The 72,089-nt window shown below is 41.5% G+C and overlaps 2 protein-coding genes across 3 annotated transcripts in view; one reads left to right on the top strand and one right to left on the bottom strand.

The window, feature by feature from the left end:
* The first annotated feature begins 32,207 nt into the window (after nucleotides 1-32,207).
* Nucleotides 32,208-55,744, top strand: LOC147630702 (uncharacterized). Of its 2 annotated transcripts, none has more exons than XM_086810660.1 (15): nucleotides 32,208-32,680; nucleotides 32,937-35,656; nucleotides 35,738-35,866; nucleotides 35,997-36,188; nucleotides 36,359-36,408; nucleotides 47,682-48,550; nucleotides 48,635-48,703; nucleotides 48,973-49,068; nucleotides 49,145-49,305; nucleotides 53,329-53,544; nucleotides 53,664-53,942; nucleotides 54,044-54,191; nucleotides 54,296-54,429; nucleotides 54,518-54,604; nucleotides 54,697-55,744. In XM_086810660.1, exons 1-15 carry the CDS (start codon nucleotides 32,542-32,544, stop codon nucleotides 54,784-54,786), a joined length of 5,379 nt encoding a protein of 1,792 aa, XP_086666786.1. In that variant the 5' UTR covers nucleotides 32,208-32,541; the 3' UTR covers nucleotides 54,787-55,744. The 2 variants fall into 2 exon arrangements, with proteins under 2 accessions (XP_086666786.1, XP_086666787.1); XM_086810661.1 differs by having other exon boundaries at nucleotides 32,247-32,680; nucleotides 32,958-35,656.
* Nucleotides 55,745-69,378: 13,634 nt separating this feature from the next.
* Nucleotides 69,379-72,089, bottom strand: part of LOC147630701 (proteasome subunit beta type-7-B-like) — a 10,366-nt gene continuing 7,655 nt past the window's right edge. Inside the window, exons 2-8 of the mRNA XM_086810659.1 lie at nucleotides 71,054-71,195; nucleotides 70,880-70,976; nucleotides 70,734-70,803; nucleotides 70,534-70,638; nucleotides 70,316-70,414; nucleotides 70,089-70,179; nucleotides 69,379-69,744 (exon numbers count right to left, since the gene is read on the bottom strand). Of these exons, the coding sequence (XP_086666785.1) occupies nucleotides 69,671-69,744; nucleotides 70,089-70,179; nucleotides 70,316-70,414; nucleotides 70,534-70,638; nucleotides 70,734-70,803; nucleotides 70,880-70,976; nucleotides 71,054-71,195 (678 nt within the window). The 3' untranslated portion in view covers nucleotides 69,379-69,670. The remainder of the gene's footprint in view (nucleotides 69,745-70,088; nucleotides 70,180-70,315; nucleotides 70,415-70,533; nucleotides 70,639-70,733; nucleotides 70,804-70,879; nucleotides 70,977-71,053; nucleotides 71,196-72,089) is intronic.

The following is a 72,089-nucleotide window of genomic DNA, read 5'->3' as shown; positions in this document are numbered from 1 at the left end:
TTTTTGAATTTTTCTTCTTTCTTAGAAACCAGAAAGTTGCACGTACCTTCCTTCTCTCTTTCTTTTGCAAGCCTTCTTCCCTTTGATTTTTTTTCTCAATATGTTTTCACCTTCTCTCCCCCCTTTGCTCTGATACCACTGCAACCACTAGCAACTGGTTCATCACTTCAATCAAATTACCATAACCGAAAAATTAATAAATATCATAAAAAACATAACATAGCATAAAAACACAAGAGAGAATCATTGGGTTCAATCTATCCCCCCTCAAGAAGTGTCGGCTTTCTCCCACTTCTTAAGTATTTATGCTTTATTAATCAAAAATAGCCCATAAGCCAAAAATAGATGCACGCTTATGCATGGGCTTGCCCTTTACAAAAATGGGGGTTGCTTTTAACACAAGCTTAGGTAAAGTGTTCCTATCTAAACACTAAAGGATAATTATAAAATGAACCCCAAGGGCTAATTCACGTGCAAATAATTCACGTGCAAATAAATAATTGCACGCCCAATATAACAAAAGTGGGCGGCTCAATAGGTCCATGCCTGAATACATCAAAATGGGGCGGCCAAACACTACGGCAAACATATCAAAATGAGAACCATCCTGGTAATAGCTCGTACCATATTGCGGTCATCACGTCAATCTCACCAATCTACAAGATTGTCCATTCAAACACACTACGAGTTAGCAACACATGCTACAATTCCATGATAGCACATAAGTAATAAATCCACACTTAGTTTCCAGCTATCCCTAATTTCATATGTCCTACACATGAAATATTTGGAATCACCCAAGTGCCATGCTTTGAACATAGTGGTAATTAGGCATCTCAATTAACCACAAAAGGATGGACGGACAAACCGTGACAAAATAGAAATGCAAACATGATGAAAAACATAGAAATTGAAAATTGCTTAAATGTTGAGGGCAAATAGGGGCCCTTACTTGCTTCTTTCCCACTCTCGGTGAAGATTCGAATGCTCTGATGCTCAATCAACGATCCAACCTCCAAGTAATCTCCAACAAAACACAAAACAAACAATGTTAATCAACCAACCGGTGGATTTGCATCCCAACCGGGCAAAATCAAGCTCTAGCTAATGAATCAACTAGAGGATCCTAAGCCAAATGCCAATCCTTGGCATCGGCGCCAAAGATGTTAATGGTTTAACATGCTACCTCACAAACACAAGAGAGAAGAAGAAGAGAGTGTTTGCAAGGGTCGAATCCAGTTATTTGCACTTAGCCAAACCTATGAGGGTTAACTCCCCGCTATAGGGTCTTACTCTACACTCTCTTTGTGTCACCCAAAGAGAGATCCAAGTAAGCTAGGTAGAAGCAAGAGGGAAGGAGCTATGGAGAGCTCAACCTCAACCTCATGCCAATTGTATACAAACAAGACAAGGTGGAGAGCAATGAGAAGGGAGAGAAGGAGAGAAGGAGAGCAATGAGAAGGGAGAGAAGGAGAGAAGGGAGAGCAACACCATTCCTATTCACATACACCAAAACAATCACAAGCATGCAAGCATCACAAGCAAGAAAACTACCATAAGCTCAAGAGAGTGAGAGAGAGAGAGAGAGAAGGCAAGACTCAATTGAGACAAATGGGATTGTCTCTTTTCATATTCCATAAAATGTCTTATATACATGAGCTCACTTTTTACAATGGCCGGCCGCCCAATTACAAATGGGGGCCCGACTAGTCTTCCTAGTTTAACTAGCTCTATGTACATCAATTCCTTTTATGACCAGCATTACACAAGCCATAAGCTCGGTCATCTCTTGTCTCATTTACAATTGGCACTTAGCATGGTTACAAAAAAAGATGGATTACAAAGGTACTGTGGTAGCCGCGCGAAAGGCCATGTTAACTAGAGTGGTTAACACCATCTTCTTGTGTGCATCTTCTTGTGTGGTCTTCGTCATGCCTTTTGACCTTTCTTCTACTCTTGGCCCTTTGTGTGCTTGGCCGTCTCTTGTGCATGCAACCTGCTTCTACTTACTCAAGTTTTTTGTTGGCTTCTATTAGCTTTTTTGGATGTTTTTCTCTACCTTCTTTTCATTTTTTATGTTCTTCCATCAACTTGCCCTTTTTGCCCGGCTTGGTTACCCTTCACATCTAGGTTTTTGCTATTCTTTTTCCGGTGTTTTCTGTTTTGACTTATTGTCTGTGGCTTTTATGTGTTCCAGTTGTCCTCTTCTTGTTTCCAGATTTCTTCTTTTTGGGTCTTCTCTCTCTCTCTCACCCCCCTCTCTATATTGTGCATGGATTGAAATGACTCTCCCTCCCCCTCTTTGTTTGACATACTTGTGACCATCTTGTGAACATGACTCACTTTCCTCCTCTCTTTATGATAGCTACCACCCTTGCCCTTTTAGACCAAGTCACCTTCCACTTTGAAAAGCTTCTTTTTCTCCTTCTCAATTACATAGCTTTGTAGGATTTTAAAGATGCTAACATGCTAGTTCACATGTAATGAATGTCCAAGATTGGACCACCTTATATATCACCCCTTATACCTACTATTTACACCTATAACCCCTAACAAGGGGTGTTCCCATGAGACCATAGAACACCCCTAACAAGGGGTGTTCCCATGAGACCATAGAACACAAATGTATGCCACAAATAAACCTTGTTAATCATCTTGAATGATCCAGACAACCCATCATTCACAATAATCATCCTTACACAGTATATTTTTTAAGGTCCCCAATCATTGCCCTTGGTTGTGGATCAAAGCTCGGATCAAAGCCCATTGAATATAAAACCATGTACTTCACTAATGTATGTCCTCTTTAGTAAAATCTTGTGGGTCCCATGCACCACAAAACCCTAATTTCCAAACCTATTTACACAAACTTTGTAGGCATAGTAAAGAAAACCATCAAAACTTACCCCCCTCTAGGTAACAAGGGGCGGTTGCATGTGCAACTCTTGAGCAATCATTGCCATTGCATGATCCATATAAGATTCAACTTTCTTGGTCTTCAAACGGTCATGTACCAATGGATCCTCGCGGCGATAGAGATTCAATTCTTCTTGTTGTGCTTGGAGAAGAGCCTGCATACGAGTAAGTTCAGCCCTCAAGACTATCGACTCTTCTTCTTGCATCTTCTCTTTGCCCGAGACGGTTGTCCCACATATTCATGTTCCCTATTGTGCACCACATGAGTTTGCTCATCCTGTAAAGCATTGGAGGCATGCATTTCATTGTCCCTGCCTCTTGTATTAGCATCTCCAACATTCATTGTATGGCTGTCCATAATGTTCTAAGTGTAGAGATAGCTTAAAACTCCTTGTTGTTGTGGATGCACCTCACCCTTTCATTGGGCCAATGGGGACTAGACCAATGTGACCTTGTCTTGATGTTGATGTTGGCCGACTTATCGAGAAGAGACCAAGGTGTTCTCCAACCAAGAGTCACACCTTCATGAAAATATTGCACCGCTTTTGTGCTCGTTAGTTGCCTTAAATTGGAGATATGAGAAAAACGTATAGTCTAATCTCAATCAAGAGATAGAGATAGAGTGGCTTGGAAAGGCCTTGAGACTTGAGGGACATAAGGCAATGGTTATGGTAGCCTAGAAATTAGGACTAACATTCTACATACTAGAACTTCCCTTCAAAGGCCCAAGATCTCCCGTGTAAGAGGCCCATCTTAGGGAAACGTGGGAGGGAGTGCCATATCTCACCTAAACGATGGTCAATGGTGGCTAAACTTTGCAAGTGTCTGGGGAGGGGTGCCCCCACACACTTGAAAAGTTTGGTCTCACCATTGGACATGGTTCATGCGAGACGGGTCGAGAAAACCCAACTTTGGTGGTTTGGGCCCTCTTAGGGAAAACTTGCATAGAAAATGTGGGGGGGAGTGCCATATCTCACCAAATGACATCTGATGGTGGCAAAACTTTGTAAGTGTGTGGGGAAGGCATACCCCCACACTTACAAAGTTTTGGTCACCACTGGATGATGGGGTCAAGAAAACCCAACTTTTAGTGGTTTGGGCCCTTCTTGGGGAAACTTGCATCATAGAAAACATAGGAGGGAGTGCCATATAAATCTTGCCCCCCCAACAACATCCAATGTGGCTGACGTTTTCAAGTGTATAGGAAGGGGTACCTCCCACGTCATTTACAAATTTTGTCCACATTGGACATCATTCGGGTGAGACGGGGTCAAGAAAACCTAGTTTTGGTGGTTTGGGCCTCTTGGGGAAACTTGCACAGAAAACATTGGAAGGAGTGCCATATCTCGGCTGAACAATGTTCGATGGTGATGTGGCCAAACTTTGCAAGTGTGTGGAAAGGGCTATCCCTCACACACTTGCAAAGTTTTTCCACCATTGGACATCGTTCATTCATCAGGAAAGACAAGTTTGGAGAAGAGATGGAAATATGTTGATAAAGTAACAAATACAACTCAAAAAGTAGAAGACACAAATTCAACTCAAAGATATGATGAACTAGAAGAGAAGTCAACAATACATTGTCGCAATGAAATGGGCCTACTCGATGGCACCCTCTCTAGTTCTCAAGGTGTCTAAGATGCTCTCATGATCATCTGTGCTAAGGTGCCAAAGTGGGGTAGACCACCTCTTTCTACCGCCAACTCGAAAGACGCGGCTTGATTGCTACCACACTAGGTGAGAGTAGTGGATGGCCTCCTTCTCCCACTCCCACTGCTGAAACTCAATAGACCTCTGCCATGCTATCTAACCTATGCATAGTAGCAGCAAGCAACAATCATACTATGGGCATCATACCTGCATCCACAATTTCCTCCTCATCATCACAAGGATGGACTTCGGCATAATGCACTACAATAGCCAATAATCCACCTCCTCATCATTGCCCTGCTCGTCGGTAATGATTGTAAATACATCCCCCACCTCTAATACATCAGAGAGCTTGTCATCATCTGTCATATAGATTGGACCTTGGGAATTGGAGGATGCATGGAACTATGGTCGAGTACTCAAGCACTCGTGATGGAGACTCAACTGCCATGTGAACATCGTGGGATCACTGCACATCGTGCTCCTAATAGAGTGTGACATGTGGGTGCCTGGCAAACATTGGCACAATCAAGGTCTCTCATGTTAATAGGTATGCCATCCACACACCAAAAATTTCTTCAAAAAATCCTAACAAAAGGAAGAAGATGCACTGCTAGACAAATGCTCTAAGCACCAATCCACCACTTGAACTGTTCACTGTCCAGATAAAGCTAGTGACATCACAAAGCACATTTCACACATGCACCTACTCCATCATGATCACCGTTCTAGTGCCCCATCTTAAAGAAGCTCCATATGACCTAGATGTATAGAAAATGTGGGAGGTAGTGCCATATCTCACCCAAACGACATCTTAAAGAAGCTCCATATGACCTAGATGCATAGAAAATGTGGGAGGGAGTGCCATATCTCGCCCGAACGACATCCTATAGTAGCCAAACTTTGCAACCGGCGGATGGGGAGGGGTACCCTCCACACACTTGCAAAGTTTAGTCCACCATTAGACATCATTCTGATGAGATGGAGTTGAGAAGACCCAGCTTTTGCTGGTTTGGGCCTTCTTGGGGAAACTTGCATAGGAAACATGGGAGGGAGTGCCATATCTCACCTAAATGATGGCCAATGGTGGGGGCTAAACTTTGCAAGTGTCTAGAGAGGGGTACCCCCCACACACTTGCAAAGTTTGGTCTTTCCATTAGACATGGTTCAAGCAAGATGGGTCAAGAAACCCCACTTTTTTGGTGGTTTGGGCCCTCTTAGGGGAAACTTGAATAGAAAATCTGGGAGGGAGTGCCATAACTCGCCCAAAAAACATCTAATTTACTTTGCAAGTGTGGGGGGAGGGATACCCCCCACATGCTTACAAAGTTTAGTCACCATTGGATGTTGTTCAGACAAGATGGGGTCAAGAAAACCCAAATGTTTTTGGTTTGGGTCCTTCTTGTGGAAACTTGCATAGAAAACATAGGAGGGAGTGCCATATCTTGCCCAAACGATGTCCAATGGTGGCTAATTTTTTGCAAGTGTCTAGGGTGGGGTACCCCTCCTTACACTTGCAAAAGTTTGATCATTCACCATTGGACATCATTGGGGCAACAGGGGGTCAAGGAAACATAGTTTTGGTGGTTTGGGCCCTCTTAGAGAAACCTTCATAGAAAATGTAGGAGGGAGTGCCATATCTCGCCTAAATGTATGATGTTGCATTGAACTTATTAAGTATATGGGGAGGGATATGCATCACATACTGGCAAGGTTTGGACACACCATTGGATGTCATTCTGGATGTCATTCGGGTGACATGGGGTTGAGAAACCCAAGTTGGTGGTTTGGACCCTCTTGGGGAAAGTCACATAGATAACGTGGGAGGGAGTGACATATCTCACCCAAACAATGTCGCCAAACTTTGCAAGTGTGTGGGAAGGGGTACCTCCCACCATTGGACATCGTTCGAGTGAGACAGGGTCAAGAAAACCCAATTTTTGGTTGTTTGGGCCCTTTTGGGAAAACTCGTATAGAAAACATGGGAGCGAGTGCCATATCTCGCCCCAAAAACATCCGATTTGGCTGAACTTTGCAAGTGTGTAGAAAGTGGTACCTCCCACACACTTGCAAAGTTAGGCCACATTGGACATTGTTTGAGTGAGACACGGTCGAGAAAACCTAGTTTTTGGTGGTTTGGGCCTCTTGGGGAAACTTGCATAAGAAACATTGGAAGGAGTGCCATATCTCTACCAAACAATGTTCAGTGACCAAACTTTGCAAGTGTGTGGGGAGGGGTAACTCTCACACACTTACAAAGTTTTTCCACCATTGGACATCGTTTGTGCAAGATAGGTTCGGAGAAGAGACAAAAATATGTTGATAAAGTAACAAAATCCATGTGTATAACTCAAAAAGTAGTAACAAAAACACAACTCAAAAGTAGACGACAAAAATACAACTCAAAGACATGATGAAGTAGAAGAGGAGTCAACAATACAATGTCACAATGAAATGGGCCTACTCAATGGAACCCTCTCCACCTCTCAAGGTGTCTAAGATCCTCTCATAATCATCTGTGTGCTAAGGTGCCAAAGTTGAGTAGACCACCTCTTTCTGCTGCCAACTCGGACAAGATGAAGCTTGATCTCTAACACTAGGTGAGAGTAGTGGGTGGTCTTCCCAAACCAATTTTTGAAACTCAATATACCTGCCATGCTATCTAACCTATCCATAGTAGTGGCAAGCCAAAATATACTATGGGCATCGTACATGTATCCACAATGTCCTCCTCAAAAGGATGGACTTTGGCATAATGCATTGCAATAGCAAGTAATCCACCTCCTCATCATTGCCCTGCTCCGCAATGATTGTAAATGCATCCCCCACCTTTAATTCATCAATGATCTCATCTTTCGTATAGATTGGACCCTCGGAACTAAAGGATGTATGGAACTATGGTCGAGGACTCAAGCGCTCATGATGGGGAGTCAATTGTCATGTGAACATCATGGGATCACTGCCTATCATGCTCCTAATAGAGTGTGACATGTGGGTGACTGCAAACATTAGCACAATCAAGGTCTCTCATGTTAATAGGTATGCCATCCACACACCAAAAATTTCTCCAGAAAATCCTAATAGCTGGAAGAAGATGCACTGCTAGACAAATACTCTGAGCACCAATCCACCACTTTGGTGTGCATCCTTGAACTGCTCAATATCTAGAGGAAGATAATGACATCACAAAGTATGTTTCACATACGCACCTACTCCATCATGCTCACCCTTCTAGTACCATATCTCAAAGAAGCTCCATATAACCTAGTTGCATAGAAAACATGGGAGGGAGTGCCATATCTCACCCGCCGAAATACATCCTATGGTGGCCAAAATTTACAAGCGTGTGGGGAGCGGTACTCTCCACACACTTGTAAAGCTCGATCCACCATTGGACATCGTTCTAGTGACATGGCATCAAGAAAACCTAGCTTTTGTTGGTTTTTACCCTCTTGAGGAAACCTACATAGGAAACGTGGAAGGGAGTGCCATATCTCGCCCTGAATGATGGTCGATGGTGGCTAAACTTTCCAAGTTTCAGAGGAGAGGTGCACCCACACACTTGCAAAGTTTGGTCTCACCACTAGACATCGTTCGAGGAAGACGGGTCAAGAAAACCCAGGTTTTGTTGGTTTGGGCCCTCTTAGGGAAAACTTGCATAGAAAATGTGGGAGGGAGTGCCATATCTCAGCCGAATGACATCTGACGGTGACTAAACTTTACAATTGTGTGGGGAAGGATACCCCCCACACACTTATAAAGTTTACTCACCATTGGATATTGTTTAGGCAGCAAGACGAGTCAAGAAATCTCAATTTTTGATGGTTTGGGCCCTTCTTGGGGAAACTTGCATAGAAAACATAGGAGGGAGTGCCATATCTTTCCCAAACAACGTCCAATGGTGGCTAAATTTTCCAAGTGTGCGGAGTGGGGTACCCCTCCATACACTTGCAAAAGTTCAATTGTCACCACTGGATGTCATTCAGGTAAGAGGAGGTCGAGAAAACATAGTTTTTTGGTGGTTTGGGCCCTCTTTGGGAAAACTTGCATAGAAAACGTAGAAGGGAGTGCCATATCTTGCCTAAATAGTGTTTGATGTTGGACGTTGTTCAAGTGAGACAGGATCAAGAAAACCTAATTTTTGGTGGTTTGGGCTCTCTTCAAAAAACTCGCGTAGAAAACGTAGAAGGGAGTGCCATATCTCGGGCATAACTAGCCCCAACAACGTTTGATGGTGGCCGAACTTTACAACTATATAGGAAGGGGTACCTCCCACACACTTACAAAGTTTGGCCACATTAGACATGGTTCGATTGAGACGGGGTCAAGAAAATCCAGTTTTGGTGATTTAGGACTCTTGGGGAAACTTGCATAGAAAATGTGGGAAGGAGTGCCATATCTCGCCTGAACGATATAAAAGGTGGTGTGGGGAGGGGTACCCCCACAAACTTGCAAAGTTTTGCCACAATTGGATGTTGTTAACCACTCCATTTAACATTATTTTTCAAGCGTGCAAAGTGCTTAATGATAAAAGAGATATGGGATGACCAAGCTTATGGCTTGTGTAATGTAGGTCATAGGAAAGAGATGTACATAGAGCTATGAAGCTAGTTTTGGGTCCCGAATTGTAAATGGGCGGCTGGCCATTGTAAAATGAGAGCTCTTGTATATAAGACATTTTATGGAATGTGAAAAGGGACAATCCCATTAGTCTCATTTGAGTTTTGCCTCTCTCTCTCTCTCTCTCTCTCTCTCTCTCTCTCTCTCTCACACTCACTCACTTTCTTGAGCTTGTGGATTGCATTTTTACTTGTGGTTGTGTATACTTGTAGGGATGGTGATGATCTAGCTTCTCCTCTCCTCTCCCCTCTCTTGTCTCTCTATCATTCATCTCTTGCATGCATGTGGCATGGAGTGAAGGTTGAGCTTTCCTTCGCTCTCCCTCCTTCTTGGTCTTCACCTAGCTCTCTTGAATCTCCACTTGGGTGACACAAGTGGTGGTGGAGTGAGCCCCTAGCAGCCTCACAAAAAGGGGAGTTAACCCTCATTAGGGTTGGCTAAGTGCACATCTCCGACACTTGACCCTTGCATGGTTGCTTCTCTTCTTCTTTCCCTCTCTTCTTGTGTACTAGGTTGTATGTTTGGATTAATATCTTTGGTGCCGCTGCCAAGGATAGCACGTAGCTTAGAGTCCTCCACTTATTTCACTTGCTAGACTCCTCCATTGGCCCGGTTGGAGTGCAAATCCCGGGATTTTGTTTACTTGTGTTTGAGTTATTGTTTGTTTGTTTGATGATGTTCCATGGAGCTATGGAGGTCAACCGGAGCATTGGAGCATTGAGGTCTTCACACCAAGTAAGTGGTCAATCTTTTCCCTTGACATTCATACAAATTTTGATTTTTTGTTCATCTTTCATTAAGTTTACATTATAGTTTAATTAAGTCTTACCCCGGCTCCAACAAGCATACGTCCGTGCCATTTGTGTTACGCCCGTACCATTTGTCTCTTCTAAAGCGTACGCCCGTGGCAAACTCGCCATGCCTGTACCATCTACTTACCACTTATGTACCTTCTCTAACCAAAAGGGCACGCCCATTTGTTCTTGAAGCCACGCCCATTTGTTCTTGAAGCCACGCTCATTTGTTCTTGAAGCCACGCCCGTGTCTTTTAGGAAGCATACGCCCGTGCCATCCGCTTCCTAAGAAGAGTATGCTTGTTTCCTTTTGAAGCATACGCCCATAACATCCCAAAGCATACGCCCGTGCCATCCGCTTCCTAAGAAGAGTATGCTTGTTTCCTTTTGAAGCATATGCCCATAACATCCCAAAGCATACGGCCATACCCATCCAAAAAAAATGGACTGTTCATGAGGGGGTTCTACACAATAGTTCCACACATTCGTGCACCTACGTTCAATTGGTGCAAAACAACCCTCTCTTTGACAACGTAAACTCTCCCGAAGCTCCCTCGCTCATAAGGTTAGACCCATCGATGATGAGCCAAATGGTTCTCATCTTTGAGGATACCACTAGTGAGAGCGAAGACCATCCCAGCATGGGACAGAAACTCCTGACCTTGAAATAGGAGAACCTGAAGCTTATTGTATGGACAGACCACTTGTCCACGAGCAAGATCCTACCTCTCCCACACATTCACAGAGAAGCCTTGCTTCGAGGCTCTGCAACTTTATCCTGGGAAATGCACAGTCAAAAGAGCCATAGCCCAGGGTAAGAGGTATCAAACATCAGCAAGAAAGTGAGTCCACACCATCTCTAGATCCTAGAGTGGAAATAGGGGAAAGCGAGAGCCATCAGCAGACCCAGACTCAACCTCCAGTCTGGAGAGCCATGCCTGTCTCAGGGGTGGTTGATTCATTTAGGGCCCAAAGATGCATATAAAACCTAGGGCCAGATCCATCTTCCAAGGATTCGAAACATCGTAAACCAGAGAGAAAGGACCTACCCGATCCCATCTCATCAGCCTAGTCCACATGTATATCAAACAGTACCCACCTTAGGGGGCATACCCAAGGTACCACACGGGGCACAGTCCAACCCACCCATGAGACAAGGGCCTCCAATGGTCTATTATCCACCTAGCCCCGCTCCTCCACCAATCATTCCCCAACCAGCACCCGCTCGAGCCATGGCAAGGCTAACACCAAAAATATTAAGATTAGCCATGGAAATAGGGAGGGGGTGGTTGCGAGCATCACGCCCCCAGCCCCAGCTCAACTACCAAGACCTAGAATAGAGCATAATAAATCCGCAAACATCTCGAAGCTAATCACTAAATTTGATGGGACTAGAGACCCCATCCCACACTTGAAGATGTTCAACCAAATCTGTGAAGCCTTTGGCCATGTGGAAGATCAAGTTAAGGTGAGTGCCTTTGGCCTCACCCTAGACGGTAAAGCTAGCCAATGGTTTGAAAGCTGAGGAGACAAGGCCACCTTCGTCGAAGCCTTGAAAGAGGCCTTCGAGGTTGGGTATTCTCATCAAGGGACCAAATGGAGTCCACTAGAGCAGCCTGCACAATGTTAGACAAAAGGATGGTGAAACCATCTGGGACTACATCAACAAAGTCAGATATCTCCACTCCCACTGCAGTGCCAGAGACAAGTTCTGTGTGATGAAAGGCTAATAGGGAGATTTCTAGAAGGTCTGGATGACGTACCCCTACACAATTCATTGTATGTCTTGGTCCATATCTCCTTCAAGCAATGCTACAAAAGTGCTATAGACTTTGAGGACAATTTTAAGGGAACACGTTCCCAAGAACTTCATGAGGGTACATCAAAAGCCTCATTCAAGACCACCAGCACAAAATCTGACAGAAAGAGCAAAGAGTCCACTTCTGGACAACAAGGTGAGCAGTTGGCCACTACATTAATGTAGCAAATGACCCAACATTGGAGAACCAGCCGATAGGCCAACCCCATCTCTATCTGAATAGGGAGCTAGTATGGTGCTCGATCTGTCAAGCTAACCATACCAGCACGGAGTGTCCACATTTGCGACCTCGTTCCACCCTCTATTGCATGTATTGTCAAAAGTGGGAAAATCATGAAGTCACAAACTGGTGTTCAAGCCTGCACTCTAACCTCCTCAAGTCCTGCCTGCAAACCCAAGGCAACCACTAGCCTTGCTAGCACCTGCTCTTCACAATGTACCTCAACCACGCCAAAAAGTGGATAAAAAAGAGATTCTCTGGGTACCTGAAATGCCCTTACCACCCCTAGTTCTACCACCTCAACCCCCATTGCCGCAAATCACACCTATTCATCAGCTAACCTTGATAGAAATCTTTGAAGAAGGGAACGAGGAGGGAGTTCCTGAAGATCCTACCTACGAACCTCTGGATCCAACTAGTCCACCCTCCCAAATTCTAAGCTACTACATGATGGAGAGTGACCAAATGTACCTAGTGTACTTAGCAGCCCGGATGCCACGGGACCGGGACATGAATACAATGGCGAAACGACCACCCATGCAATCCTATCATTGTGCAGGACCTCACCGAGTGGCTGAGTGTCCAATCAAGAAAGGGATGGCAAGTACCTCTGTAGGCACTTCCACATTAACCCCTTTATGAGATGAGCAGGAGATCACATCTGTATACATGCTCAGCACTACATACCTGCCTAACGTCACCATTCAGGAACTTGAATAGGCCAATAAACTAGAACCATCAAGGGAAACACGCTTACACAGTACTCGCAAGCCTAATGGATTCCGTGGGCCAGAACATTACATTTTCCTCGATGATTCAAACACCCAACCACTAGCAAAATATGTTGGGAGGACAGTTGAAGCACATGACCACTTCAACCAAATATGGCAAAAGGAGTTTGCGACAAATAGCTCCCTTCTGGTTCACATGACCACCCCAAAGCCAATGGAGCCCGTTGATCCCAAAATCGAATCGAAAAGGATTTGCCGCTCTGCACTCAAAGCACGCAATAAGAAGTTAGCGTTAGTGGAAAAAGAAGCCAAAAATCTAATAGAAGAAGAAAGCGCTAGGGTAGAAGAGACCAAAAAGGTGCCAAAACACTTCAAGAACTTCCAGATGGCCAACAGATTTGTGCAATATGACTTGGCCCAAAGGTCCCACAACGAACAACCATGGACCTCATATGATGGTCCAGCGAAGGTAAGAGAAATTAACCTGGCAGGACCGAGCGAAGACCTGAGGCCAGTATACAGAAGAGATGACCTCTCTATTCAGGAAGAGACTGAGCTCATTGCTCTACTCACAGAATTCCAGGATTGCTTTGCCTGGAAGTACACCAATATATGAAAGGTGTACCTCCCGAGGTAGTCAAGCACACAAGTCTGATGTGGTCGATGGAGCAAGACCGGTCAAACAAAGGGCTTATCCTATGAACCAAAAGTATTCCAAGATGGTCCGGGAAGCCGGATTCATCTACGAAATAGAGCACACAGAATGGGTATCACCCATAGTGATAGTGCCCAAAAAGAATGGGAAGGTAAGAGTGTGTGTGGACCTCAAAAAGATCAATGCCACCACCAATACGACGAGATCATTATCCCTTACCCTTCACTGAACATATGCTCAAACGAGTCATAGGAAAGGAAACCTATAGCTTCCTTGACATATTCTCCGCCTACAACCAGGTGTTGATCGACCCTAAGGATCAGCACACAAAACAGCCTTTGCCACACAGACTTCCGCATACTGCGTCATTCCCTTCGGGCTGACCAATGCCCTCATCACCTTCCAGCAACTAATGTGCACGGCCTATAAGGAATATCTTTGAAAATTCCTTGAGATCTTTATGGATGACCTCTGTGTCAACTCCTCGTAGAAGGCACACCTTGACTGCTTATATGTAAGGTGTTGGAAAGATGCAGGCTGTATCGCATTTCATTGAACCCACTCAAATGCCAATTTTGGGTTAGGCATGGAGTTATCTTGGGACACATTTTCTCCCGATAGGGAATCTCCACATATGATAGCAAGGTGTGGCTCATCCTTCCCCACCCACCAATTTTAAGGGAGTCTAACGTTTCATGGGACATGTTGGCTATTATCGGCAATTCATTTTTATGTATGCTGATATAGCTCGACCTCTTTACAGACTCTTGATCCTTTTCGACTGGACGGAGGAATGCCAAATAGGCTTATTAGACCCTCAAGACAGCCTTGGCTAGTGCTCCTATTCTCAGGTCCCCTAACTGGGACATTATCTTTCATGTCCACATTGACACCTCTGCTTTTGCTGTTGGATGTGTGCTAGCCCCAACCACCAGTGAACACAAGATGGATTTTCCCACCAATTTTTCCAACTACCAAGTAAATGAGGCCAAGAGTAAATATACCATGACTGAAAGGGAAGGGTTGGCCATGGTTTACACTATTAAGAAGTTTTGCCATTATCTTTTGACGACCAAATTCATCTTCTTTGTAGACCATCAAGCTCTTCTATACCTGCTGCTGGTAAACAAGCCCTGTATGATAGGAAGGATCACCAAGTGGATGCTTATCTTGCTTGAGTTGGACTTCACTGTCACAGTGAGGAAGGGCTCATAGCATGTCTTGGCAGACCATCAAGAATCCCTAACGGCGAGCCGCCAGTGGAAGTTGATGATGATTTTACCAGATGTCACTCTATTCCAATTATGTCTAATTTCTGAGTGGGGTAAGGAGGTAGCACACTTTTTAGCCGATAGGGTTTGTTTGGTAGACTATATCTGCAAAACAGGGAAGTAGAGTGAAAGTATGCTGGAATACAAAAGAGATAGAGTGTAATAAAATCAAGCATGTTAGACCATAATGGAAGTTTGCCATGAGAACTTAGTTTAAGGGGTCACATGAATGAGCTAGCGTAGCAAATTAACAGGAGTTTAAAATTATTGAAAGTAATTCAAGAGTTAGTAGGGTGTCGAAGGTTAATCAAGGTTTATAACTGGCCTAAGTCAAGGAAAATTACCAAGCTTAATAAATAAATAGATGACCACAATGTGTCTACTCTAAGAACAAGCTAATCCCAAGAGCCTAAGGATACAAGAAACATCAGAGTCATAGGAGCCTTTTGCCTTTATTTCTTTTATGCACGTGGTGACAATTTTTATACACAATGGTGACCTCCCTAAGGCAAAACTAGCATCGATCCTGGTGCCATGTTTAACACAAGGCATTCTCCAGGAATCTATTAGCTCACCTTAGGCAAGGCTACCCCCTACCAACCCAGGGCATCGGTCTGGAGTAGAATACTCCTCGCCTACCAAGTGTCAATAGGGTGATAGGCCGATATTAAAGCACATAATAGACTTACATTGCCATTTTTGTAGGCTTTTCTTTTTATTTTATTTATCTCTTTGGATTTTCACTCATGAACTATAATGTGTTCTTACATCCTTTCGACAAAGGGGTAAAAGCTATGTCTCAGTGGTCAACACACACGGCCAGGTTGTTCAAACATTAAGATGGTTTTCACCCTAGACCTAAGACAACCATATTCCAAGGTTAACTAAAGACTTCATGCATTCCCAAGAATTTCTCAAATAAGGTTAAACTCATTAATGATTTACACTAACACGTTAGGCAACTTCAAAAACTAAGTAGTGCGTTGACAAATTCCATGTGGTCATGCATTACAGTTCATGCAATTAATTGAACAGTAAAAATTAAAGAGAGTGGGCATGGAAGAATTACACCTGTAAATTGGAGATCTCCTTGATTCGATGAGAAAGCCCGCAATTTGATGTAGATATTTATGTATGAACATTGCGGCAGTCTCAGGACTTGAAAGCAAACCCACCTCAAAATTTTCAACCTGTACAATTAACTAACAAACACTATACCTCGAGAGGCACATCAGTGGGAAAAAATAAGGACTCGTTTAAGCACACAAAACTAGAAACAACTTGAAAACATTAACCTACCTACTAGTCACCACACTAATACTGAGGATCAAGGTAAGAGGATGTTGTAGAGTTCTGGCTCTAGCCCTAAGGCTAAGCCTCTATCCACATCATCCAAATAAATAAAGTCAGCCTCGGTAGTGCCATGAGTGTCATCCGTCCATTCATCGCGTCAAATATATCTTCTTTGTTTTCCCATCCACATAAACTCGTCAAGAATGTAACTATGCGAGGATAGTCCTCCTATGAAAAAGGAAAGTCTTGGGCTATCGGGGATACGTCCTAGGGTCAGTCGTGGTCAATAGGCGAATTAGCCATTCTAATTCCTCAACAATTCCCTCTTTTGCTAGTACATCTATATGATCGAATTCGGTTTTAATTACAGGATAGCACATGTGAAATATCTGAGAAAGGTACAAATGATACCTCTCACCAGAGGTGGGAGTGGATGAAGTGTGTGATGCTCGTGCATTTGCCATATCTGCAAACACAGATATAGCATCAGTAGGTTTATGAAGATAGGTCAATCTAGTTCCTAATTGTGTGCGGATAACTCTTCTCTTAATGTGCTCTTGCTCTTTTACTATTTTTTGTTTTTTTTTTCTTTTCTTTTTTGTGTATGAAGCTATATATATACATACCCTCGAATTTGGGAGTTACATGATCAGGGGAGAAGGTTAGGGAGGAAGCAAGAGAATGTCGAACGTGAGTACATGCTCCCCCCTTCCTTGGGTAGATCATATCTTTTGCAATGATGTTGTAGCCCCTTGGAACCAATTTGTCCAGTGGGTTATAGGTGGTGATATGGGCAGATAGCTTTTTATGACCCTTGTGGCCACATCAAATTGCAGAGATGGTAGTGTATGCTCCCATGAACGAATGGAGGAAATGGTTTCCGACGATACTTTTATAAGGGGAGACGTAGACTCATTGGTTTCTTGGTGGGTATTGACAAGGGTAGGTGTAGAGCATGCATAAACTTCTATATCAACGTGTGCCTGACATGAGGAGCTAGAAGCTTCATGTGGCTCCCCCCTTCCTAAGCTAGGTGGTATCGATCGATATCATTTGGGAATCCAAACTAGCTCTGGAAGAAGTGGTGTGGAGCACTCCGTTACCTTTCCCTTACCACAGTCTTGAATTATTGTTGGGGTGGCAACATTTGGTTTACAAGGTTTTACAGGCGATGTAGAGGGATTCAGCTTATGTTTAGGGACCCAAATCTGGTTATTCCCTTCGTAGTACCGTTGGGATGCTAATAATTTTTTAGGAATCCAATGTGATGTTACGTTGCCTTTTCTTGGGCGGGTAGCTACTTTCCTACTACGAGGCTTCTTGTCTGAATGAAATTGAGCAGTGGAGGTAGCCATTAGCAAAGCTTTTGGGACCCATTTGTATGTACTCTTTGGTATAGTAAGCGGAGCCTTGGAGACCACACTGCCTGTTTCCACTCTTGGCGTTGAAGCATTAGAGGGGTGGCAAACAATCAAAGATGGTGTTGCCACTTGACTTTGTGATTTTTCGTTATCTAGCATTTTGTCCAGAGTTGATGGCTTAGGTGCGGGATTTTGAGCGGTTAGACTGAGAGCTGGTTCTCACGTTGTAACTCGCCTGGTTGCCCATCAATATTGCACTTGGTGGCTAACATCCATTTGCACCCTAAGTTTACAGTCCCCTCCATGATACCAGCAGGCATAACCAAAAAGCTTTGAATTACGGTCCCCTTGTCATAGGTAACAGGAGTGTGCAGAATTCCTGAGACATGGGTTTTCTTCTTATTGATACCCTTAACTTGGATAGCACTCTTGGATAAAGGTGGTTTTCCAAGTTGACACCACACTCCATATGATAGCAAATTGTGTTGAGCTCCTGTATCCAATAATGCATTATACAGCACCTCCCCGTAAGGACTCTGTAGCTCAATTGGGTATCTTAGAGGCGGGTCAGATTCCAGTGAATCCTCCTCGATTGGTGGCACTAGATGTAGATCGTAAGACTTCTAACCAACCTACATGGTATGTGTAACCCGTGTATAGGTCAGTCAGAGTCTCCGTGTGTAGGTCATATTCCCAATTTTCATTGAGAAATATCCCATCTAAACTTGGCATGCCAAGAGGTTCTCTTGAAGTGGACGCAACGTCACTTCTTATGGATTGACTTCTAGGGACCTTTACTTTAGGAAGAGCGTCAGAAGGTGGTAGCTCAGTAGGGCCTTCATTAAATGAAGTGGGTAGAATATCCACATGGACACTCTTTGGGAGGGCAGGGTCTACATGAGATGTGAATGGCAAATCTCCTTCCCCTCCTCCTTCATTTACTTCACTTGTGAGCGCGTAGCTCTACTAAAAGTCTCTATTAGACGACTAAACATGCTAGATCCGGGTTGTGGAGCCCAAACTGGCATGTTTTTAGCTTACTTCCTCAGAGTTCTTGGTAGGGTGCCCTTCCATGACTTCAGAGTCAGAGGATGATGGGTTGCACTTCCTTGGGTTCCAAACTGAAGACCAAGACGCTAACGTGGAGGGATGGTGTGAGCTTGCATAAACTAAAATGCTTTCTAGTTGCTCAGACTCTAGCACCTGACCAGAGCGTAGATGCATGTGACGTGGGTACCCTTCCTACAGGCGTTGGTAACTACCCTTAAAGCCTACACAAGTGGTTTCTCAGGTGTTTTGCACCCCGTTTTTACTTGTTTTCAACCCGTTTTTTACCCCCTTAACTTATGGTCGAACCTGGAGGGCGTGTGATAACTCAAGATGAGTGTGTCGTTCAAGGAGTCCTAGCGTGGTTTACAGCATAGTGTAGCTCCCGTGGTCCTCAAAACACTCTATTTGTGTCTAGGTGTGAGGCCTAAATCCCAAGGGTGCCTTTGGGGGGAAAGGTGAAGGCTTTGTCCCACATGCCCACTCCACTCCTTGGGGGCTAGACTACATATAGGGATTTACTCCCCTTAAGCTTTCACTTGAAAGAAAGCTATGGAGGCTCACTCTCCTATATATATATATATCAAAAGATCGAGGCCGGCGGGTTGGGGTCAATTGGGGGTTTTTTCTTTTCAAATTTTTTTTAAATAAAAAATTTCTTTCTGCTCCACGCGGGTTTTGTTTTTGTATTTTTTTAATTTTTTTTTAAAATTTAATTATTTTTTTCTTTTTTTCTTTTTTTAAAAAAATATTTTAGGGTTTGCCGCCGCAGCGCCTTGCTGCTGTTCTGTCCTCCGTGTTCACACACGCACGCTGTGCACAGAACTGAGAGAACAGCCCTCCGTGTTCTCACACACACACACACGCACGCACCGTGCAGAACAACTATAAGCCCGTACCATACTCAATTGCCTAGATCGTCCACCATCCTCTACGAATCAAGTATGATACTGATAGCGGCTTCATCGCACCATCTCCAACTTACATGCATCCTACGGTGTATGTAGCCTTGCTAAAGATCCTCATGAAGCGCGTGCCCTCCACACAAGAAATCATATGAAAACTATCACCCTTTATGTGGACACAATAATGAGTAGATGAAGTCACAAACGACTGTCAGGGTTGCAAGGCACCTCGAAGGTGTGCCCATCGAGTCAATGGAACACATCATATAAAAGCTAGAATCCCACATGGTACCTATAAGCAAGGATTGCATGCCTCAAAGGACCACTAGCCAACCCTGATCTTTGGTTGCCTCACCTTGAATCTAAAGTATAGGGCAGTCTAGGTGATCTTACGATAACATGTGTGATGGACACAATAATGAGTAGATGAAGTCACAAACGACTGTCAGGGTTGCAAGGCACCTCGAAGGTGTGCCCATCGAGTCAATGGAACACATCATATAAAAGCTAGAATCCCACATGGTACCTATAAGCAAGGATTGCATGCCTCAAAGGACCACTAGCCAACCCTGATCTTTGGTTGCCTCACCTTGAATCTAAAGTATAGGGCAGTCTAGGTGATCTTACGATAACATGTGTGATGGTAAATAAACACCCCTCACACGAAACCCTATGGCACATGTTTTCTTGAACTTCAGTGATGCACGACAATTCTTCTCCCATAACCTCCCAATTAAAGCCCTAGTGCCATCATCTAAGAGAAAATTATACCTAGGTGCACTAGCCCATAGTGTAACATGATCATGAGAGTCCAAGCTGTGTCTCCTAGCAGCCCCAACTTAAAGTGCATGTGGATGGACAGAGAGGATGCAAGAAGTGACATGGACGGTACCTATCATGATGCTCTGCTCTACTGATGGCTTCTGCCATAATATCCTGTCGAGCTACCAAAGCATCTACACGACCAGAGCTCTTGAATGTCATATATAAACTGCTCACACTCCAAACGCATGCCCATGCTAGCCCTCCTCTTACTTTGGCTACCAATGCCACAAGCCATTCTACACAGCGCAATGGTGGGATGGTCAAGTAAAGCATCAAGCACATGTGGCCTTGATGGAAGGTTAAGGTGACTAAAGTACTTTTCGCTGATGACCCGCACACACTAATATGCCCCAGACATAGCTATTCCCATCCACACTATCGATGGCCTCGACAAGAGGAGAGGGTTCATGTGATGGCTCTTGTTGTGGTATAAGAGAGGCTAGAGAGGGTTCTTGTGGGATAGTGAGCATGGGAGGAGGTGAGAGGAGAAGAAGGTGGCATGATCACCATCGGAGAAGAAGGTGGAATGGTTGCATGAGAAAGAGGACAATGAGAATGAAGGGGAAAAGGATGAGAATGGGAGACAAGAGGATGATGAGAATGGGGGGGAGAAGGTGGAGTAGATGCCATAGGAGATGAAGGTGGAATAGACGCATGAGGAGAAGGGGTATGAGAATGAAAGGGGGAAGGATGAGAAGAAGGAGGAGGAGGAGAAGGTGGAGTAGATGCCATAGGAGATGAAGGTGGAATAGACGCATGAGGAGAAGGGGTATGAGAATGAAAGGGGGAAGGATGAGAAGAAGGAGGAGGAGGAGATGGCTCACCCACCAATGGAAGTGGGCCTGCCAATGGATTGACGACATGCTCTCCATGCAACTTTTCTTTCACGATCCTTTCTTCTATTTTCCTCCACACGAACCCTTTCTTGCTCCTCGTCATCGCAAACCTTATGGATGGGAGGGTCTCTTGCACTCTTTCTAATCCTACGGCTTTGGGAACCCATCCTTAGGAGAGTAGAGATTAAAGAAAGGATTAAACTAAAGACAAGATTATTGAGATAGTAAAAAGAAAGGATTAAGAAAATTTTTAAAGTAGTACACAAAGGTTTAAAGAATGGATGAAGAAAGGTTTAAAGAATGGATGAATAAAGGTTTAAAGAAAGAATTAAGAAAGATTTTAAGTGGTAAAAAAAGTATTAAAAGGAAAGAGGCTTGGCTTTGGAGCTCCTAAAATGTTGCTTTGCTGAGCTCCTACAGATAAGCCTAGATTGGTGTGCCTATATAGCTGAGCTTGCTTACATTTCATTAGCTCGAAGCATCTAAAACAGATCGCTTATATAATCTTATTCAATTTTATAAATTCTTTTTATGTTGATTTATGAGTTATATGTTTACATAATGTATATATATAATATTGCTAATATTATATATATTTATGTATATATATAATTTTTAAACATATATTTATTATATAATAAGTAAATATTTTTAGTATCTATTAATTAATATATTTTTTATATTTTTATTAATTAATAAATGTATATTTATAAATAAAAATAAATAATTTTTAAAATATATTGATTAATATTTTTATTTTTATTTATATACTTTATATATTTAAAAATATAAAATATATATTTTGTTAAAGTATTTATATATATTTTAAAATATATTTATTTATTTATATAAATTTTAAATATTTAATAAAATATATATAATTTTAAGTACTTTTTATTATTTATTAAATATATATGTTTACATATACTTTTATTTGTAATACAAAGACTTTTTTTAAAAATAAATAGAAAGACTTTTAGGTATACATCCGTGACATGGTTACATGGTTCTCATGATATATGAACATGTATGACATGGCTGGCAATGCTCATGTGTGCATGCATGCATGACATGGTTGGCATGCCATGTCAATATGGAAAGTGGCATGCAAAGGTGGCAATATGGAAAGTGGCGCATGCAAAGGTGGAAATATGGAAGGTGGCGCATGCAAGGGTGGCAATAGTAATGTGGCATTTGTGATGACTAGCAAGTCAACTAGGTTAACTATGCCAACATGGCAAGTTGAGGCGGTACGATGCACGTGTGGACTCACCACATATGGAGGTGTGTCTCCTAAGCCTAGGATACCAAAGCTAATTGATTAACACATGGCATGAGCTCTAGGTTTGGCAAATTACCAAGCCTAGATGACCAAACCTAATGAGAATAGGTTTTATACTTTGGAACGACATTTTATCAAATTCTGGATTAACCATAAAAGCTCCCTACATAAGAGCATCATATGGGTGTGGGGCTTTGCCATCTATTGTATCACTTCACTAATATAGTACTCTTAAATATTCTTTAATATATTGTTCATTATTCTTCTCTATCTCTATTGTTATGTAATTTAAGTTTTAGAGTTTTGTGTTGTGAAAGTTCTTTATCAGTATGCTCTTGTATACACTATACGTTGTATCCTCTTATATTTTATACATTGTAAATCATTTCAATAAAAAATGGAAAATAAAATCTTGTTTATAGGGATATACAAACAATGGATGAGAGAATCTTGTTTACAGGTTCAAGAGACACATTTATGCTTGAAATAAGCACCCAAATCTTGGAATGATCAGATTAAAAAGTCCATGGTTCAAAAGGGATTCAAAAGTTCGCATGGTGACCACTCTTTGTATATCAAGAGGGATTGTTTGGTTTTATCTTATGTGGATAGGTTGATTATGACCAACAAACCTTGTGAAATGATGCAAGAACCAAAAATAAGATTGTTCAAAGAGTTTGGGATAACATTACATCTTGGGAATTGAGGTGAGAATGGATGCAGGTTCAACAATTCTGTATTAATCCAAATATGCAAACCAATCTTAAAGAAGTTCAAAATATGTAGAGTTAATATTAAAGAAGTTCAAAGTGGGGAAAAGTAAACCAGTAGAGCAATGCCTATGGAGGCAAATAAAAAGTTGTGGGATGATCCAAAGAGGAATACATTTTGTTGAAACTCTTTAAAGGAAATTGGTGGGTTCTCTAATTTAGTTAATAATCATTAGATATCACTTTAAAGGAAATTGGTGGGTTCTTTAATTTATTTGACAATCATTAGATTAAACATCACATATGCTATAAATCAACTTGGTGGGTTCTTTAATTTTACTGATAATCATTAGAATCACATATGCTAGAAATCAACTTGCTCCCCTTTCTGTACATAGTTCATTAATCATACAACCTCCTTCTTAGTAGCTACAATTTAGCCATTGATGCTCCCTTCACAAGAGCACATGGGTGTGAGACTTTGCCATCTATTGTATCAATTTAGTAATAATATAATTTTCTTCTTTATCTCTGTTAATGTGAAATTTGAGTTTTGTGTCGTGAAGATCCTATTTCTTTGTGAGTGTTCTCTTGTATACACACCGCACATCACATCCTCTTAACACACCGCACATCACATCCTCTTAACACACCTTGTATTCTCTTACAAAGGAGGACTGTCATTTTATTCTAAAAGAACATATATCCTCCACCTTAGTTGTTGCTAGTGAATATATAGATGTACACTTAAAGCGTGAAAAATTCAAGCCTATAATGACATTGTCTTTAAAAATCTCACATTAGGATATAGAGTCAAAGCTTGAAATTTTTACTTTTTTTCCTCTTCCATAAAATTTTTTGAGCTGCCATAATCAACTAATAATTTTAATTATTAAAATATTATCAAATTTATGAAAGTATACACTTTTTATTTTGTTGTATGAGTACTTATACCCTAAATTCTTGGTTATGTCTTCGCGATAGTTGATGTTCTTAACTTTTATAAAAAGATATTTTTTTAGTTAATATATTTTTTAAATCCTTTACAAATGAGTTAAGAAATTTTCAAATTCACTTAAAACCCAGGTTGTATATTTAGGATGCTAAATGTTTCTTCTTAGCATTTAATATTACCCATTCCACATCAATATTACAAGAGCAAAGAGGCTATTTGAAAATAATAGCACAACAAAGTGTAAGCCACTTTTTCATGATCCCTATTGGAGTGTAAGGATTAGTCATCCATCAAAAAGAAATGGTGGGTATTGAATGACTTCAATATTTTTTCTTACGAAGCAAGAGAAGAAACCTCACAGTAGGGTTAGTTTTGTGAATTGGGAACATCCAAGAAAAGGACCTTAACAAGATGATAATGCAACTTGAACAACACATTTAGTTCCCCCTATCGCCCTCCCTCCCTCCCTTTGGACCCACCACATAGCTTGGCCTTTTGTGATTTGGTAACATCGAAGAAACGGACCTTAATAACTTGCTAAGATGCAAGATATTTGGTTCACCCTAGCTCCCACCAACCCTTCAGGCTCATCACATAGCTTGGCCCAAAATATTACCCTAAAAGTTAAATTTTTAATTCCCTCCCAAAAAGTGTTTTCTCCCTTACAAATCTCCTCCTACAAGGTTCTATAGCGAAACATACAATTTCCAAGCTCCACACTCCTATTCCTCTCAAACTAGCTTTTAGCCAAAACCTTTGAATCCCAAGTTGCATATATCTCTTCCAATCTCCATATCCCTCTGCCAAGATCCCAATGATCTACATTTTAGTCCTTTGATCCTCCCCATGTCGCATACCTCTTTTCCTAAACTCCCAATGATCTACATTTTAGTCCTTTGATCCTCCCCATGTCGCATACCTCTTTTCCTAAACTCCCAAATTTATCTCTTTATGTACACATTTTCTATCTACTCTATTGCTAGAAGAAGTCAACATTGCCATGGCCTTAGGTAGCTTTACTAGAAGGGTTAAAGACTCTTACAAAAGACTAATAATGATAATGGTGACTAAATTAGGGAGAGTTTCAAGAAGAATGCTTGGAATTTTATACAACCAAGCTCTAAAGGACCATATAGAGCATTCCTAGAAGAATAATTGGACTTTTATGCAACCAAGCTCTAGAAAAAGTAAGGGGCATAGAGGTGTTTTATGTCTCCAATGGAAGAATAGGTTGATTGGTTTTAAGAAAATAAAAGAATTTGGTGTGGTGGCATGTGTATATGGTCCATGACTCACAAGGCATGCAGAACAAGTTTCCCTCAGATATAAGCTCTCAGTTTGAAAACTCTTTCTTTTACATGAGGTTAATTTTTTACATATGGAACATTGCTTTTGTTGTGTGTAGATATTTATATATAAAACTTAGAGGAACAACTACTCAAGAGCTTAACGGACACTTTTGAAGCTTTCCATGCCTATATTGGTGAGAAAATGTGCACTTTATTGTCCCCCTTCAATAATTTTCTCCAAAAGAAAAAGAATATTTTACACACACTCGTAAATGGTACCATCTATTGATAATGCATATGGTAGGCTAGAATTTTTTCCTACACCTTTATTATGTCGTGCGAAGTTCATGCATTAAAATTGAAGATGATAAATGTGAATTTCTCAAAACCATCAAAATTTATTTTGTGTTTTTGTGTACTTGTTTCACGGCCTTACACCCCAAAGAGCTTTGATAATGTTATTTCTATGAGTTTTAAAAAAGCTAGGCAGATACAACACTTACTAGGAGTTAGTTGGGATGTAAAAGAGGGGATACATAAGGGGGATATATAATCTTGTGAGGTTGTAACTTTAAGCATTATATGTAGATACATTGGAGCACATTCATGCTTGTATATCAACTTCCATTACATGTCATAGATGCAACACTTATTACTAGGAGATAGTTGGGATGTAAAAGAGGGGATACATAAGGGGGATATATAATCTTGTGAGGTTGTAACTTTAAGCATTGTATGTAGATACATTGGAGCACATTCGTGCTTGTATATCAACTTCCATTACATGTCATAGATGAAAACAAAAGGCGAGATGATATATTACAATCAAATAAATTTGTTGATCATTTACAAAGTTACGTGTAAATTTGCTAGATGGATCCATTGAGTTTGTCCATATAAACAAGTTTTGGATCTTGGCAGATGTTTGAGAGAACTTGATCATGATGGGTGTAGAATAAGAAAAGCGCTTTATGATTCACTGCCTAGAGAGGTTGGTTTGTTCTTATTTTCTTTATGAATAAATATATTACTTTGTTATTATCTTCTAGTTAACATATTGCTAGATGTATGGAAACTTTATGAATAGGGTCCCCAATTGTTTATTTTTAGATCAGGTACTATTTATTATGCATTAATGTTCCAACTATGTTGAAGGTGTTTGATGTTGTTTCAAAGGGTAACTTGTGAATTGAATATTTTCTAGTAAAAAAACCTTAAACGGTCTTCTTCATTATTTAACATAATTGAAAAATGCATGTACAAAATGCATATATTTTGCACCTTCTTGCATATGGGCATATGGGGTCTCTCAATCAAAGAACTTTAAGCAAAATGTAGGGTTCACACTTACCATCTCTCTCTCTCTCTCTCTCTCTCTCTCTCTCTCTCTCTCTCTCTCTCTCTCTCTCTCTCTCTCTCTCTCTCTCTCTCTCTCTCTCTCAGCTTGAGACTCTTACACAATAAATCATAAGAATTATCTTTAATAGGGTTTTTTTCCCTCATAAGAATCATGGGAAAAGTGAAAAAACCTTTCTCTATTGATGGTTTGGATTCATGAAGGGAAATCCTACTACTGCTAGTCTACTTTGTTCTCCGCACACATGAATTTTCAAAAGGCAAGGTACATGGACGTGTTGATGTAGTAGTTTATAAGGTTTAACCTTTCATTTGAGTGTCGACATTTCAGGAAATAGGCATGTATAAACTTTAGGTGAATAGGATTTTATGAACTTTTAGGTGATGATTAGTTTGGAGTGAGGAGAAAATGACGTTGAACTACAAATAGTTGAGTTATAAGCCCTTAAAACTTGTTTACACAATGACATGTCAAATAGGTTATAAGCCCTTGAAACTTGTTTACACAACGACATGGTCACAATGTAGTTTTTGTTTTGTGCATAGAATGTTAGAGATTATTTCGATAGTGCCTTCTATATTTGTACACATTTTTTTCTTACTATAGGTTTAATGTTATTTAAAACAAATATAAAAAAATGTTTGTGAATAGTTCTTAAAAGTTCTCCATCTCCTTTACATATAAATCCCTTTGTATATAAAGTCTCTACATTAGTATGGAATGTGCCTAGCTCACCTCCGCACTCTATATCTATTGATTTCAAAGTTTATCCTCTATACCTTCTTGTCATCTTTTCATTTCTCTTTACATTCTTAATCCTCTTTTCACCATGGATCTCATGGCCCATTAATATTTTTTCAATTGCTTGCAAAGATTGAGTTCTAATGCAGAGAAAACACCTACTTTGTCTTTAACCATACTAGTGACATTCTACTACTATCATGTTGCACACTAAATTGTTTTACCAAGCCACATTGCAATGCATGCATGAGTATGAGATAACATCAACCCCTACACATAAATATGCATTCTAGTGAGATCAATTAAGTGTCATGCAACCTTCTTATATACATTAACAACGTAAATGATTAGGTTATTAATAAAATTCTTCAAAGATTTAAAGAAGGATTACACGAAGGTGGGCACTACAAGGAGATTACAGAAGTATAGTCAATTGCTCTCAGCAATATGGGCAAAGTTGGCATAAAGTGCTTTCCATAGATTTAGGTGTCATGCAACCCCCTTATATACATCAATAACTTAAATGATTAGGCCATTAAGAAAATGATTCAAAGATTCAAAGAATGATTACACGAAGGTGCGCACTTCAAGGAGATTACCGAAATAGAGTCAATTGCTCTTAGCAACAAGGGCAAAGTTGATGGATTTCCACTTTCATCTTCCCTCTCAAATGAGTCTAGTAAGAATGATGAAGTGGACATCTTGGAACTTATCTTGGAAAAGGTGAGAAAGAGATGGATCTAATGGCATAGAAAATTAATATCATGGCTAAAGAAACACTTTATCTTATAGTTTTTTAGAATAAAAATTAGGACCCAAGTGAGATCTCGAGATCTAAACAAGCCTCAAACAAGTCGTAGGGGCCTTAAACAACATTAATCTAGGTTTAGAGAGGAAATGCCTAGGTGTAAGACCTTCCAAAGGTGTATCTAAAAAGGTTAAGCCATGTTATTGTGGATGGACAAGATTATTTATTCTTGATTGATGTGGAATTAAACCTATTCACAAGATGAGGGATGTCCATAAAAATGTGAACACTTGTGCCTTGCACGAGGGAGAAGAAGTGAGGAATGCAAGGGTCATAACTAGTTTACGCCCTTAGCTATTCAAGATCGAGTAACCCTCCATTGCGGAGAATCAAGGGTCCTTAATCTTTCCTCCATTGGTGTCACCACAATGGAGTTTTTCACACTTATGTAGAGAGCAAAGAGTGGGAGAGCTATGTAGAGCTTTATCTCTACTTGGGTAGAGAGCAAAGAGTGGGAGAGCTATGTAGAGCTTTTTCTCTACTTGGGTAGAGAAAAAGAGTGGGAGAGCTATGTAGAGCTTTTTCTTTACTTGGGTAGAGAGCAAAGAGTGGGAGAGAGATGTAGAGCTTGGATAGAGAGCAAAGAGTGGGAGAGCTTTATCTCTAATTGGGTAGAGATAAAAAGTGGGAGAGCTATATAGAGCTTTCTCTCTACTTGGGTAGAGAGCAAAGAGTGGGAGACCTTTATCTCTACTTGGGTAGAGAACAAAGAGTGGGAGAGCTATAGTGGGAGAGCTATGAAGAGCTTTATCTCTACCTCAGTGCCAATTGTGAGTGTAAGAATGGGGGAGAGAAAGCAAGCAATAGGAGAAAGAAAAGTTAAGCAAACAAGCCTCACCACAAGAGCACAAGGCTAGACTCAATTGTGATAATGGTATTATGTGATTCTCATTCGTAAAAAATAACTTATATACATGCCTCATTACAATGCTTGGCCACCCAAGAAATGTGTGGGGACCCAAAAACTAGAATGAGTTGCTTTCTTAAGCTATGCACATGTCATAAGATCTCAGTATTTATAGATCAACCAAGATTACACAAGTTATAAGCTCAATGATGTCCCAAAATTGTAACATGAAGCGATTGCACAAATATAAAAAGATGTGGCAAAAAAGGGGTAGCTGTGTGTTCAAAGTAATGTAACCATTGTGGTTAATATACCCCCCTCTCTAATCATGGTTCCATCTTGAGAATCAGTGTTGAGGAGCTAAAATGTTATAACTATGCATCCTGATTAATGTTAACCATTATGGTTAACATAACCCCTCCATAATCATGGTTCCATCCTTAGAAGAATCACTGTTATGGTTAATATACACCCACCCTAATTATGGTTCCATCCTTAGAAGAATCACTGTTATGGTTAATATACACCCTCCCTCATCCTCATAATTGATGTTAAGGAGATGGAATGTAGTAGTTTTGCAAGGTGGACATAAACTTGTGATGGCCCCCATCAGTGATTGGGTCATTAAGGGAGCATTCAGGAGAAAATCTTGTATATGTGGTGCCCAAAATCTGATTTCGACTCATATCTTCACAAAATCAATGATTTTGTGGGCTAGGAGCCACTGTGCACCCACATATAATATCCAAATATTTTCTAGAGGGTGGGCCCTTACCTTGATGTCAAAGGCAAGCCCATGGATCATATATAAGTGGTGTCCACTAGTAGCTTTTGCTTTCATCTTGGTGATTCATGTATATTATGGCTCAGCAAGAAGCAAAAACCCCGCCATGATGGTGGTGGCCACTTCAAGTTGCGAAGCTAAGTATAGGATAGCTTTTACAAACGACTGTGGAGTGTGTACGACTCAAATGCCTTTTGTTAGATCTTGGTGTCGGTAGTCCCCCATCAAGTCAAGTGAAAAACATCATCTTACATTGTGATTGAATCATAATTTTGTATTGTGACTTTGTTTTATTCAAGTTAGTCACATAGTTGTTTGGAAAAATTAACGTTTCTCTTCTCAGAAAATTCCTATTTGTACACAAACTCATTATAATAAGAAGGCCTTCTATGTTGCACTTCCACAAGACAATGTTAACACTCTTGGAGAATGTGCCTGTGTAAAAACTATTTACATTTTCAAATTGCACATTATTATATTATCATTTTAATGTTAGGCGTTTGAAACATTCTTAAGGTGTCTTTTATTGATGTGAAAAAGTTTGAATGTTGGAGTTTTTTTAAAGTATCATTACAATAGGTTCTTATTTATGACCTTATTACTTTTTATGGATGAAATTCCTATATAGGAGTTGAATAATTTTTCAAAGATCTAGCTAAGCCATAGAAAATGTCATTTTGGATCTTTAAAGTTTTATGCAATTTGGTAACAATTCAAGGAGGTTCTTTGTGATCTAAAAACTTGTGCATGCATTTATGCATGTAAAAGCACATTCATGTGGACATCAAAGTAGAAGAGTACTTTTAAATAAGAGTCCCATATAAATACGCCAAACTATGAACTTAAAAAACCATTTTGAATGTTTGCATGCAAGTTAGGCATGAAATGCAAGCTTTTCACTTGTCTACAATATACTAAGAGGAAATAATCAACATAATTTCATAGTTTTTTTTTCTATACTTTATTGTATATAGATCTATAAGTAGAAATTAATAAAAATATACATAGGGTATCGAAAAATGCTTCATATGTAAAATGACTTTTTGGCAAGCATTTTTTAAAAGCAAAAAAAGGACACTTTAGCAAGCATTCTTTCTTTACCCTCCCTCTTTATCTTTTCACCTCTTTCACTATTTTCATTGACAAATCTCTCTCTCTTTTCCTTCTTAATCTTCTTCTCCTCCCTCTCTTCTTCTTCTCCTTCTCCTTCTCCACCTCTTTACCACCCTATCTCTCTCACTCACTCTTAGTCTTTACCCTCATCCTTTATCTTTCCACCTCTTTCACTATTTTCATTAGCTTTATGCATCTCAACCTCATGATTTTGTTCAAAAAGGACAAGAGTCTAAAGTATGCAGGGTAAGAAACAATTTATATGGCTTTAAGAAGGCTCATAAAGCATGGTATGAGAAGCATACTTGGTTGTAAATGGTTTTTGCAATAGTCCAACAGAGAGTTCCCTGTATGTAAAGAGGACTAAGGATTATTTATTAGTCATCGTTTTATACATTGATAGGCCCTAATAAGGAGAAGATTTCAGTCTTCAAGGCTAAATTACATGTGTCATTTAAGACGATAAATTTGGGCTCATTGTATAATTATTTGGGCATATAGTTTATATAGCGTGATGATGGTATTGTAATGTTTGGTCTTGAAGATTATAAGCCTGTTACTACACTAATATAGATAGGTGCTAGGCTCAGTCTCTCTAGGATGCAAGTGAACCATTTGATGCATCACTTTATGAGCACATGTTGTTGTGGGTGCCTATGTCTTGTTCATGTGTGTGGGTGCCTATGTCTTGTTCATGTGTGTGACTAGTGCAAGGGTTAGTATTCCCACATGTTATACACTCAATGCAATTAGTTCAAATATTTTATCAATGACTCTCAATGCAAACAAAGGTATGGTACCAAAAAGACAATCCGATTCTAGATGCCAATCTTTATTACCCCTCAAAAATAGTAAAAAAACCACTTAAAAAACTAAAGTTTAACTGCAAAAGATTTTGATTCGCAAATTAACATGTCATGTAGATGTTTACATCCTTTCGTAGATGGCATTGGCACCATTTTTATGGACAACTTGGAGCCAGAACAAGAAAGTTACTAAAACCCTGATTTCCTATGAATGTCCAAAAGCCTTCCATCAATTTTGTTCTTTCATTAGTTTTATCATCAAGACTCCCGGTAGTGAGTTTCATGGGGTTTTCTTTCGATGTCTCCCCCTATCCTAGTTTCATTGGCATCACTATGATGGAACATTGATGGTACTAATGAGTAGGAAGTGCATAAGTAATCATCATATTGACATAAGTAGTGAGTTTCGTGGGGTTTTCTTTCGATGTCTCCCCCTATCCTAGTTTCATTGGCATCACTATGATGGAACATTGATGGTACTAATGAGTAGGAAGTGCATAAGTAATCATCATATTGACATAAGATTCAACCTTAACATCATAATTACCACAAAATTCATCACGTGAGACCCCACTCTAAGAGGGTTCGGACCCAGGGGCTGCATTAAACATGGTTAGATTAATGATGCTGTGAGAAGAGGACGGTGAAGGCGTTGTCTGCGCTTCTTCTTCGTCTACACCTTTTGTGCTATATTCATAAGTGCTATAGCTTGTACGGCAAAGCCGTAGAGGCGAGTTCAGAAAACCCTAGTGTGACAAAGAATTCTCTCTCTAACTTCTACCATTTCCTGCAGCTCCATGTGCCCCCCCAATCATGCTATGGCCTGTGTAACATCTGCTTTTCTTTCCGTCGCCGAAGCTCGCCTTTGATCGATGGGAGGCGAGTTGCTTACACAGACTGTAGTGGATGGGGCAGAAGAAGCGTTCACCGGCTCCTCGTCATGTTTCTGCCTCCAATGGTTTCCAGCTTCCTGCTGCACCAGGGTTTCAGGAAACGACGGGATCGCCTGCTCCGGCGAATACCGAACTATGTCCCGATGGCCCAGGTTAGAGTTTCTCAGCTCTGATACATCTGATATTTTTTCTGCGCTCCACGGCTTAAACATCTGCTGTTCATGTCCTAATAGCGTAGGTTAGGTTTTCTGTAGCTTTGATCTTGATGATTTTCGAGGTTTGAGTGCTCTGTGATGGAAAAAGCGTTTGTGTGCTTTTAGGATTCGCATCCTCATAGCGTCCTATTGTTCTAAGCTGCCCAATCGTTGGGTTTTCATATTAGTAAGCTTGTATTTTTTTTTTTTGTAGAATCTTTGTATGCTTGTCCAGGAAATGCATGCAACATAGAGGGAGGCTTTCTGACCAATGGAAAGGCTGTTTCCAATGGAGGAGGGTTAGAAGTAACCAAAGGTGGAGGGGGGTCGGAAGCAAGCAAAATATGTCAGAGAGACCTTTCAAGTGTCAAGAGTGATTGTGAAAAGGCTCTTGTAGCATTAAGGAGAGGTAACAGCACCAAAGCCCTAAAACTCACAAGAGATGCTTGCAATCGTTATGAAGGCAATGCTTTGGTTCAACGGGTTCGTGGTCACATATGCATGCGACTGGCCTCCATGATTGAAGACCCAACAACTAAGCAAAGGCATCTCAAAGAGGCCATTGAAGCTGCACAAAAGGCTGTCTTGCTGTCGCCACTGTCAGTTGAATATGCACAGTTTCATGCACAGCTTTTATTTGAATCAGCTACGGACAGCAAGGGTTATGAGGAAGTGGTTCAAGAGTGTCAAAGAGCTCTTGACATCCAAGATCCTATAGACCCAGCAAAAGAGAGTCTCCATGAAGAAGGTCAGCACAAGCTTCCAACTGCTGAAGCAAGGATTGGCCAAGTTCAACAGGAGCTTCAAAACCTTGTCCAGAAGGCGAATATTGCATCCATTTCAAACTGGATGAAGGCACTAGGAAATGGTGGCACCGAGGAGAAGCTGCGGTTTGTTCACATGCGAAAGCTGGTGGACGACCCAATGGAGCAGCGAGTTTCTCAGCCTAAGAGGCCTCATGAGGTTAAGAAAAGTGTCAAGACTCCAGAGGAGAGAAGGAAAGATATTGAAGTTCGAGTTGCAGCTGCCCGGTTGCTCCAGCAAAAAAGGGATTGCTCTCCTCCTCATTTGGGTGATGGGGTTCTTGTACCTGCTAAAGGTGGTGCACGGCTTGAACGTAGAAAGTTGGGTGGCTCAAGCTCTAGGAAATCGAGTCAGGCTCAAGGTATAGGTGAAACAGTTGAACGTTTGAAGCCATTTTGGAATGCTATCGGGTCCGAGGAAAGGGAAAGATTGCTAGAAGTTCCATTGGATGCTTTGAAAAGTCAAATTGGTTCGTCAAAGATGAGTTTATCATCAGAATTGCTCACTGAGGCATTGGAATTTGCTCAAGAAAAAAAAACTTGGAGATTTTGGATGTGCTGTAGCTGTGGAGAGAGATTCATTGATTGCCAAGAGCATGCCCAGCATGTTATGCACAAGCATATTGACAATCTTTCTCCAAATCTGAGGAGGCTTCTTCTTGATGAGGTGGACCAGGACATGGCAGCTCAGATAATGGATGAAGATTGCCGACCTTTTGATGGTCCTGCTGCAATAAAGTTGCTCATTAAGTCATGTCATGCAACTATTGATGAGGAAGCTGCTCAAAACAATCTTTGCTCAGCTGTAAGCACTATTGGTTTTGATTGCTTCGGTGATGCAATTGGCTCCTTAAGAGAGAGCTGTTTGGACAATCTAGGTGATTCTATAGACAGGAACTTTGCAGATGCTGCTGGAGATTCAGTCACTGCAGAGCCTTCTTTGAGCTTGGACAAAGGGGAGGAGGAGGGCCAAAACACCGACAAGGCATACATTTGCGATGAAAAATGCCAGAGACCAAAGACAATACTGCGAATTGAGAGAGAGGTGAATAGACATGAATTTCCCTATGCGGATGATGAGGAGCGAACAAAACTTCTGCAAAAAATTTACAAATTATTCCGTATCTTGATAAGGAACAAATGCTTAGCATCTGATCATATGGAGAAGATAGTGCAGTATGCATTAGATGAACTCCAAAGCTTCATACCAGACTCATCTGTTCATTATGAATTCAACCATTCACCAGTGTACATAAGGTTTTTACCAGCTCTGCAGCTCCGCCACATTTTTGGGTATCTACATGAGTTGGTCAATGCACGTGGCTTGGACCAGCCGTCAGACAGTGGGCTACCAACAGGCCCACAAAATGAGGATGATGATGTTACATTGTACAGACTTTTCTTGAATGGGGATTTCACAGCACTTGCTTTGGATGAGAGGTTGTTGAAAGAGTCATCTGGGAAGTCTACGGAAATGTCCCTTAGTGCTGGCAGCGACAACTCAGTAAAACAGCATACTATCAGCAGTGAGATGAATCCTCAGCCCGCTTCTCTTATGGTCATGCAAGAGGGGGAAAATATCTCTCACACAGACCTACAATTGTCATGGATTTATGGAACAGCAGATTACGAGTATCAACCAGCAGACTGGAAGCAATTGAGAGAGGCTCGTGCTCAACAAGGCAGAGATATATTGAGAGCACTTGAAAAGGAATTTCTCTCACTCCAAAGCTTTTGTGAGAAAAAGCGTGAACATGAAGCGGCTGTAAATATGGCAGAAGCACTGTGCTTTGAAGAGTTGAAGAAAAGAGAACTAAAAGTGGATGGAAGCTTTCCGGGCCATAAGGCAGCTCTGACAAAACGTCAGCAGGAACTCTTGGAAGGCCGTGCAACTGGCCTTTCATCCGAGTGGAAGTTAGAACTAGAAGTGATTACAAATATATTAGAAAAGGCTGAAACTGTCAATTTGCCTCCAATACCATATAATGGTGGTATAGCTGTGACATCGGTTCGATTGACTGACTCAGATGAGGAGGATGAAGATGCTTGGAGGGTACCGGAATTTGTACCTCAATTAGATGCTTGTATTGAGGTGGCTATCCAACAACAAAAGAAACACTCTACATCTAAGGTTTGCTTAAATTACTGCCATGTAGTATTTTGCATTTCTTAATTTTCATTTCCATGCACATTTAAGGTTAAGTTGCGGCAGATGAACAAGCTGGATGCAAGGATTTTGAGGTCGTTGGATAGTGAAAAAAGGTTGGAGCATGAGCTTGGAAATGCCTCTGTTCTTGACTACAGATCAGTTGTATTCCCTCTCATCAAATCTTTCTTGAAGGTCCTGGCATGCTTTTGTGAGCGGTATTTGGGAGCAAATTTTTGTATTTTGAAGCTTTGTTTTTCCATGTTGTGCCATCAAACAGTGAAAGGTAACTGCACACTTATTGGATGAATCCAACACTTAACAGGGTCAGCTGGAGGATGCAGCTGAGAAGGATGCTTTACAGAAGTCTGATGCGGCTCGAGAGGCCTTCTTAGCAGAACTGTCACGAGGTGGGAAAACCACCACAGAAAGGCTGTCTGATTCAGCTCGACATCTTAAGGAAAAGTCCAAGGACAAAAAGAAGAACAAGGAACAAAGAAGGTCAAAGGATGGCAAGGTTGGTGTCTCAAGGTAGTTGTCTAAGGCGGGTTTGTTCATAGAGAAAAGGTGTGCTTGCTTGGCACTACCAAAGTGCTGATGGCGTGCATAGTTTGCAGGACTCGTCCCTCTCTTTTCCTTTATTTTGGTTAAAGCCTTCATGTAGCTAATTTTGTTTTTGGTTTGCAGCGAGTTTCTGGTGCTGTCCTTGATACACATCGAAATTCTACTGGGGATGGGTGAGTTTGCTTTTCAGCTACTTCTAAAAGGTTTTATCCTCAATGGTTTCTCAGAAGCCAATGCTTGGCAAAAACATATGCTAGCTGCTCCTTGCTTCATGACTGGAAGTCTTGCATAAGTTCACTGTTTCACTGTGGTTAGTTTCTTGTGTAGAGTCATGTCACCCTGTGTCCTTGAGCTTTAGTCCCTTAGTTTCTTCTGTTGATAAGAAAAGAGAGTGCCAACTCTCTAGGTTTCAGTCCTTTCTCATGGGCCATAGACTTAAAAGTGCCATCCACCCATGTGGCATGATACTTTGCATCCAACATCTCCTTCACATGAGGATCTGCATACAAATGCTTCAGCTTTTGGCATAGAGCTTGCAAAAAGTAAGCACGAACGGCTTCAATATGTGAATGCGAGCTGGAGGCGTCCCCTCATCCTGGTGTTTGCACAAACCCCCCCCTCTCCTGTGCTCTGCAGCGGGCTGTGCCTAGCCCCCCTCTCTTGCCCTGTCGCGCTGCCCCCCCTTATCCGTCCCCTTCTTGCCCTGCGCTTCCCTTCACTGCCTCTTTGCTGCCTCCTCCTTCTGCGTGCTAGCCATCAGCTCCCCTTCTCCCGCCGGCTGCCTCCTTTCCCGTCTGTCCGCCTTCAGTCCCCCACCCTCCTCTCCGCTTTCATGCCAGTAATGAAGCAAATATAAATGCACATACACATCTATGGGTATGGGCCTAGGCACATGGACCTTAGCATAGATTTGGAGCAAGGGCATATTGATTAGCGAGTATGAAATGGCCAGGCACTATATAAGTGACCTTGGTCCAGGCTAATGTACCTTTATCATTTTACCACTTTATCATATGATACACCTTTCTTGGAGCTTTCATGGCCTTCTTGGCTATTGCCTTGGGATGGTGACGTACATCCATGCTTACTCCATGCCTTGAGTAGATTCATCCCAATATCTTAGCTTGGTCATGCTTCCTTTCTTCCATTGGTATCAGAGCTCTTGGCTTAGATCTTGATGCTTTAATTAGAGAGTGATTAGTGCTTAATCCATTTTTGGATTAGTGCTTTTACATAGTTTTCATATTTATTGTTGACTTTGTTTTGAGTGGATTAGCAATGAGATTAATGATAATCATTTTCGGATATATGCTAATCACAGATTTCAAAAACCCTAATTCTTGCACAGATTTGAAAGAATCTTTATTTTCTTGATTTTTGAATTAAGGTTTTCAGCCATTTTTACAGTGCTTTTGTTAGACTTTTCTTGCTAAATCTCCTTAATTAGTACTTCTTTTTATCAAATTTATTTATAAATCTTAGTTTCCTTCCATAATTGCCTAGTTTCTAGGAAATCTTGGCAGTTTTGGAGGATATTGAAGATTATTGTGGAGATTTTGGTGTAGTTCTTATTAAGAATTGGTACAGATTGAAGATTTTATGTAGATTTCAGTGTAGTTAACAATTATGAAGTAGATTTGAGAAATCTAGTATTCAGAAAGCAGTTCTATTGAGGAGTTTTATGCAGATTACTATGCAGTTTGCTGTGTAACTGCAGATTTATACAAAGCTTCTTGTGTAAAGTCAAATTTCAAGTATCTGATGTAGAATTGTAAAGTTTACAAGGTTAAGTGTAGAAATCAACAAATCTTGGTCCAAACTTAAGCAGTGAGTGATTCTTGATTGAAACTTTCTTAATCTTGATCATTTCTTGCAAGAATTATCTTTCTTTAAGAGATAATTGTTGAAATTGCAAGAAAGCAAGAAATATTACAAAGTTTGACGCAAGATATGTAATATTATGGTGTTCTTGCTTAACTTGATGTAAATAAGCAAGATTAGTGTATCTTAATGCAAGATTATGACAATTGTTGATAATGTGACTTGATCTAAGATAGTTGGAACAGCTTATTGACCAAGAAGTTCATTAACAACAATAAATTAGTGATGATCTTGTGATTAGTAAGTAATCTTGATGAAACTTGACAAATCAGAAGCAGTTGAACAGTTTATTGATCAAGAAAAGGATAAATCTTGCAAAGCTTTGATGAAAAGTTGCTAGAGGATTGAAGGGACAACAAAATACAAATAATTTAACCAAGCTTTTAGCAACCATTTCAGTATGAGTCGAACCCAGTCCAGTGCGGTGAAACTAGTGTCCTCCATATACCATAGGGTCTTCTAGACTTTGTGCAAGCCAGCTCAACAATCTCACAGTTGAGATAAGTTTCCAATAGCAGAGCCTTCTCAAGGCTAGAATCTATGGATACCAGAGGCAGATCTCGATCCAGGGTTGGTGAAACCCTATGGTATGACTTACAAGTCATGGTAAAGTCTCTGGGCAAACATAAACAATGCTATACATGTTACTTGACCGTGATAACGCACAACAGGGTCTTCTTTATACCTTTATGTGGTGAGAATCTTTAGCATCCAATTTAGAGAATAGAGAGAGAAGAGAATGAAAATGAGAATGTAGAAGATGACACAGTATTGGGTTCCAAATACCCACTGAAGGCCCTCCCTGCAAGTAGGAGTATTTGCTTATATTATTCTTTGGAGAATGCTGTACAATGCTTGAGAAACAAGTGATGTGAATGCCCAATGCATGGACAAGAAAGACCGCACGTTGGCTGAGTATCCATCTAATTTGTGGCTCTGTTCTGGCCATTGATGCAAGTCCAGATAGCTGCAAGACTGCACATATGCTGGCTGAATGTGAAGAGGAGCTTCCTTATCACCTGGACTTGACTGGATGCTGTATGCTTCTGCACTTTCTGCCGAATATCTGAATATTTTGGATGGGGCTAAGGCGCCTGAATTTATATGGCCTCAGGGCTGCAGTCAATTGCCTTAGAGAGTTGTCGGCTTGCAGAATTTCTCCCACGACTGCAGTAAATGCACAGTCGGCCCGCTGGAATTTCCCACGACTCGCATAATGCCCAGTCGGTTGCTTGCAAAGTTATGTCGGCTACTGGTCGGGCAGCAATAGGGCTGGTCGGCTGCTGGTCGACTGATGCCAAGCCCACCAAAGGGGTTGTCGTCTGGTCTTCTTGTATGGCTAGGGGTTTGATACCCCTTGCAAGGCTAGCCCATGTTGGGGCTACCTTGGGGTTGGCTTTAGGGTTGGCCCCTTCTAAATGCAATGATTCTAAACATGCCTACACATGCAACTATGGCTATGCCAGACAACTACATGCTCTTGTATGATAAATTTTCCAAGTGGGTTAAGAGGACTAACACTTGACTGATGTCTAAGGCTTAGCGACTGATCTACGTAGCTTGTGCGTGATTGTCCCTGGATTGAGGGCTCACAATGGGGTCATGGCGTACGACAAATATTCCTAAAAAAAGTGCTACTTTTGTACAAATGCTACACTGATGATCATGCCAGTGTGTCACTGTGTACCCTAGTGCAGGGTGCACGTGACATTTCGTCCTGCTTAACTTGGCGGCAGGTTCAAGGCTTCAAATAATCTACCAACAACTCGAGGTACTCCTGAAAGAACTCTTCATCCAGCCACCAAATTGCTTCATGGGTTTCTTAGTCTTTAAACTTCGCGTAGAACTATCGTATTCTTTGACCGAAACCATGCTTCCATCTGTGGAGGAGAATTTGCTTTGGCTCTATGACTTCAGCTTCGTCTATCGTACCTGGTTGTTGCTATTCTGATATATCGTGCAATGCCAGACCTACATATGGCTTCAGCCAAGAAACATGAAAGACATTGTGAATAGTCCAACTTTTTGGCAACTTTAACTTTAAAGAGACATCACTTAACTTTTGAATGACTGGAAAAGGGCCGAAACTTCGGAATGATAGTTTGGCACAATGCTTGACCACTTGCTTTAGCCGTTGTTTCATGATGCGGAGATATACCCGATTTCCTTCTTTAAAGTTGACATCTTGATTGGATTTGTTGGCTTGCCAGGTATATGCTTCCTGAGCTTTGGCAAGGCGCTCCTTAACTGACTCCATGATTTTCGAAAATGTCTCGGTGGTTTTATTGGCCTCAAGAGATGGTGACACTTGTCTCGTCAAAAGAGATAGAACCGGTGACCAAATGTTGCCTCATACGACGTCCGGCTAATACTCAATAAGTGAGTATCGTTTAGGAAGAACCAAAGGGAGATATTGTTTCCATTTCGACTGTTGGTCATGGTAGTATGATTTGAGAAGTCAAAGACCAATTGATTGTATATTTCTGTTTGGTCGTTTGTTTGAGGATGGAATGCGGTGGACAACAGTAACTTAGTCCCAAAATTGTCAAACAATGCTCTCCAAAAATGGGACATAAATTTTGGATCTCTATCTGATGTGATAGTTCGTGGCAAACCACCAATGGAGTAGCAAAACTGAATGAACAAGGGAGCTATGTCCTCGGTTGTGCCTATTTGCTTGCATGGAATGAGCATACAAAACTTACTGAATTTGTCAACAATTGTCATACACTGTGTGTTTCTAGATCCAACTGAGACGGGAAGAGGGCCTACGAAGTCCATATTGATGTTGTGAAAGGGTTCCGTAGGAATAGGCAAAGGTTGAAGTAACCCTGCATGTTTGGTATGAGGAACTTTCACCTTTTGACATATCTGGCATGGTTGGACATATTGGTAGACATCCCGTCGCATCTTAGGCCAATAGAATGATCTCTCTAACTTCTCCAAGGTACTGTTGATACCCCTATGACCCCCAACAAGAGCATCATCGGCATTGTGGAGAAGGACTTGGCACTTTTCTTTGAGTACACAAAGACGATTCTTGAAAAACAACCAACCATCCTGTATACTGTGAAAAACAAAGACGATTCTTGAAAAACAACCAACCATCCTGTATACTGTGAAAAGATGCAGGGGAGAAGAGAGCTTGAGCTCTTGCAAGCACACACACACTTACACAAACCCGAGAAGAGAATACACAAGGTGAGGTTGAAAATTCTTCTTCTTCTTCACACAACAAAAGAGGTCTACAAAGAAGATAAAGTGACTAACACACATAATAGAGTATATACAAGTGGTCCATAATGTGAACACGCTAAGTGGAGTAGGTAGGTGTGGACTAGTCGGTGTAGTCCAGCTATAGAATCTTTGACGAAGATATGTCAGTGCCAGCTACCAAACCCGCTAGTGATGTAAATGTCGAACGGTCATGTAGGCGCCTCGCGAGTGTCAGCTCATGTTGAGCTTGACATCTCAACACTCTCCCTCAAGCTCAACTCTAAGCATATCTTGAAATCTACGGAGCTTCTCAACTCCCAAGGCCTTTGTGAAGATGTCAGCGATCTGATCTTGTGTGCTAACGTAGGCCGAGGCAATGTCGTCTGCCAAGACTCTCTCCCTGATGAAGTGGTAATGTACCTTAATGTGTTTCGTCCGCGCATGGAACACTGGGTTCCTGGCCAACTGTATACTGCTAAGATTATCACAATATATGACAACCTCTCTCTCCATATGCAATCCCAAATCAGCAAGAAGCTTGCGTAACCAAGCTACCTCACATGCTGCCACCGCAACTCCTCTGTACTTGACAAGGCAACTGTGGGCTGCTTCTTGCTGCTCCATGTCACAGTAGCACTTTCCAATGAAAATATAAATTATGCTGACGCACTACTGCTGAATATGCTGAATGAATGAATGAATATGATGCTGATCTATTTATATGGACCAAAGGAGCCAATCGGCTGGCTACAGAGCTGGCCGACTGCTCATGTCCACAATAAATGCATAAAAGATGTATAAAATGCTGAAAATGATGAAAAAATTATTAGAAAATTCCTAGTAAATATTCTAATAAATACTAGATCATATCTGGGGGTTCTGCAATGGTCTAGATGCAATGAATGAATGATATGCAATATGCAGAATGCTTTCTAATGCAAACCCTAAGGTTTCTACTGACTTTACATGCATGAATGCGTCTCTTCAAGTGGGTTAAGGGACTTGGACTGACTGACTGACTTGCTATGGCTGAGAATGACCTACGTAGCTCATGTTTGACTTATCTTGGACTGAGGATTACAATGGGGTCACGGTGGACGACAAATATCATCCTGAAAGGTACTAATAGTGATACAATGTTGCACTGATGATGATGAGCCAGCTTGTCACCATGCACTACAGTGCAGAGTGCATGTGACATTCACTGGTTTCCCTTCAACCGAATCCTTCATGACAATAAGTTCTGTAACTGGAAATTGGTAACCGCAACTAGCCTTTGAAGATAAGACTGTATCTGCAGTCGTGGGTATCTGTTTCTCAATTGACACTGAGAGTATCCTAGTAGAATGTTGGGGTGCGTGATCTGGAGTATCATCTAATAAATCTTCCTCGAGATCATCCCCGTGATTTGAATCTATAGGCTTAGTGGTCATATTTGTAGCTGTGCGCTACTTCTTCAATGGACAATCACGCCTTTGATGCTTGCCCATACGAGCATAGCATAAGCCTTCATTCTTTGCTTTCTCAAACTATTTCATAAGTAGGTCACATAAAATGAGACTTGAAACCTTGACCCACTGCTTGATTTTGATCCTTTCGACCATCTTCATAAACTAAAGCCATTTCTATTGCTTTGGATAAGGTTTGACACTTCTCACGGCGCACTAATGGTCGAAGTTTATCATTTAATCCCAAGGCGAATTTATGAGCTTGTAAGAAATCTCGTAAAATTTGGGAAATTTTCATAAGCACCTCTTGATACTTGTCTGCATACTCCTAAACTGTAAGATTCTTTTGTGAGATTAACAACCAAGTATCAAGTGCTCTACTCTTCTTATCTGGTGGCACAAAATTCTGATGTGTGATCTAGGACTCTTGCAAGAGTTAAGAGAAAGGTGTCAATGAAGAATGACCGCAGATCTTCTCTCACTCCTGAACAGTTTGAGACAACAAAGAATGACGGCTTATGCTATGCTTGTATGGGCAAGCATCAAAGGCGTGATTGTCCATTGAAGAAACAGTGCATAGCTGCAAATATGGCCACGGAGCCTATAGATTCAGATCATGGGGATGATCTCGAGGAAGATTTATTGGATGAGGTCTCATAAAATAAGACTGGGAATCTTGACCCATTGCTTGATTTTGACTCTTTCGACCATCTTCATAAACTAAAGCCATTTCTATTGCTTTGGATAAGGTTTGACACTTCTCAGGGCGCACTAATGGTCGAAGTTTATCATTTAATCCCAAGGCGAATTTATGAGCTTGTAAGAAATCTCGTAAAATTTGAAAAATTTTCATAAGCATATCTCGATACTTGTCTGCATACTTCTGAACTGTAAGATTCTTTTGTGAGATTAAAAGAAAAGTATCAAGTGCTCTACTCTGCTTATCTGGTGGCACAAAATTCTGATCTGTGATCTGGAGTATCATCCAATAAATCTTCCTTGAGATCATCCCCATGATTTGAATCTATAGGCTCAGTGGCCATATTTGCAGCTATGCACTGTTTCTTCAATGGACAATCATGCCTTTGATGCTTGCCCATACAAGCATAGCATAAGCCGTCATTTTTTTGCTGTGGGAGTGAGAGAAGATCTATGGTCATTCTTCATTGACACCTTTGTCTTAACTCTTACAAGAGTCTTTGTAGAGGAATGTACACTAGACATAGATGCCTTTCCCTTTTGTCCACTAGTGAAGTTTTATAAGTAGGTCGCATAAAATGAGACTTGGAACCTTGACCCACTACTTGATTTTGACCCTTTCAACCATCTTCATAAACTACACTTCTCACGGCGCACTAATGGTCGAAGTTTATCATTTAATCCCAAGGCGAATTTATGAGCCTACAAGAAATCTCATAAAATTTACCTTCGGGCGTGGTTCGAGGTATTGAACCTATGGTTGGGTGGTGGGTTGCTAGTCACAATCTATCATATGGTCACGCGATGAGTTTGGTGTCCGGTCTATGGAATCCTAGCTAGGGTTTCTCAGGTATGTTCTCTATGCCGATCTCCCTCTCTCTCTACTACACACACCACCATGGATCTGTTTGATCCCCCATAGCTGTTGGCTCTACTAACCCTTACTTCCTTTACCTATGGAGAGGCCACTCCACAGGCAGGGGGGGTGCTATTGCACCTCTACGCTTACTTATGGAGGAGGATGGTACCATCATTGGATGAGGAGATCCGGGTATCTCTGGCTATCTTGAATGCGGCAGATTATGTCCTGGGTGTGCAGATGATGGGGAGAGATCAAGAAATGGTGAATCAAGGCTGTACTCAGAGGGGGGGGCAGTCCATTTGAAGGCCATGTTTGTCAAACCAGCTAACCACCCGTGAATACCAAGACTTGCTCTGCCCCTCCCAGGTAAGCTGCATGGAGGACTCACCAAGCGCGGGAGACAATCTGCTGCCAGCGTATATATATGTTGTATGTAAGTGATGGTCTGAAAGAGTGCACCTATGACGAGAGGGGATGCTCCAAACTCAACTAAGATGATCTCATGTGGCACTAATGGCTTACGTTGGATGATCTCATGTGGCACTAATGGATGATATGCATCATCAATTGGTAGTCTCTTTGTACTTGGTTCCCAAAAAGGGGCACCATCTTGGAAGTGGTCCTTGAAATACTCTCTCCAGGCGTGCTAGGGATGCGTACCCTCTCACAAGTCTTGCGTGGGAAGCTGGTATCATGGAGAAGGGAAGGTCCTTGAAGACCACTCCAAGGTAGACATAAGATGAGAAAATCTCCACCTGGGCTTCTCTATGGAGAAAGGACTAGCCAGCCCACACTCGGTAGGTGTTAAAAACCATGACCTTTGTTTTGCCAAGGTTGACCGTGAGGTCTCTCTCATCATCTCTGCAATGCATCATGATGTCTCTGTAACCCCTATGCAAAATTGGAAATCAGGACAATGTTATCCGCATATAGCAAGGTGGGCACCACTGTCTGAGCCAACCGCAAGCCTGTCCCTCCAAATCTGTCCACAAATGATGTGATCTCATCTATATACTGTTAGACTGGTGTCCTATTTTAGCCTCTAGGGCTGACCATGTTAGTCTGAGGGGCTGGTCACCCCTCACATGTATTTTACCCATATTTATTCCCCATTTATGGTCCTGGGCTTGCAGAGTTTTTTGGATTTGGATCAAAATCAGGTTGGGCTTATATCAGTCCGACGATATCCTTTCTCAGAGGGGGATGTGGAGTCCTTTTATCTTGCGATGCCCACCTCAGTGGTGTGTACTTATATACAACATTGGGCAACTCATGTTATGGAGTTTGAGTAGATGGACCCCATCTTTTCTATAGAGTCTTTACATCTTGCGATACCGACCTTTTCAAAGGATGCTTTTGTACGGCATTTGGCTACTCTTGGTACAGAGTTGGAGCATATTGACTCTATTTCATAGTCACAAGGGACGGGGGACGGTGACGGGGGACGGGGACGGGGACGGGGACGGGACGGGACGGGACGGGGGACGGCCATAAGTAGGGAACGGGGACGGGGGAGGGAACGGCACTCAAAAAATATTTTTTTTTTAAATTTTTCTACTCTACACTTATTCTACTTTGGAAGTACATCAAAATGAGCACAAATTTACATGGACGGACTCAAATGAGTCAATGACAAAAAAAGTGCTGAAGACTAGAGGCTAGCCGCTAGAGAGACAGTCTATGCAATGTGTTTGAGACAGCACCATATATAGATAGCATGTTTTTACACTACTCTCTCTAAATTTCTGCCGTCGGGGGGTTCGGGGGCAGCGCCCCCAAAGCTTGAAACGAACTCAAAATCGTGATGATTTTTTCAATGGTCGGCAGCAAAACATCCTATTATGCACAAAATAATTCAAGAAAAATAGCAACAAGAAGTAACAGCCATAAATGGCTAGAAACGGGCAGGCGGGCGCAACGGCTCTCTGTCGTCCCCCGCACAGGCTGTCCCCGACAGCCGTCCCCTGTCCCTGCGCCGTCCCCTGTTTGAAACGCCCGTCGGGGGACGTCTGTCCATCCCCGTCCCTGCGCCGTCCCGTTTCGGCGTCCCAGCGTTCCTAGGCTCCGTCCCAGCGTTCCTAGGCTCCGTCCCCGCCGTCCCCTGTGACTATGCTCTATTTCTTTTGAGGGTTCCAGTGAGGAGCAGTTTGCTTCTCCCAGGATTGATTATATACAGGATCTGATCTTGGTTGGTTATGAGGTTTTTCATACCTTCTCTAGGCTGGATACACGACATTCAACTTCGGGGAGTGTTCTTACACTTGGGTTTGGAACCATTATTTGGAGCAACACGTCGCAGCCTATATGGTTGTTTTCTTCCAGAGGAGCGGTGTACCTGGCAGCTGTTCTGTTACTTTTGTAGATGAGTTGCTGAGGAGATTGCTTGTGGAGCTTTCTTGGTACCTGTTTCTGCAGTCTTTCATCTTTGATCGAGGATGGCGTCTCTAGCTTCTTGGAGTTTGCTCAGCATCCGGCGTTTAGAGGGGGTGTTAGACATCATCCCCTTCTTGCTGGCTTCCTATTTGGTGTCCTATTTTAGCCTCTAGGGCTGACCATGTTAGTCTGAGGGGTTGGTCACCCCTCACATGTATTTTACCCATATTTATTCCCCATTTATGGTCCTGGGTGTTTTTCCCCAGTCGCGGAGGTATTTTAGCTCCAGTCGGCCATGTAGGGGTATATATAGCCGGTATGCCTCCCTCATATTTCACTGCTTGCATTGCTTGTCTAGCTGCAGTCCCTCACATGCGAGGTTCTCCCCTCTTGCTCAGGACATGTATTCCTATTGGTGATGATATTGAGAGCAGGTTCTCGCCTGTGTTTTCTCTCACTCTCTATCTTGTGTTTCCACTTTCCCTTCTTCTGCTGCACATTCTATCACATACTGCCCAAACAGTGTAGGAGAGAGCGGGCAGCCCTGCATGACCCCAATAGTACTGTGGAGGTCTCTTCCAATCACTCTCATATACTCCCATACTACAGCCAATGAAAACTGAAGCTCCTATAGGTGCTTCAGATGTCAGGATCTAGGGACTGAGTCAAAGGCCTTCCGAAAATCCACAAAATAGCAACGTGGAGTAGTTTCTTCTGAAACCTGCCTGGCGTGTGGGTCTCTGTCCCTGTCTCTCTGCCAAAAGACTGATCTCAACTTCCAAAACTGCCCCATAGATCTTGGCCATGGTATGGTCTATCATAATGGTTTAAGGAGATTTCAAAGGTGAAGGATATTCCTTCTTTCTGGATTTCCACAATTGAAATGAATGTATGTATTTATGTGTGTGTGTGTGGTCATAATTGGTTAAAAGAGGGGTTTCTGAAATGTGACACTTTTCTTGATCAGATTGGTAGTTGATATTGTGGGTGAAAATCATTGTGATGATGAAGATGGATTAGAATGGGAGGTTGTTGAGGATTCACGGCAGGTGATGGAGGCAGAACTGAGGCGGCAGGCTGAAGTTGAAGATGAAGAGCGAAAGCTCGCTGAGACTTTGGAGCTGCAACGCAGAGTAGAAGAGGAAGCAAAAGAAAAGCATCTTGCAGAGCTAAAGAAGAAGCAAGCTGAGGAAGAAGCTAAGGGAGTAAATGGAATCCTAGGAAACCTTCCGAGTACAGAATATGATAATGATTTCTCTCAAATCAACAGTGGTCTGTGTTGTGAGAATTTCCTCCCTAGCTCACTCACCAAGGAAGTTGCAGTTGCTCAGTCATTAGAAACACATTTTTCAGATTCTCCTTTGATGCACAATGCAGTGCTTTATGGCTCTGTCAGGAGCACAGCACACAGAGACAATGAAGCTGCAGAAAGTTTGGCATCTTGTTCTTTGCAATGTTCTGCTGGCCTGGCTGCAGAACAACAATCAAATGCTTTCAGTGAAACGGGTGTCAATGACTATCTGTATCCTGATAATCACCTGTCAGGTGATTTAGGAAGGCCTACAAGTGATTTGGTGATTTTGCGGGACTTGGAAAACCATAATTCGAGCTCTTCTAGAACGAAGAAAAGTGGAAAGAGTAGGAGGAAAAAGTTGGCTCGTTCTTCTCAAGAAGACAGCAATCACAGAAATGGAATTGAAGAGTGCAGTGCAGGTGGTGGTCAATCCTTTGAACAAGCTAAAAGACCCTTTATGAATAATGAGACTGGTTTGTGGAATGGCTCAGTCGAAGGAGCTAAGCTTCTTGAGGCGGGTTATATGCAGACAAGCAGTTCAAGTGAGTGAATGCAACAAGGCATGCAGACTAAATTGCATCCTAGCGTCTTCTTTGAGGTGCTCAGCAAGTTTTTCATTTTTGCAGGTTGCACTTGGAAAAAGCACAGTAGTGGCAAGGATGGAGTTTTGTTGGAAAGCTCGGGACGAACTGCACGTAAGTTCACTGGTGTTTTTGTAACAACTTTTTTGTGTTTGATCCCACTTTAATGTTTTTGAGTAAAGTGCATTCTTACCTTGGTCATATTAGTTGTGGTCAATGTCCTTGGTACAGCTTATATGGCTAGTGATTCAAGTAGCCATATTGTGTTTTCTATTGAGTGTTATATCCTTAGTAGTGGCGATCCTTTATGTGGAAGCGGAGTTTCAGATTATATCGTTCTGTGTTACCTGGGTATTTGACATGGCATGATCTGTGATTGGCAGATACCCCAAGCAAAACATTGCGGCAGCTGAAAGCTGAGCAAGATGCTGAAGAGCGCTTTCAAGCAGACCTTGAGCAAGCCATGCGACAGAGCTTAGGTGATTGATGTTTAAAAGCTCTACTTTACCGTCAATTTTCTTGGTTACCCTTCTCACACTGTTATGGTGTATTCAGTCAATGTTGCAGATTTCTCACCTGAGATTTCTCAGATAGAACCCATGAGGAATGATCATTTGACTTTGTCAGAAAACAAGAGGAACATGCTTAAAGAAGTTGGCAAAGGCTTGCAGAATGAAAGTGGTGAATACAATTGTTTCTTGAATGTAGTGATACAGGCATGCATCCACACCTTTTATTACCGGACCTTGTAGTCCCTTCCACTCTATGCGTTTTGTAGCCAACTTCTTAATTTTGCATGCTGTTAATGAATATTTCTAAATGTTGTAAAACGTGACTCTACTTTGGCAGTGCTAAGCTTGCCTCTCTAATCTCATGTGATTTTTCCTTTCATTCAACCATTTACTTGCTTTGCTTATACAATCATGACTTAATGTAGCCAAGAACCACATCTTACTCATCCTACTTGGTGCCAACACATCACGTGGTCTATTCCCAAGAGAATTTCTACTTTGAAGTAGTTAGATCCAAGACGGGCCACTGCTTCCTCTGCCAGGGTATTTTACCTAACATCTCAGATCTTTATGAAAGAAAGCCTACAAAAGTAGGTACTTGTCATGATGATGCAGACATTGTTTTTGTTGCCTGAAGCTGATATCGGTTCTCAAGCACACTATGTGCGCTGTCTGTACATGTGGTTAGAGCCACATGGATTTTGTTGCCTATTCATTCTCTTCAAGTCCTTTCACATGTACAAAACTGTCCACACTGTTGCAGCAGCAGCCAGTACATGGAGCAACAATTCAGGGTGCGTAGCATTGCCCATATGATTCTGTTTGTACTGCTCTTTTGCAGCATTAATCTGTGTGCAGCAAATTGTTCTCTTCCCCGCAATAACTCACCCATACAGCAGCAAGCAACCTGTACTTCTCTTGTACAGCCTCTGTACAACTGCAGGCTGGCTGTACAGCAGGGTCACCTGTCTGTACAGCATGCAACGTCTTTGCCCTGTGACATTGGTGCTATTTTTTGCATGCTGCCAATAATGAGCGGTTGAATGGTGTCACAAGAAACTCGTACTAGCTAAAAGTGGTCTTAAAAGCAGTTATGCACATAGTGAGGCACTTGCTAGAGGGCTTTATGGAAGTGGGATATTCTCCTGTTTGTGGAAAGCAATTGGCTGGGCATAAATGTCACACCTTCTGACAACTCTTAATGGTCCCTTGTTGAGCTCAAGTTTGGAGATCTTTGCTTCATCTACCCTGTCATTGTGAGACCTTGGAAATTTAGTCAACTTTTCGAGTGCTGAATACAATTACCCTAATGGTATTGTATCTGCGGCTGGCTCGTGGTAATCCAGTTAGCAAATCCACAAAGATACTCTCCCATCTCTTCTCGAGAAATTCGAAAGGATTCTACAAGCCATTTTGTCTTAGGCATTTGGCCTTATTGACTTGGCATTACTGACAGCTATGAGCAACCTGTTTGACTTCAGTCGGCATCCTAGGAAAAATTTCTTCCAAGTCCAATGTCTGTTGCACTCCAAGATGTTTGGCGGTACAAGGGCTGTCATGGCATTCAAATAGCGCTTTCCTCCTCATGTCCTAAACATCTAGTGTGGGTACTTTACCTCTTCGGAGCAACAAACCATTCCAAATAGAGCACTAACCATTTTTACCTTTATAAATAGAAAACCCTCAGATTCATATGGGGCTGTCTTGACCTGGACTTTTTGCCATGCGTGGCTGACATACCAAATGTTAACATATAGGCCTCGTAGAGAGGTCACATCATGTTCATGAAGCCAATGGGACTCATGGCATCAACCATCACATTGGTAGCTCCCTTTTTGTACCTCGTCGCAAAATCAAAGTCTTGCATTAGCTTTGACCAATGTGCCTTCCTACCACGAAGGTCCTAACACATCACAGACCACATAGACAACAAAGGTTTCCCATAAAGATAGGTTCTATGTTCCCTTTTTTTTTCCGGGAAAGAGATCCTTCTATTAGTTACTGAACAAAACAGCCATAGTGGCTAAGTACAAACTCAGCTCCATAGATGGGAGCGAGAATCAAGAAAACTGAAAAGGGGAAGGATGCTCTTTCCCCGGCTGACCGCTTTGGGAGGAGAAGGTTGCCTCATACAATAGGGGGAGGGAACAACCACATAGGTGGTCTATAGTGCCAAGTGGGCTCACCACCACTATCAATGAGAAAGGACTGACGCCAAATCCTCAGGAAGGCCTCACGGCGCTTCCACATGCGGTCGGAGCCACCCTGAAGGTTTCCCCACTGTCCACAGAGGGTATAATGATATTATTATGCATCCCTTGGGGTTAGGGACTAATCCAACAAGGTTAGGGGAGCCTAGGGATTAGGGAAAGCAGGCTTCTAAGTTTCAATATTAATAAATCCAAGGTTATTGGCTATTTATGACTGGACTGTTATTTATAGCAACAATAAACACTATATAAGCAAGTCTTGGGTTATTATGGATTCACTGCAGGTTGGACCTAGACCAAGAAGTTTAGATCACGGGTAGTCTTGCCAAGGACCCTTGTGGGTAGGCTTTGGTGGTATGGGACGCCAGGGTTGGCTGGCATGGATCTGTGGGAGCCACGGGGGTGGAGCTCAGGTGTTCACTGTGTTTACTATCCCTCCTTGTGAGGTGAGCTTTGTAGCCTTATGGCGTTTTCTCATTAACTAATAGAAGGATCGTTTTTCCCAAAAAAAATAAATATAGGCACCAAATTGGACTTATCACCCTCAAATGGATGGGCAAAGTGAGGTTGCAAATTTAGCCATGTTGGATCTTTTGAAATCTTATGTGGCGGATCAAAAGTCTTCTTGGGAGAAGTACTTACCGCTTGTGGAATTTGCATACAACAACACGGTGCATGCATGTACAGGAAAGGCCTTGTTTGAGGCTGTTTCTGGTAAGGTGGTTTTTCCACCCATCCTTCACACAAAGGATGAGATATTTGCAGCTGATGAGTATGTAAGAGACTTGGATATTGCCTTTGCTTAGGTGCGGACTAGCACCGAGAGCATTCCAAGTGACGGTCGAGTGTTGCCATTCATGGAGGACTCTTAAGACATGGAATAAAGAACCAAATTACCATGAGGAGCTCGAAGTATTCCTTGGGAAGGCTGGAGAACCAAACTGTAACCGGGAAGTGAGTTGCGCCCGCCAATGGGTGAGTGTCCAGAGAGAAACAGTGCCTCCATGTGGTGAACACATGGGCATCTCGTACTGCAACAAGCCTCGATGTCATTGCCTTCTCCACAAGGGTGGCCAAGTTGAACTCAATCTGATATACCTTGTGCTTAGGAACTGAATATTTACGATGCACCCTTACTCGCCGACAAGGGTGGCTCGCAGGAGGGCTTGGACATGGCACGGGTGGGTCTGCTGCCGATGAACTTGTAGACCAAGGCACTGAGGCAGAAGTGGCCTCTAGAGAAGCCACAGACGAGGACAAGATCTGGAGGTCTGTATCAGAGAAACCGCAATTGAGGTTGGCCTCGGTTGGGTAAAATGGAGTGGCTGCCATCGAATCATAAAGGGAAAAGACCAGAGTGGCACTTGAGGAGAGAGGGGGGAGGGGGGGGGGGAACAGAGGAGAGCGTGTGGGCAAAATAGAAGAGCAAGGCAGAGAAGAAGGGCAGGCAAAACAGAAGAGCTGGGGCAGGTAAAAACATGAACCAATACACGTTAAAGGTAAAAGAAGGGACGATAAAGGCAAACAGGCAGGAAAATAGGAGAATGGGGCACAGGGGACAAGGCATGGGGGCAAGCAACGGGGCCGAGGAGGGGAGGTGCAGCAGGAAAAATGGGAAGAAGGGGCAACGCACTGGGACTAGGGTGGGCAGGGCAGCGCAGTGCAGGCTGGAGGCTTTGGGGGGAGGGGTGCACAAGCAGCAAGGGGTGGGTGGAGTGCTCTCTCAGCTAGCAGGGCTCCTCCACTCTCAAATCTATGTATCAATAACATTTAATAAATATAGATTTAATGAGTATTTTTTTATTAATTTATGTTTTTTGATATTTGTATAAATTAACATCTTTGACAATAAAAGACAGGCCTATTGAGAATGCTTTTCTTGCTGTTTGTTAGATTTAATTTGTAGTGTTTCTATGAACTGCAGCGGCCTTCGTATTTTTGTAGTACATAATGGATTTCCATACTGAGATGTTCATTTTTAGACATGCTTGATTTATGATGCTGGTTTTTGATTCAGTCTCTTTGGCATTTGCGGAGATTCCGGGAGGAGTTTCTTGCTATTTCAAGTATTCATCATGTGCACATGGGTGATCCATGTGTGGTTTGTGCTCTTAGAGATATATTTGTTGGACTGAACTCCCCAATTTCAAATACAAGCAAGGAAACAGTTGCTCCAACCACATTAAGAATTGCTCTTAGCAATTTATTCTCACAGAAGGATTTCTTCCAGGAGGTAAACCCTGTTATTAAGATTCTTGTCATGTAACTGCCCTATGTGAACGCTGCTTACTCTCTGGTTGGAAAGGTTCTGGCAGTTCAAATCTTGCTGAATTTTTAAGGTGTTCTATGCAGGCCCAGATGAATGATGCCTCGGAAGTTTTAGCAGTGGTTTTCGACTGCCTTCACAAGGCCTTCGCTGTAAATTCTGCTCTATCCGACGGAGACTCTGATACTAGCAGTGGAATTGGCTTCTGGGAATGCCAAGAAAATGCACCCTGTATTGCCCACAGTCTTTTTTCTCTTGATATTGCTATGCAAATGAATTGCACAAATTGTGGGCTAGAATCCAGGAATCTCAAGTATACCTCTTTCTTTCACAATATAAATGCAAGCTCCCTACGCACTGCAAAGGTAAGAAACATTGCAAATCCTAATCATTCCATTTTCAAACGAATCGTTTTCTTTTGGGGGGTTTTGGAGCGCATACCTGAAACATTACATGTGTTCGTCAGATTTTGTACCAAGAAAGCTCGCTTGATGAGCTACTCAGGCTTGTAGACGTGAATCAATTCTTGGCATGCGATGTGGAAATGGGTGGATGTGGCCAGCAGAATTATGTCCATTACTTACTTCGTGCAGCACCTCATGTTTTCATAACAGGTCAGATATTGAAATGATTTAAATGATTTTCTGACTAATGATATTCTCCATGTATGTCTAGTCAAGCAAAGACATCTGTTGTGTTTTTGTTTTCCCCCCTGCAGTTTTGGGTTGGCAGAACAACAGGGAGAGTTTGGAAGATATTTCAGCTACCATAGATGCCATTGCAGTTGATATGGATGTTGGTATAGTGTACCGTGGCCTTGACAACGGCTTTAAACATCGATTAGTTTCTGTGGTTAGTTTTTCCTCTTGGATTTTTTTTGTCTGCATGTATGTAGACAATTTTAAGGTTTGAGAATGACCACACAGTTTCAAATGCATAGATTTGTTATTATGGGCAACACTACGACTGCTTTGCTTTCAACCACGAACTTGGAAGATGGGTGATGTTTGATGATACAACTGTCAAGGTATTTATCCAGTTGACCCAGATGAAGGTCTGTATTAGAGAGCTTTATTCTCTTCCTTCATGGAGTAACATGCCGTCGTGAGTTTTGATCAGGTCGTCGGCACCTATGAGGATGTAGTGGATACTTGCCGGAGGGGCCATCTGCAGCCACAAGTTTTGTTTTATGAGGCTTTTTTAAGATAAGAACAGTGTGGAGAGTACGTAGGCATATGCTTTTTGGAGAGGTCATGTTCTGCACAAGCTTCATCCTATGCACATAGTTTGATGATGATGATATCCACCTATGAATGCACCCCTTTGATCACACATCTAGATTCCAGTGGTGCAAGGATGGTGTTACAAGCATGTTACTCCATGCCAGTGGAAATGTGCTATCTGATTTCTCCAGAAAGCTCCAGCGTCCACATCAGATGCAAAGATGGCATTCTTTATGTCGTCTGTAGATTGCTAGTGACTGTCAATGCAGGTTTAAATTAATCAAAGCAAGAGATTCAGTTTCTTGGAGCAAGTGCCAAGGTCCAAGTGTTTAATTATTACTCCTATGAGCATCATTTTTGAAGTCTGCTGCCATCACAGCTCCAAGCATATACCGAAGGTGGTCTGGAAGGTGGTATGCAAGGGCATTGTCTTTGATGAGCACACCGTGTTGATTTTTAAATTTTTGTTGGATGAGGACTTTGGCAAGCTTTGTAATGTAATTTGTCAGTGAAAAACTGTTTTATAAACTCACCAGCCAAGCTGTTCGTGTATCACTACCCTACAGACGCAGCTTAACTTGGATGCTAATGCAAGGGATGATAGGAAGAGGAGTTTCAATAAGCCATGGACAGAGTCACGTACTACCACCCTTGGGTAGGCGATTTTTTTTTTTCAGGCGGCCAGACAGACTTTAATAAAGTAGGATGCTGGCTAAAAGAGCGTCGATAAAAAATCCTATGAGGGTAGCATGTTCTCCCTTTCCTGACGCATTATAAAATGCATCTATCAAGTGCAATACACAGACTCTTGTTTTTGTTGATTATTAGACAGTTGAAGCATACTATGCCTTGTTATTGCAGCAATCTATCCTTTTGTAATGTCAAGCTATTTTCAACACTAGACACAAGTTGTGTGTTAATAAATTGTAGAAAGCTCAAAACCACTGCTATAGCTTTTCTCTACTTCTCTGCTATGATTATGATGTGGCAGACTGACAGTTGAAGTGGATCAGGTTGCATCATATACATTAAGTTCTTTATTTCTTGTTGCTGAATGAAAAATCAGTGGAGTATTACGAAGAAATTGATTCTAACATGCAATAATGTTAGGAGTATCTAGCCACAAATAAAGACTAGCAACTCAATCTGAAGGAGATGTTGCAATGTGAGTTATATTGTGATAGTGTGCATTTGCTGGTGGTTTCATGATTCAAAAGATTATGTAACACACACTCGGATGGAGTGAGACTTTTACCGCACTTTTAATGAAAGTGCGCTCGAGAGGTTTAGGAGGAGCTTCCATTGAGGCATCACCAGTTGGTCTTCTGCTTCGGAAGTGTTTTGCAGATTTATACAGAGCAGAGCGTGATGAGCTTTCATGGTACATGACAATAGCCTATACTAAGGTTGAAGCTATAGGTAATGACAAAGGAATAAGAAAGCAATTTTGAAAGCTAATAATTTGGGTTGCATATTTCTTTTTTTGTGTGCGCTACTGGCCATTCATTTTGAATGCTTCGAAGCTAGTGCAACGCGTGGCATTGTCCAGCTAAATCTTTATAGCTTAAAGCTCTTAAAGATAATTCTCACATCAACGTGGTGGCAAATTAACTTTGAGCGCAAATTTAAGTAGAAGTGTCTTGATTGTGTGTGATTTGGGAACATACAAACGTCCCCCTTCAAAAAGGGCACTTTCCTCAAAGCTAAATGACGCTATTTAACCAAGAAGGCCTATATTATTTTGTTCCTAAGTTCTTGATTCCTCGTGTCCAAGTGCTATAGCTAGGGCTACATCCTCTTGTAACCTATGCATATCTTGTAAGTGTTCTTGGTTAGCAATGTACTTTTTCAACAAGCTTACGTGAAACAAAAGGTGAACCTTAATATTACTGGGCAATTCGAGTAAGTATGGTAGTCTATTATAGCTTGTTAACACCTTGAAAGGACCAAAAATATTTAAAGGATAGTCGTTTTGTCATGTCCTTCGAAATTGCTAGACTTAGGTTCGACTCTCGTGCCATGTCTCCTTGAGTAAGTTACCCTCTTAAATCATGTTTCTTGTCATAGTAGGTTTTTTTTTTGCCTATTTTGAGCCTTTTTCATGCGACTCTTAATGAATCTCAGCTCACTCTCCATTCTCTCTAGCATCTCGCTTGAGACTTTGACTATCTACTTGGGTTAGAGAAATTGGATGGGTGTAAACAATCTTGACCAAATACAACCTCAAATGCATGCCAAGAGTTGTTGCAAGTAATTGAACTAAAGGTAGGAATTCAAACCAGTTAGTTTGCTTCTTATTTGCATATGTTCAAACAATGCTCTTTACACCCTCTCACATATCCAAATATACCCAAAACATGATATGACTAATATGATAGAAAAGACCCACAACATGATATGACTAATATGATAGAAAAGACCCTTCACAAGATACCTAGGAATGTATGTACTTTTACCATGCAAGCTCATTATTGTTTGAGAATCGAAACCTTGATTTTACACCAATTTGCAAATATTTTCATTTCCTTTTGCTCTAGCTTGCTGATCAAGTCATTAATGCTTTGGATTGCCAATTTGAAGAGGGGGTTGCGGGCGAGTCTTGGATCCCAAAATAATGATACTTATATCTTGTTAAAAGAAAGTGCATTGTATAGAACTTTTAATAAGACTAAATGAAGATTTGTTTTTTTTAAAATAAGTGACAATGTAGAGTTTAGACAGGACCCCACTGCGAATGGGAGTACTACGGGCAAATGTTTTGCTTTTAAGGAAGTTTAGGGGATGGTATGGTCGCGTGAGTTTGTACGAAAGAATATTCTCCCAAAGTTTTATGATTATGATCAATTGATTTTATTTTTGGAAGTCTTACCTTGCAAATGTGTTATTAAAACTTTGAATTATTATGTTATAGTTGCAATTATTGATGTCGCATATTTCTTTTGTGTTGAAATGAGACCACCATTTGTTGAGTTAAATGGAGCCTCACACTCACTTTTCTCGAATTTGGTGGAAGATTTCCTCTCTTGCTTAGTTTCTAACTTTTGGTCGAAAAGAGTGCCAAGAGTAGGTAAGCTAGAGGGGCTAGACTTGGGGGTGGACTAAAATTACAGCCCTAGAGGTGAGAGGACTAGGGCATTGATGTTTGGAATGTCCAATCGTGTGGCAAAAAATAACATCGCATTGTTCTCAATATTGTTACAATTCAACTTTGGACAACTTTATTGGAGAATAGTGCCACTACATCCAAGCAATCAGAATGACCATGCAATGCACCACCAACAAGAGGCAACCATCATGACCCTTACCACCACAACTTTATTGGAGAATAGTGCCACTACATCCAAGCACAAGCCAAGCAATCAGAATGACCATGCAATGCACCACCAATAAGAGGCAACCATCATGACCCTTACCACCACACTCCCCCTTGGTAGGCACTATAGCAAACCTTCCACCAGGCTTCCATCTCCTAGTGTGCTACCCCCAAAAGTACCGACTGAGGGAGATGACTAAGTCAAGGTGCCACTCAGCCAAATTTTGTCTCTTTGACTTCCCATGCTTCCACATGTGGGATAACACCTTCCAGCCATTCATGCTTGAATTTCCTCCACCACCCTCCTTCATTCAAGCTAGGAGGCCACCACGAGCACGATCATCACCACCCCCACTTGGACACTACAACAAACCCTCCACCAGGCTTCCATCTCCCAGTGTGCTACCCGACTGAGGGAGATGACTAAGTCAAGGTGCCACTCAGCCAAAATATGTCTCTTTGACTTCCCATGCTTCCACATGTGGGATAACACCTTCCAGCCATTCATGCTTGAATTTCCTCCACCACCCTCCTTCATTCAAGCTAGGAGGCCACCACGAGCACGATCATCACCACCCCCACTTGGACACTACAACAAACCCTTCACCAGGCTTCCATCTCCAAGTGTGTTGAACTCCAAAAATATTGACTAGGGGAGATTACTATGATAAGGCACCACTCTAGCCTATATGTGGCTCTCCTTCTTGGACTTCCCATGTTTTTGCACATGGGATAATCTAACACACCTGTAAGAGTACACAATAGCAGAAGTAGGATCAACACAATACAAAGCACTAAATTGTAAAAGTAAACAATATTACTGCTTGCAAACTTTGATTACAAAGTGATGGCTATCCGACCACTTATGTGCTCCAATAAGGAGCTTTGATGAGACGATCTATAGACTCTGGATGGAGGATGTCTTGCTTGCAAAGTGCTTGAAACACAATGAACTCAATGGTGAACTAAAGCTCCCAAACTAGTCTATCTTTAGTGTCCAAGATTGGCATGGACATAGGCTCCCATCTCTTGGTGTGCTACCCCCCAAAAATACTGACCAGGGGAAATAACTATAATAAGGTGCCACTCTAGCTATATATGGCTCTTTTCTTAGGCTTCCCATGTTTTTGCATGTGGGATAATCTAACACATTTGTAAGAGTACACAATAACAAAAGTAGGATCAACACAATACAAAGCACTAAATTGTAGGAGTAATCAATATTATTGCTTGAAAACTTTGATTACAAACTGGTGATTGTTCAACTACCTGTGTGCTCCGGGTAAAGAGCTTTGATGACAATCTAAAGAGACTTTGGATGAAGGATGCCTTGCTTACAAGAGTCCTTGAACAGACATGGTCCTTGAACAGACATGGTCCATGCCGACCCTGGGCACTATATATAGACTAGTTTGGCTGCCTTAGTTCATCATTGAGTTCATTGGGCCAACCCACGCCTTAGTTTAAAATAATCAACGAACCATATCATCCGAATGGGACCATATTAGACTATAGTTAAGCCTCTTAGAGACTTGGCATAACTCCCACGACCATCTAAGACTATCTGAGACCATCTTAATCCTCAAACATGCCCCGCAACTCGAGAACATTATATCCTTGGTTTGGTATACTCACTTATGCGGTCAAATAGCCCGTATAAGCATGCATCCTACCTGGTAGAGTGCCAAATCTACTTATGTTGTCTTCTAACCATCTGGCCATATTTGGCCATCATCTAATGTCTAAACTAGGGGCTACTCCTCATAAAGGGGGCCTTACAAAATAGATCACATCTGAATAGGACTATATTACACTACAATTAAGTCTTTTAGAGACTTGGTGTAACTCCCACAACCATCTAAGACCATCTGGATTCTCAAACATGCCCCACAACCCGAGAACATTGTGCCCTTGGTTTGGGGTTCAACACTCACTTATGCGGTCAGCATGCATCCTACTTAGTAGAGTGCCCAGTCTATATAAGCATGCATCCTACTTAGTAGAGTGCCAAATCTACATAAGCCATCTCCTAACCATTTGGCCATATTTGGCCACCATCCAGTATCTAAACTAGGAACTTCCAGGTGCCCGAGTGCCCACACACAACGGCTACTCCTCATACAGGGGCCTTACAAAATAGAGCATATCTGTCATCCATAATACAAGGTGAAGCATTGAGCAAATACTTTTCCAATAGCACCTTCCAGCCATGTGTCATGTTCGAATTGTCTCTAACACTCCAGCCATTTCATGTTCTCTACATGTATTTTCCTTTGCCTTATGGTTTGGGGTCAATTTAGGATTTTTTTTGTGAAAACTTTGAGTTTGAGGCTCTCCTTATACCTGAGAGTGGGCTGAAGATGCCCCCCACACTGGAGCTCTTTTGACGGAGTGTCATGGCCCATCTTTGGCTTCGGTGTCCACATATGTGTGGGGAGAGACATACCTGTGGATAGTGTGGTTCAACCCGAGTACAAGAAGGCACCCAACTTGTCCTCGTCTTTCTTGTGCCAACTTTGTTGAATGTGAGTAACAGAAGAATAAGTATAACCACCATGAATCAAGAGAATCTGGGTCGAACTTACCATGATGTTACATTTTGCTTTTGAAATGTGGTCAACATGAGATACGGATGTTGAGGATGCACTTTGGAAGCATTACAGCATGGCCAAGAGATCCATTTTCCTCTGCTTTTTACATCAACCTTATGGCACTCCTCCTTGTCTCATCAAGGAGCCTTAGCTTCTCCTTCAAATACAATTCCTGTGACTCCATGGCAACTTATTCTTGCTATTCTTATAGAGTGCCTTGATTCTGCATGCATAACTTCACCATCTCCAATAACTACTACAGTGTGAAATTTGTGTTAGCCTGAGTGACAAGAACTAAATTCAAACATTACATGCGTAGCAGAAGATTATTGATTAGGTGTGCTTAAGATTAATGAGAGGAGAGATATTGCATCGGAATGGGTCCCAATTCATCCACTTTAGGGCCGTCACCTTTTGAAGTATTGAACCTCTTCGATAATTATGAGATACCTTGTCCATTTTCCTTTAGGGTGCCCACTGCGTTCATATCAGCCTGCCTCTTGCTTACCAAGCTGTTCCAAACTTACCTATGGATGCTAGAAATTAAGGATTTTGCATGTCAACCATCCTTCAGGTCCTGGGCTTGATCTAGACTTCTTCTTGCAGCTCACTCTTAGCCTAATAATTATGTTCCAGAGAACATGTGATTTGACACCACCTATGACCTAGACTTACTTGATAATTGGAGACGTGTCCATGGACTAGGGCTACAACATGCTCAATGCTAACTTGATGGACTAATGTCCATGTGGCAGCCTAGTACAATATATATATATATATATATATATATATATATATATATATATATATAGAGAGAGAGAGAGAGAGAGAGAGAGAGAGAGAGAGAGAGAGGTCTATCAACATCTACAAGGGTCTATGAGATTAAAAAACATACGTTTGTGACAAAATCATGAAAAAAAACATATAAAAATACCCAACTAGAGTTAAAATAAAAAACAACCATGATACAATGAGGTGATCAAAGTGGGTCCTTGACATTTATGACTATATAAAGGGTCCCCACATCCACTACCTGTGGAGGGACACTCTTTCATCTCTCAATTTGAAACTGGGAGAAGCATCAGACTAGACCGGTGGTGGGTGTTGTGCATGTAGCTTGTTGCACCTAGATTGCTCTATCTAGGCAAATGCCCAAGAGGTTGGGTGGCACTTGCTTAGTTCATTGAGAGTAGGGACATCTGGGAGAGGAAAGCTTAAACTTGGTCATTTAGATGAAAGAAACTCATGATGAGGATTGTAAGGTATGTGGGGTCTCTGCAGCTATGCATATAGGGTTATCCCTACGGCAATGCACAGATTCATTAAAGTAAAGTCCCATGCATTGCTAAATTAATGATCCAAGGCAATGGGCCAAATCCCTTCATGAGGAGGCAATGAAATATCCCTTGAATCTCATAGTAAACACATAACATCTAAAAAGATAAGAGAGATACTGAACCGTGAAAAAAGAAAAAATTATACAAAACTACATACATAAGCTACAACTGATGGTAGCATTGAGACCACTACAAGGCAAGGCTTATTGTAAAGGGTTATGCTCAAGAAAAGGGCATAGATTATAATGAGACCTAAATTGCCCCAATGTCTCCTATGACTATGTATTATTGCATTGGTAGTGCATCATCATGGATAGAATGTACAACATCAGTTGGATATTTGGATATCAAGAGTGCCTTCTTGAATACCCACAATTAGAATATAGGAAACATGAGGGAAGTTACAAGCCCACCTGTCCAACTTAGAGACAGCTAAAGTTCAAAAGCAATCAAAGAACACTTGTAGTTGGTGTAAGGGAAGATCTCCAAGGTCAAAAGAATCTCGAAGAGCTAAAAGAAGGGATCTCCCCTAAAGAAAGCAAAATAGGGAATATCTTGTGTGGCAAAGATGAATTGATTTCTTGCATGATAAATGGACCATAGGGCCCAAAATCTAGTCCACGCAATCAATGTATCAAATTCTGGCAAAGTGGGGAAATATTGCCAAAGAGCCAAAAAATTTGCCAAAATATCTACCCACAAATCTCACACGAAGATGTCCTGATAATTTTTCTAGAAGTGCATTGGAATGGGTACAAGACCATAGAAGATGATAGAATGTCTCACGTGGATGTGAACATCTTTTACAAGATGCGAGAGCAATACATTTTTCAGCGAGAAAACTACCAGTTGGTAAAGCACCCAATGAGGCATCTCCAGAACCTCGAGGACTTTTTGTTTGAGGGGTAATTTACTCTTCTAAATCTTTGAGAGAGACACCCTCCAGCACCTAGAAGGCGTGCCATAGTGAGTTTTCGTGAGTATTGTATGCATTGGATATGGTCAGTTGGCTATGGTCAGATTGTGAAGGGGCACCGCACGATAGCGTGCATTTTGACCCACCAATATCCAATCATCCAAGCTATGACTCAATTCTTCTAGAAGAGGTAAAGGCTAAAAATCATGCAATAAAGAAGCTATGATTCGCCATATCATTCTATGATGTGAACCTAGATTGTAAAGTGTCATGGCTTATGGAAAAGAAAGAACATAGCCGTTATCATTCAACACATCATCAAGATATCTAATTGCTTTGGTAGAAAGGAAATAAGCCTTTCTCAACTGTAAAATAGCAAGAGGCTTCTGAAATGAACGACTCCAATGAATGCTCTCTTTGCAAAGGGAGTTGCCTTGATCATGCAGTCTACCAGACCATTTTGATTGAGCCATCAGAGTCTACAAGACTTTGAAATAATTTCGTGGAAAATGGGCATCCAGGAATGCGTCCCTCTAAGCATCCAAATATAACCTCATCATGAGTTATCATCCAATGCCCAAAAGTTGAAGTTGCCTTGATCAAGGGATCTACCAGACTTATTTGAGCCATTAGAGTTTGCCAATCAAATTAATTTTGTGAAAAAACGGCATCCACGAACGCACCCCTCTAAGCGTCCAAATATAACCTCAACATGTGTAATAATGCAATGCCCAAAAGTTGGAGTTTTCATTGCTACAACATGACTCGTAACATTAAAGTCCAAGGCTTTTTTTGCTCCAAGAAACTCAAAAGAAAAGCTTTCCTACTAGCAATAACATAAAAGTGTAAATTCAGTATATTGAGGCCACCATGCATTCTTGGAGTACCAACCAAATGCTTTTTAACTAGCCTAATGGGTTTTCTATCCACCTTAGTACGCCACGAGCATGCTAATGCTGCTCTGCAGACATGAAAATATCCAAATCAACCGAAGACCATGGAACAAGAGGCAAGTGAAACTGAATATAAGCCATTAAAATGGATTGCACAATTGTCAATCTAACATGCAATGGCTAGGTAGATAATTTCCAATATTGAAGCTTGAAATTCAGCTTGTCCAAAACCCATTGTCATTCTCTCTTCAGAGAGACATTCCAGCTAAGAGGATACCCAAGATGTCTAACCATTTGTTTTTGTGAAATTATATGGGCCTACCAAAGAATAGTATGCCAATCACAATGCTTAAGCGGAAGAAGCTTAAACTTAAAAAGATTAATTTTCAAGCCTTCAGCAAGACCATACAAATCCAGAGCATCCATAATTATTTTAACATTATCTTGAGTGCTCCTTGGAAAGCAAAATGAGTCATCTGTGTAACTTGGCAAACAAAGTGATTTATATGCAAAATATGTATGCCATGTAGCTTGTTCTCTTCAAGAAGTTTGTCCATTAATAAGAGCATGGGATGAGTGGCTATTGCATAGAGAAATGCACTGAGGGGGCAACCTTGTCGCACTGATATGCCTAGAGACAAAAAATCTGAAAGACCCTTGTGTATATACATCGAGCAGTTCCTCCTTTATAGTAAATAATATTTCTCATCTTAGGCCCAAAGCCCATATTTTCCATGACATTAGCAATAAAGTACCATTGTACTATATTACATGCTTTTTCTATGTTAATCTACATTATGAGTACATCCTGTTAAGTATATTTTACATATTTAATGCCAATGTAAGCATTGGCAATGTTATCCATTATTTACCTTCTTGGCACAAAACCATATTGTATAGGGTGTAGACCCTCATATAAGATGTTCTTCAACGGTTAACCAACATTTTTGCAACTAGTTTGTAAACCACAAGCATAAGAGTTATTGGTCTCCAATCTGATAACTTTTCACAAAGATGTTTTTGGGGAAATAAATAAACCAATCCATCTTTCCAGGAAGAAGAGATCCCACTCGAATACCAACAACAATTAATCATGAAAAGCAACTCAAATTTCAGCATATTCCAAAAGGCCAGAAAAAATTCTACCCTCATGCCATCCCAGCTTGGGGATTTCCATTTGCCCAAATTGTGCAATGCATGTTGTATTTCATCCATGATGAACTCAACTTCCAAATCAAATGCCTACTATTGGGACATAATTCTGTTTACATTACGAAGCAAGAGGTGCTATGCATCCATAATTCTTTGAGTGGGTTCATTGGGGGTCACTAAGTAGCCATAAACTTCCCTGCTCTCAAATTTCCCCACATTTGAGTTCTCATTGAAGAAGTTTGTGATGCATATACCCCACCAAATTAAAAAATCTCTCCATTGTGACATGGCATTGAAGAACTATCCATCTTCCCAACATATCATTATATGCAATACATGGTTGAAATTTATGGAGAATCAACATTACTCCTAAAAAGTAACGAGTTCCAGCGTAAAAGATGTGATACCCTGTAAAAGAGTCTTCCCTAGCAACAAAAAGCATGTTGGTTGTGTTCTTGTAAAACAAACCATATGAGGCTAGTTTTTATTTATGGAATCCCATAAAAACCTCCATTTGTCTAACTTACAGAGGCCTTGGATATTACAGGCAAAGCATTTGAGAGGTATGTGCATATTTACAATAATAGGGTTGTGATGTAAGGGCATCAAGAACCCATTTGCATGTCAGAGGCCCGATTCCTTGCATGCCCTCCACTATCTAGAAACTAAGAAACATCATTGTCAGAATATTCATCTATATTTGCCATAAAAGGCTCAAAGATTACATCTGTCTGCTCTTAAAGAGAGTGACCATTCATAACCACATTCCACATTTTACCCATTCCTGAGACATTATGTATTAAAAGAGGAGACCAGATAAGGATGTACTAGCAAAATTAGACCTCTCTATCCAATTTCAAGCTACCAGAGTTCTTGGTTTCACCATTTTTTTAGGTGTCTACCAAGATCTCGAATCTCGCTTTTCTGTCTTTTTAAGACAGGGAAGCACTTGTTACTTTGGCTTTACCCTTATCAGTTAAAGCATTTTGTTGCTACACTATAGTTTTTCCCTTATTCTGTTGTGCATTCATAGTAGGTGATTGAGGTGATTGCAAAGGCATAGCCGCCTTAAGGGTTTAGTGTAAAACTGAAGGACACTTAGATTGCATATGTCTGAATTTACATGTAAAACATGAACCAGAAAACTTACCCCATTTAAGCTGGAAAAAATCCTCTTGGGTTGGCATCCCTTCCATATGAATAACCAAAGCCACATATTCTGGAGTAGGTATATCTGTGTCCCATAAAATGCAGAATTTATGGACATTATCATATGAGCAGGGCGGACATACCACTTTACCAAGTGACTGAGCCAAGGAAGGTAATGCTGATTGACAATACAGAGGAAGATCTTTTACTTCAACCCAAAAAGGGCATTTATGCCTTATGAGACTTTGATAGTCAGTAGTTGGTGACCATGGATAAACACGAACAAGTTGTTGGACCATACAACAATGGATATTTTTCTAGCAACATTTGCTTGTATTTGGGATTTGTAAAAATCACCTCACAAAAACCACAATCCATTATGTAACAGTCATCCACAAAACAACCTCCCAAACAAGCATGCGACTAGGGAAAAAAAAGAACCAGTGCTTTATGAGAAAGATCCATCACACGTGCATACAAAGCGTGACCTGGAACGACCAGATGGAATTCCAAAGGCGGTGCATCCCCCCAAGTATGTTAAATGGCTGAAAATCCTTCATGCTGCAAAATATATGTGAAAGTTTGAAGTGTCGGATTGTCATATGATGTAGAAGGGTCTGCTTGATGGGCCTCATGAGAACTACTTGGGGCGTTTTGGAGATATGCCATGGGTTTTGGAGAAGCAACTTCAGAATACAAGGATTTGGAGGCCTTCTCGAATAGAGAAACATTATATTTACTACATACATGTAGAAGGCCGACGGTAGGCTCAAAGATCTATCAATAGCATGACTAGGAAATTTGTCATAGGACTAATGGGATGATTGAGATGGATGTAATAGTTAAGGAGGTCTGGTTTTATTCACTCATCTCCATGCTTATGATTTGTGCTCGATCATGACAAAAATTACCAATTAATAAAGATGGAACATTGACATTTCTTATACATACATTTTCTCTTATGTACATTACATATTACACGAAATAAAGAAAATGCAACATTCACTCACACAATTTTTATCATTCTCTTTTTTCGCTTAGCGACATTAATAACAAAAATATTGGCAATTAAGTTGTAGATTTCAAAACATTGTCATTTGTTATTATAGATTAATATCATATTTTAGATTAACTTCCCAATGTGCAGTTAATATTTTAACTCCTCGTAAACGAAGGGGGAATATAACTCTCTGTGTAGTATGGTTGAGAACTTGGTGATTGTAAAGCAATAATAAAAGGTGAAAAAGTGTAAAGATTTTTTATGCCATGGACAATGTCATGGATTCGCAGTGTTAATCATACGTGTGCTAACCACATACAAACTGCTACACAGAGTAATCACATAAATTGTACTAATCACATGCTTTGTACGTGTATAATTAATGACAATTAAGCTATGTAAGAAAGTACTTGGGCTCTAGAATTTGATGCAATAAATTGTACTAGTCACATGCTTTGTGTATAATTAATGATAATTAAGCTATATAAAAAAGTACTTGGGCTCTAGAATTTGATGGAATAAATTGTATGTGGTTTGTGTTGAGTATAATAATTATCTTTATTATTTAATTACGAGGTTGGAGTAGAGAGGGTGCCACCTTATCCACTCGGCTATTGTCTTGACCCCCAAAAGGGAGTGAGTTAGGTTAGGCATGTAAAAAGGGAAGCTCGGCATGTGTCCCTACATGTGTCATAGCTATTATTCTTAAGCACGTTGAACTGCATGGGACAAGGAGAGATTATTTAAACTGTAGAGAGAGAACCCTTGAAAGAGGAGAGGATGAAGCATGGACTAAGGTGGTCGAAAACACCCATTTGTCGTTGCTATGGGACTTCATGGGACCATAAGGGAACAATGATGCGTCGATGAGTGCACACCTTGCACACATTCTGATCAGACATCATCTACCATTGTCATGTTCTTGTAAAGCCCCTACAATGGATAACCTTAGTTAGTGGCTTGAGGATGATATTTTTAAGGCAATTGAAGTCACTTAATTTTAAGACAATTTTCCATTGCGGTATTAACATTACCCTTCATGGATCCCTCAATCGCTTGTTAGAACACCTTCATTTTGCAAGAATGCTCTCGTGTCACCCTCAAACCATACCTTTGATTTTGAGTTTGCAACTTCCTTTTGCTTGGGTGTGGTGGGTATGAGACACTAGCAAATTTGGCCGTCTTTGGAAAGAGCCTTAGTTGTCCCAACAAATCCCTTATTGGACAAACACAAGGCGTATAGCTTGGAATGCATAGATGCTAAGCCTACTTCCAAGAAATGGAGCCTTTTAGAACTAGGTTTGATTTGACAATAATGTTGCCCACCGCATCTAGTGTGAGATTTTCGACCATTTTGCGAAGCATGGAATATTTGGAAAATTCACAAGAGAATGATGATTAGCATCATCATCAAAGACTGGGGTAAGGATGCATATATGAAGGAAATATACTGTAGCAATTTTATAAGCTGCTAAGGATTCATAATTTGATCAATACAAGGAACGACAAAATATTAAGGGACTGAAGGGTGGCAGTAAGGTCTTTCACTTCAAGAAGTTGGTTAAAAGAAAGCCAAGTACACATTGCATGGTAGAAAGCCAAAAAGGAAGGTGTATCTGAAGGACTAGAATATCGTATGGTATATAGTCCTCATGGACAACATCCGTGGTAGCAAATGAGGTGGTCAGTACAGCAAGGAAATTTGCTTGCTATATATTTAATGTCTACTGTGCTTGGCAAAAGGTAAGGCTATGGGACTCGTTGCTATATATTTAATGTCTACCGTGCTCACCCTTTTTTGGTGGGGGGAGACTAAAAGGGTGAAAGCTGCACTCAACAAAAGGTGGGAACAAACCTGTTGGTGAAGTCCAGGAGGAAATGAATCTATCCTTGCATCCCAACTACGAATAAGAATCAATCGTTGAATGGGCATCAATGATTCGAAGATTATCGTAGAATAAGAATCAATATGAGAAAACTGGACATAGGATGATACGCCTTGCCGATGGCCGTTCCACTTACGGTTGTTGGCGAGAGCCAATAACCAACCAAGAGATCGTCATCAACATGTTTGAAGCACTTTACAACTTAAATTTCAGCCTCCATCACCCTTTTTTGGTTAGAGGGAGGCTCTGCACTCAACAAAAGGTGGAAGCGACCTGTTGGTGAAGCATTTTACAACTTAAATTAGCTTAAAACCTCGCCCCGGCACAGCAAGCAACATCAATGCAAATAAACTACATAATAGGCTCTTCCATCTGATGAATCCAAGAACACCCGTCAGTATTCTGCATGTGGGGATGCAGTGTGCAAAAAGACAAACTAGTAAGGCATACTCTGTTTAATGAATCAGTTCACTGCATCACACATCCAGTAACTCTCATAGCATTTGGCTAGCCAGTGCAATGGAGAAAAAGTAGAGCTTCAGGCACATTGTCTGATCGGTTATCATGCAGTAGAGAAAATGTGAAAAACTCATTTTGAGACAATTCAAAACATCATTTATTTTTAGGCTGGTTCTACTCTTCCATTGCATCCCCTTCCACAACTGTGACTTGCTGTCGTAATGGGATGACCTTGCTTGAAAGCACCGCTGTAAGGCCAACATTCAAATTAAAAAAGATCCTTTCAGTTCCATCTATGCCAGTGAGTGGGTGTGCACATGTGTGCATGTACAAATGTATTATGTCGGAGTAGATGTGTGAATGTATGTACGTATGGCATACACACCTACCATGCATGTGTGTCCGTGGCGCATACACGTGCACGTGCATAAGCAAGTACATACGTGTGTGTGTATGTATTCTCTCTCTCACACACAGACACACATGCATGCACACACATGTGCACGGAAAAAATTAATATTTTCCAGCAGGCCCTTTCTTCTTTGTATATGCACCCTTAACCTATGGTTACCACAGAAGGAGAGGCATGCACCTGTGTGTCCCTTGGCAAAGGAGTAGCCTCTTTTGCTGACATAACTGCGAGGATTAGGCTGTTGATAGTTTCTCAAAAACTCGACCCCACCCTATCAAAAGTGCAATAGTCATCATATGATAGCTGCCTGTGCGACACCTGCTCTCAAAAGTTCCTTATACTGAAGTACCAGCTATAGATCAGTAACTTTCAAGTATAAAGCAACGCAAGAAAGAGAGAAGGCCTACTTGAGTGATGATGCATAGATCCACATTACTCCCACTGCCCAAATCATTGAAGATACCAGAACAAATGGCTGCTGCTACAAGTGTCATCCCTTCCTCTTTCTGCACCCAAAACAAGCTTACATCAGAGCACACGATTGCAGGGAAACAAATACATCACTAGCATGGTATGCATGGTATGATGCAGCACTACTTGGAGCTTTTCTCCATGTCACACTTACTGTCATGTCCTCCTTGTATCTTGATTCAAACACTGCCATTGCAGCCAAGGAGCCGGATCCCATAGTCGCAAACGGTAGAGTATCAGTAGATCCATGGGGATAAACCTGGAGGATGAAAGGTCCAGACCAAGAGTTGACAGTATTAGATTAGAATGTATATGCAGCACAATACTAGAAATAAGAATAACACGAGGGCTTACCGCATGCAAGTGAGGCCCAGTAACATCATACCCACCAAGAACCAATGCAGCACTGACATGCCCTTGATATCTGCAGAACGTACATTAGTTTACTGTTTACAAAAATTTCTTTGCAACCATTAAGTAGAAACTCTCTCCAAAAGCACCTGAAGAGGTGAGATTTCAGAAGAGTAAGTCCTGTTACGACTCGTGAGTCGCGACCTGTCGCATATCGATGCAGCTCTAGCTGAGAGCTCACCATATCTGTCAAACAAAACAGCAGAAGTTAAAGCAGCACCATCAAACAAAGAAAGAGAGAAACACCCTGCTTCGAAAAATACCGGTCACGTTTTCTGTGTCTGCTGCCGTCCCTGCTCCACAGCAAAAGATGTTTGGTGCCAATTTATGTATTTTCTCACAATTCTTATCAGCCACAATGCTCCCTTCTGTTGCTCTGGTGTCTGCTCCCAAAATGACACCATCCTTCAAAAATCACAAGCAAACAACTAGGATGAGTATTTGAATTAGGAGACTAAGGGACCAACATAGAAATAGGTGTCATGCAGATTAAGCTAGAAATCATTCCATGCACACTGTTTTTGTAATGTCACAAAAACAGAAAAACCTTCAAGGCAAAATGCAGTCTCCTATTTATGACACTATGAAGGATGACTGCATAGTTGTTACGAGGCGCGCCTCTAACCGTTCGAGGCGTACGAGGCTTCCAAGGCGTTCGAGGCATCTGGGTATGGTTGATTTTTTTTTTGACCATTTCTGGATTCTGCCCGTTTCTGACCATTTGGGATTTGCCCGTTTGAGTCTCTAGACGGGGGCTATAAGGGCCCCTTTAATCTCTCAAGACTCACACACACTCTCTTGAGTCTCTCCCTCCCTTAAGGACTAAACCTTGCTCAAGGCAGCCCCTCTCTCACACACTCTCTCACTCTCTCTCACACACACTCTCTCTCCCTCTCTCATACACACCCAGGTGACACCCTCTCTGTCACCAACCTGGACATTTCCCAGTATGAAAGGGGTCTGGTGGATTCCAGGATGTCTAAATATTTGGAAAGTCCAAGCTTTGGGAATGGGGGATTATCTTAGAATACAAAGGACCACACTCCTAAAATTTAGGAGAGTTGCTATTTTTGGCCCGACGCCGATGAAAATTCTGTTCGCGTCATTACATCTGGAATTGAGCAGATACCAAGAGTTGGCAAAGTGCCTATGACAGAATGTCTACCACTTGGGATATTTTTAGAGATAAAGTTTATGGAAGGACCCATCTCTTAGATTGGGACATGTGGCAAGAAAGTGGACCAAAGTGAGACAAGTGGCCTGACACTTGTTAGAAAGTGGATCAAAGAGAGACAAGTG

This window comes from Cibotium barometz, chromosome 16 (genome assembly GCF_041138505.1).
Source record: "Cibotium barometz isolate CiBa-2024 chromosome 16, ASM4113850v1, whole genome shotgun sequence".
Classification (NCBI taxonomy): Eukaryota; Viridiplantae; Streptophyta; class Polypodiopsida; order Cyatheales; family Cibotiaceae; genus Cibotium; species Cibotium barometz.
Note: the sequence above shows the minus strand (reverse complement) of the source record. Positions and strands in the feature narration are given on the sequence as shown.

What these genes read in the sequence shown, in the direction of transcription:
- LOC147630702 (XM_086810660.1), top strand. Translation starts at nt 32,542, where the DNA reads ATGGGGCAGAAGAAGCGTTCACCGGCTCCTCGTCATGTTTCTGCCTCC. An exon ending in AAGCTCGGGACGAACTGCAC is followed by an intron (nt 48,704 to 48,972) that starts GTAAGTTCACTG and finishes TGTGATTGGCAG; the next exon opens with ATACCCCAAGCAAAACATTG. An exon ending in AACATCGATTAGTTTCTGTG is followed by an intron (nt 54,430 to 54,517) that starts GTTAGTTTTTCC and finishes TCAAATGCATAG; the next exon opens with ATTTGTTATTATGGGCAACA.